This window comes from Salmo salar, chromosome 07, assembly GCF_965601325.2.
Source record: "Salmo salar chromosome 07, fSalSal1, whole genome shotgun sequence".
Classification (NCBI taxonomy): domain Eukaryota; kingdom Metazoa; phylum Chordata; class Actinopteri; order Salmoniformes; family Salmonidae; genus Salmo; species Salmo salar.
Window position 1 is genome coordinate 62,804,552 of NC_138297.1, and position 65,449 is coordinate 62,870,000.

General features: G+C 44.5%; 2 protein-coding genes across 3 annotated transcripts; both read left to right on the top strand.

Annotated features, from left to right (window-relative positions):
• The first annotated feature begins 36,252 nt into the window (after positions 1-36,252).
• On the top strand, positions 36,253-48,290 carry LOC145880060 (twinfilin-1). The gene is made up of 9 exons (XM_082977843.1): positions 36,253-36,410; positions 37,363-37,440; positions 37,921-38,099; positions 38,874-38,969; positions 39,471-39,575; positions 43,847-43,972; positions 44,690-44,840; positions 45,033-45,154; positions 46,371-48,290. Exons 1-9 carry the CDS (start codon positions 36,386-36,388, stop codon positions 46,533-46,535), a joined length of 1,047 nt encoding a protein of 348 aa, XP_082833969.1. The 5' UTR covers positions 36,253-36,385; the 3' UTR covers positions 46,536-48,290.
• A 607-nt stretch (positions 48,291-48,897) lies between these two features.
• On the top strand, positions 48,898-54,954 carry LOC106576507 (pseudouridylate synthase PUS7L). Of its 2 annotated transcripts, none has more exons than XM_014153724.3 (10): positions 48,898-48,955; positions 49,323-50,253; positions 50,672-50,831; positions 51,149-51,347; positions 51,634-51,732; positions 51,839-51,920; positions 52,242-52,404; positions 52,565-52,691; positions 52,893-52,946; positions 53,168-54,954. In XM_014153724.3, exons 2-10 carry the CDS (start codon positions 49,338-49,340, stop codon positions 54,770-54,772), a joined length of 3,405 nt encoding a protein of 1,134 aa, XP_014009199.3. In that variant the 5' UTR covers positions 48,898-48,955; positions 49,323-49,337; the 3' UTR covers positions 54,773-54,954. The 2 variants fall into 2 exon arrangements, with proteins under 2 accessions (XP_014009199.3, XP_082833970.1); XM_082977844.1 differs by having other exon boundaries at positions 48,929-49,219.
• Positions 54,955-65,449: the final 10,495 nt, after the last annotated feature.

Sequence of the window (65,449 nt, forward strand, 5' to 3'; positions counted from 1 at the left end):
GGAAGGTCTTCATTTAGGTTGTAAGGCTTTATGTGTGGAGAAGTGGGAAGGTCTTCATTTAGGTTGTAAGGCTTTATGTGTGGAGAAGTGGGAAGGTCTTCATTTAGGTTGTAAGGCTTTATGTGTGGAGAAGTGGGAAGGTCTTCATTTAGGTTGTAAGGCTTTATGTGTGGAGAAGTGGGAAGGTCTTCATTTAGGTTGTAAGGCTTTATGTGTGGAGAAGTGGGAAGGTCTTCATTTAGGTTGTAAGGCTTTATGTGTGGAGAAGTGGGAAGGTCTTCATTTAGGTTGTAAGGCTTTATGTGTGGAGAAGTGGGAAGGTCTTCATTTAGGTTGTAAGGCTTTATGTGTGGAGAAGTGGGAAGGTCTTCATTTAGGTTGTAAGGCTTTATGTGTGGAGAAGTGGGAAGGTCTTCATTTAGGTTGTAAGGCTTTATGTGTGGAGAAGTGGGAAGGTCTTCATTTAGGTTGTAAGGCTTTATGTGTGGAGAAGTGGGAAGGTCTTCATGTTTTGCTTTAATCTCATGTACAGTATGTAGAGCTGTGGATGGGGCATTTAGTTGTAGGTCTGCAGGAGTTATTTCCTGACAACATGACCTGACCAGGAAAACTCCTGGCCCTACATATGCTCTCTGCTGTAGTCCGTCTTCTCAGATACTAAAAGATCTCTCTCTCACTCCTCACTCTTCTCTCTCCCTCCACCCTCTTCTCTCTCCCTCCACCCTCCTCTCTCTCCCTCCCCACTCCTCTCTCTCTCCACCATCCTCTCGCTCCCTCCCCACTCCTCTCTCTCCCTCCACCATCCTCTCTCTCCCTCCCCACTCCTCTCTCTCCCTCCACCCTCCTCTCTCTCCCCACTCCTCTCTCTCCACCCTCCTCTCTCTCCATCCTCACTCCTCTCTCCCTACAACCTCTTTTCTCTACCTCTTCACTCCTCTCTCTCCCTCCCCACTCCTCTCTCTCCCTCCACCATCCTCTCTCTCTCCACCCTCCTCTCTCTCCATCCTCACTCCTCTCTCCCTACAACCTCCTCCCTCTCCCTCCACCCTCCTCTCTCCTCCCTCTGTCCCCCCCATCCCCCCTCTCTCTCTAGAAAATAAGGATGGTTTGGATCCAGAGCCTGGTGCCTGGCTGTTACTCCATTCCTCTGTGGACCCTAGAGAACAGTGACCCCCCCCTCTCAATTCAATTCATAGGGCTTTATTGGCATAGGAAACATATGTTTACATTGCCAAAGCAAGTGAAATAGATAATAAACAAAAGTGAAATAAACAACAAAAATAAAATACAGTAAACATTACACTCACATAAGTTTCAAAGGAATGGAGACATTACAAATGTTATATTATGGTTAAGTGCAGTATTATAATGATGTGCAAATAGTTGAAGTACAAAAAGGGAAAATAAATCAACATAAATATGGGTTGTATTTATAATGGTGTTTGTTCTTCACTGGTTGACCTTTTATTGTGGCAACAGGTCACACATCTTGCTGCTGTGATGTCACACTGTGGTATTTCACCCAGTAGATATGGAAGTTTATCAAAATTGGATTTGTTTTTGAATTCTTTGTGGGTCTGTGTAATCTGAGGGAAATATGTGTCTCTAATATGGTCATACATTTGGCAGGAGGTTAGGAAGTGCAGCTCAGTTTCCACCTCCTTTTGTGGACAGTGGGCACACAGCCTGTCTTCTCTTGAGAGCCATGCTTTCTTTAATTGTGGGGTCAGTCACAGTGGTCAGGTATTCTGCTACTGTGTACTCTCTGTTTATGGTCAAATAGCATTCCAGTTCTGTGCTCTGTTATTCGGTAAATTCTTTCCAATGTGTCAAGTAATTATCTTTTTGTTTTCTCATGATTTGGTTGGGTCTAATTGTGTTGCTGTCCCGGGGCTCTGTGGGGTCTGTTTGTGTTTGTGAACAGAGCCCCTGGACCAGCTTGTTTAGGGGACTTTTCACTAGGTTAATCTCTCCGTAGGTAGGCTTTGTTATGGAAGGTTTGGGAATCGCTTCCTTTTAGATGGTTATAGAATTTAATGGTTCCTATCTGGATTTTGATAATTAGAGGGTATCGGCCTAATTCTGCTCTACATGCATTATTTGGTGTTTTACATTGTACACAGAGGAGTTTTGCAGAATTCTGCAGAATTCTCTCTCTCTCTCTCTCTCTCCCTCTCTCTCTCTCTCTCTCTCTCTCTCTCTCATTCTCTGGTGATGGATGTCGCTGCCGGTGGACTGACCACTGTGACGGATGGGGTGATTACACTAGCATATCCCCCTCTCCAGAAAAAGAAGGGAAAACATCATCCTTTCTTCTCTCCACAACAATCTACAGTACATACACACTATCATCACATATAGTCTACAGTACATACACACTATCATCACATATAGTCTACAGTACATACACACTATCATCACATATAGTCTACAGTACATACACACTATCATCACATATAGTCTACAGTACATACACACTATCATCACATATAGTCTACAGTACATACACACTACCATCACATATAGTCTACAGTACATACACACTATCATCACATATAGTCTACAGTACATACACACTATCATCACATATAGTCTACAGTACATACACACTATCATCACATACAGTCTACAGTACATACACACTATCATCACATATAGTCTACAGTACATACACACTATCATCACATATAGTCTACAGTACATACACACTATCATCACATATAGTCTACAGTACATACACACTATCATCACATATAGTCTACAGTACATACACACTATCATCACATATAGTCTACAGTACATACACACTATCATCACATATAGTCTACAGTACATACACACTATCATCTCATATAGTCTACAGTACATACACACTATCATCACATATAGTCTACAGTACATACACACTATCATCACATACAGTCTACAGTACATACACACTATCATCACATATAGTCTACAGTACATACACACTATCATCACATACAGTCTACAGTACATACACACTATCATCACATATAGTCTACAGTACATACACACTATCATCACATATAGTCTACAGTACATACACACTATCATCTCATATAGTCTACAGTACATACACACTATCATCACATATAGTCTACAGTACATACACACTATCATCACATACAGTCTACAGTACATACACACTATCATCACATACAGTCTACAGTACATACACACTATCATCACATATAGTCTACAGTACATACACACTATCATCACATATAGTCTACAGTACATACACACTATCATCACATATAGTCTACAGTACATACACACTATCATCACATACAGTCTACAGTACATACACACTATCATCACATATAGTCTACAGTACATACACACTATCATCACATATAGTCTACAGTACATACACACTATCATCACATACAGTCTACAGTACATACACACTATCATCACATACAGTCTACAGTACATACACACTATCATCACATACAGTCTACAGTACATACACACTATCATCACATATAGTCTACAGTACATACACACTATCATCACATATAGTCTACAGTACATACACACTATCATCACATACAGTCTACAGTACATACACACTATCATCACATATAGTCTACAGTACATACACACTATCATCACATACAGTCTACAGTACATACACACTATCATCACATACAGTCTACAGTACATACACACTATCATCACATACAGTCTACAGTACATACACACTATCATCACATACAGTCTACAGTACATACACACTATCATCACATATAGTCTACAGTACATACACACTATCATCACATATAGTCTACAGTACATACACACTATCATCACATACAGTCTACAGTACATACACACTATCATCACATATAGTCTACAGTACATACACACTATCATCACATATAGTCTACAGTACATACACACTATCATCACATACAGTCTACAGTACATACACACTATCATCACATACAGTCTACAGTACATACACACTATCATCACATATAGTCTACAGTACATACACACTATCATCACATATAGTCTACAGTACATACACACTATCATCACATATAGTCTACAGTACATACACACTATCATCACATACAGTCTACAGTACATACACACTATCATCACATATAGTCTACAGTACATACACACTATCATCACATATAGTCTACAGTACATACACACTATCATCACATATAGTCTACAGTACATACACACTATCATCACATACAGTCTACAGTACATACACACTATCATCACATATAGTCTACAGTACATACACACTATCATCACATACAGTCTACAGTACATACACACTATCATCACATACAGTCTACAGTACATACACACTATCATCACATACAGTCTACAGTACATACACACTATCATCACATACAGTCTACAGTACATACACAGTATCATCACATATAGTCTACAGTACATACACACTATCATCACATATAGTCTACAGTACATACACACTATCATCACATATAGTCTACAGTACATACACACTATCATCACATATAGTCTACAGTACATACACACTATCATCACATATAGTCTACAGTACATACACACTATCATCACATACAGTCTACAGTACATACACACTATCATCACATACAGTCTACAGTACATACACACTATCATCACATACAGTCTACAGTACATACACACTATCATCACATATAGTCTACAGTACATACACACTATCATCACATATAGTCTACAGTACATACACACTATCATCACATATAGTCTACAGTACATACACACTATCATCACATATAGTCTACAGTACATACACACTATCATCACATATAGTCTACAGTACATACACACTATCATCACATATAGTCTACAGTACATACACACTATCATCACTTATAGTCTACAGTACATACACACTATCATCACATATAGTCTACAGTACATACACACTATCATCACATACAGTCTACAGTACATACACACTATCATCACATACAGTCTACAGTACATACACACTATCATCACATATAGTCTACAGTACATACACACTATCATCACATATAGTCTACAGTACATACACACTATCATCACATATAGTCTACAGTACATACACACTATCATCACATATAGTCTATACACATTATCATTACATACAGTCTATACACAGTATCATTACATACAGTCTATACACACTATCATCACATACAGTCTATACACAGTATCATTACATACAGTCTACAGTACATACACACTATCATCACATATAGTCTATACACATTATCATTACATACAGTCTATACACAGTATCATTACATACAGTCTATACACACTATCATCACATACAGTCTATACACATTATTATTACATACAGTCTACAGTACATACACAATATCATCACATACAGTCTATACACACTATCATCACATACAGTCTAGAGTACATACACACTATCATCACATACAGTCGTGGCCAAAAGTTTTGAGAATGACACAAATATTAATTTCCACAAAGTTTGCTGCTTCAGTGTCTTTAGATATTTTTGTCAGATGTTACTATGGAATACTGAAGTATAATTACAAGCATTTCATAAGTGTCAAAGGCTTTTATTGACAATTACATGAAGTTGAGGCAAAGAGTCAATATTTGCAGTGTTGACCCTTCTTTTTCAAGACCTCTGCAATCCGCCCTGGCATGCTGTCAATTAATTTATGGGCCACATCCTGACTGATGGTAGCCCATTCTTGCATAATCAATGCTTGGAGTTTGTCAGAATTTGTAGGTTTTTGTTTTTCCACCCGCCTCTTGAGGATTGACCACAAGTTCTCAATGGGATTAAGGTCTGGGGAGTTTCCTAGCCATGGACCCAAAATATTGATGTTTTGTTCCCCGAGCCACTTAGTTATCACTTTTGCCTTATGGCAAGGTGCTCCATCATGCTGGAAAAGGCATTGTTCGTCACCAAACTGTTCCTGGATGGTTGGGAGAAGTTGCTCTCGGAGGATGTGTTGGTACCATTCTTTATTCATGGCTGTGTTCTTAGGCAAAATTGTGAGTGAGTCCACTCCCTTGGTTGAGAAGCAACCCCACACATGAATGGTCTCAGGATGCTTTACTGTTGGCATGACACAGGACTGATGGTAGCGCTCACCTTATCTTCTCCGGACAAGCTTTTAACCAGATGCCCCAAACAATAGGAAAGGGGATTCATCAGAGAAAATGACTTTACCCCAGTCCTCAGCAGTCCAATCCCTGTACCTTTTGCAGAATATCAGTCTGTCCCTGATGTTTTTCCTGAAGAGAAGTGGCTTCTTTGCTGCCCTTCTTGACACCAGGCCATCCTCCAAAAGTCTTCACCTCACTGTGCGTGCAGATGCACTCACACCTGTCTGCTGCCATTCCTGAGCAAGCTCTGTACTGGTGGTGCCCCGATCCCACAGATGAATCAACATTAGGAGACGGTCCGGGCACTTGCTGGACTTTATTGGGCGCCCTGAAGCCTTCTTCACAACAATTGAACCGCTCTCCTTGAAGTTCTTGATGATCTGATAAATGGTTGATTTAGGTGCAATCTTGCTGGCAGCAATATCCTTGCCTGTGAAGCCCTTTTTGTGCCAAGCAATGATGACGGCACGTGTTTCCTTGCAGGTAACCATGGTTTACAGAGGAAGAACAATGAATCCAAGCACCACCCTCCTTTTTAAGCTTCCAGTCTGTTATTCGAATTCAATCAGCATGACAGAGTGATCTCCAGCCTTGTCCTCGTCAACACTCACACCTGTGTTAACGAGAGAATCACTGATATGATGTTAGCTGGTCCTTTTGTGGCAGGGCTGAAATGCAGCGAAATGTTTTTGGGGGATTCAGTTCATTTGCATGGCAAAGAGGGACTTTGCAATTAATTGCAATTCATCTGATCACTATTCATCACATTCTGGAGTATATTAAAATTGCCATCATACAAACTGAGGCAGCAGACTTTGTGAAAATTAATATTTGTGTCATTCTCAAAACCTTTGGCCATGACTGTACAGTCTATAGACATTATCTTTACATACAGTCTACAGTACATACACACTATCATCACATACAGTCTACAGTACATACACACTATCATCACATATAGTCTACAGTACATACACACTATCATCACATACAGTCTACAGTACATACACACTATCATCTCATACAGTCTACAGTACATACACACTATCATCACATACAGTCTACAGTACATACACACTATCATCACATATAGTCTACAGAACATACACACTATCATCACATATAGTCTTGTCGTGTCTTTACTATCATTAAATGTGAATCAAATCAAATCAAAGTTTATTTGTCACGTGCGCGAAATACAACAGGTATTTGTAGACCTTACAGTGAAATGCTTACTTACAGGCTCTAACCAATAGTGCGAGAAAAAAAAGGTGTGTGTGTGTGTGTGTGTGTGTGTGTGTGTGTGTGTGTGTGTGTGTGTGTGTGTGTGTAGGTAAGTAAAGAAATAAAATAACAGTAAAAAGACATTTGAAAATAACAGTAGCAAGGCTATATACAGACACCGGTTAGTCAGGCTGATTGAGGTAGTATGTACATGTAGATATGGTTAAAGTGACTATGCATATATGATGAACAGAGAGTAGCAGTAGCGTAAAAAGAGGGGTTGGCGGGTGGTGGGATACAATGCAGATAGCCCGGTTAGCCAATGTGCGGGAGCACTGGTTGGTCTTGGTGTGTTTGGACCATTCTAGTTTGTTGGTGATGTGGACACCAAGGAACTTGAAAGCTGTCGCCAGTTCGAACAACGTGTCTCAAACCAGAGCATAACGGACCTATTTTTTTTCTCTCCATATCCCCGGATTCCTACCGCAAACTCTGAACATTTTCATCTGGATCTTCGCAACTAGCTAACCGCAATCCAGGGTGACTACTCCTGGCTAGCGTTACGACTGGAATACCGACATAATCTGCCCGAGGATTCCAACAGACCCCTCAGGCGCGACGTCCGCTGAAGGCCCATTCTGCTAACCGCGGCCTGTTAGCTACCTAGAGCTACTTGGAACCCTAACTACTAATCCACGACTGGTCTATCGACGTCACCGCACAAAGAGGCAAAAACAAACTTACCCCCATCGCAATGTCCCCCAAAGGCCCTCCTGCTAACTTGCTAGCCCCGGTCTGCTAACTGCTAGCTTGCTTGCCCCGGTCTGCTAACTACTTGCTTGCTAACCCGGTCTGCTAACTGCTAGCTTGCTAGCCCCAGTCTGCAAACTGCTAGCTTGTTTAGCCCCGGTCTACTAACTGTTAGCTTGTTAGCATTGGCCTGCTAACTGTCTGATTCGCCATGTCCCCAGTCAGCCCAACCACTCACTGGACCCATATGTTCACTTGGCTACGCATGCCTCTCTCTAATATCAATATGCCTCGTCCATTACTGTCCTGGTTAGTGATTACTGTCTTATTTCACTGTAGAGACTCTAGCCCTGCTCAATATGCCTTAACCAACCATGTTGTTCCACCTCCTACATATGCGATGACATCACCTGGTTTAAACGTCTCTAGAGACTATATCTCTCTCATCATTACTCAATGCCTAGGTTTACCTCCAATGTACTCACATCCCACCTTCCCTTTGTCTGTACACTATGCCTTGAATCTATGCTATCGTGCCCAGAAACCTGCTCCTTTTACTCTCTGTTCTGAACGTGCTAGATGGCCAGTTCGTATAGCCTTTAGCGTACCCTTATCCTACTTCTCCTCTGTTCCTCTGATGATGTAGAGGTTAATCCAGGTCCTGCAGTGCCTAGCTCCACTCCCACTCCCCAGGTGCTCTCATTTGTTGACTTCTGTAACCGTAAAAGCCTTGGTTTCATGCATGTTAACATTTGAAGCCTACTCCCTAAGTTTGTTTTACTCACTGCTTTAGCACACTCTGCCAACCCGGATGTCTTAGCCGTGTCTGAATCCTGGCTTAGGAAAACCACCAAAAACCCTGAAATCTCCATCGCTAACTATAACATTTTCCGCCAAGATAGAACTGCCAAAGGGGGCGGTGTTGCAATCTACTGCAAAGATAGCCTGCAGAGTTCTGTATTACTATCCAAGTCTGTACCCAAACAATTCGAGCTTCTACTTCTAAAAATTCACCTTTCCAGAAACAAGTCTCTTACTGTTGCCGCTTGCTATAGACCTCCCTCTGCCCCCAGCTGTGCCCTCGATACCATATGTGAATTGATTGCCCCTGTCATGACGTTGCCCTCTTTGAGTACAGGGAGGACAGTTGACCCCCTCCCCCTTGCACCATCCCCCAACCTACCTCCCCCCACCCAGGCCCTGTGTGAAGGGGTCGTACAATTCTAAAGGAGAATGTCCTGCCGCAGGGCCCAGTTGAGACACAGAGGGGTTTCATAGAGAGACAAAGGAAATTCTTCCAACTCACAGAATTGGGGAACCGAACGACATTTATGTTCTGGAGAAGGTATAAAAGATCGGTGAAGAATCCAGCTACGAACTGGTCCACCTGGTACAATTTTGTGATACTCAGAAGAGACAATATAGCCATATTACCATAATACTGTTTATATAATAGCCTCAGCTATGGGACTTGCATCTAAATGGTTGTATAAAATGTATTAATAAGGAGAAAGCTATTTGGAATATGTTGATGCTATGTACTGATGTTAATGTGATAGAATTGTATTTCTGTTCAAAGCTTAACTCAGTCATCGGCACGCCCCCAGGTACCACACAGACAGGACCAGGCGTCATGTGACAAGCCTGTTCTATGTTCACGTATAAAACCCCCACCCTGATTTACTTTCTTCAGACCAGGCCTCCTCTCCATTACGAGTTGGCCAATAGGTTTGACCATCCAATTCCCTTACTGAAAGTTAACTACACCACGTGGTTAACTTTTAGACTATCGATACCGACAGAATAAGAACAAGTCTTTGATATTAATTATTAGTCTGCAGCTAAGTACTCGATATCATCGAACGCGAAGACCGACGAAACATCCATTCTATAACGACATTAATGAATGTCACTTTGAAAGATCCATTCTAACCGAGAGAGAGAGAGAGAGAGAGAGAGAGAACGCGGACAAAACTCTCCAACAGAACAGAGCTCTCCAACAAGGATCCCGACACACACTGAGCGTAAATACACTGCTCAAAAAAATAAAGGGAACACTTAAACAACACAATGTAACTCCAAGTCAATCACACTTCTGTGAAATCAAACTGTCCACTTAGGAAGCAACACTGATTGACAATAAATTTCACATGCTGTTGTGCAAATGGAATAGACAACAGGTGGAAATTATAGGCAATTAGCAAGACACCCCCAATAAAGGAGTGGTTCTGCAGGTGGGGACCACAGACCACTTCTCAGTTCCTATGCTTCCTGGCTGATGTTTTGGTCACTTTTGAATGCTGGCGGTGCTTTCACTCTAGTGGTAGCATGAGACGGAGTCTACAACCCACACAAGTGGCTCAGGTAGTGCAGCTCATCCAGGATGGCACATCAATGCGAGCTGTGGCAAGAAGGTTTGCTGTGTCTGTCAGCGTAGTGTCCAGAGCATGGAGGCGCTACCAGGAGACAGGCCAGTACATCAAGAGACGTGGAGGAGGCCGTAGAAGGGCAACAACCCAGCAGCAGGACCACTACCTCCGCCTTTGTGCATGGAGGAGCAGGAGAAGCACTGCCAGAGGCCTGCAAAATGACCTCCAGCAGGCCACAAATGTGCATGTGTCTGCTCAAACGGTCAGAAACAGACTCCATGAGGGTGGTACAGCCCAACACCGTGCAGGACGTTTGGCATTTGCCAGAGAACACCAAGATTGGCAAATTCGACACTGGCACCCTGTGCTCTTCACAGATGAAAGCAGGTTCACACTGAGCACGTGACAGACATGACAGAGTCTGGAGACGCCGTGGAGAACGTTCTGCTGCCTGCAACATCTCCACCATGACCGGTTTGGCGGTGGGTCAGTCATGGTGTGGGGTGGCATTTCTTTGGGGGGCCGCACAGCCCTCCATGTGCTCGCCAGAGGTAGCCTGACTGCCATTAGGTACCGAGATGAGATCCTCAGACCCCTTGTGAGACCATATGTTGGTGCGGTTGGCCCTGGGTTCCTCCTAATGCAAGACAATGCTAGACCTCATGTGGCTGGAGTGTGTCAGCAGTTCCTGCAAGAGGAAGGCATTGATGTTATGGACTGGCCCGCCCGTTCCCCAGACCTGAATCCAATTGAGCACTTCTGGGACATCATGTCTCGCTCCATCCACCAACGCCACGTTGCACCACAGACTGTCCAGGAGTTGGCGGATGCTTTAGTCCAGGTCTGGGAGGAGATCCCTCAGGAGACCATCCACCACCTCATCAGGAGCATGCCCAGGCTTTGTAGGGAGGTCATACAGGCACGTGGAGGCCACACACACTACTGAGCCTCATTTTGACTTGTTTTAAGGACATTACATCAAAGTTGGCTCAGCCTGTAGTGTGGTTTTCCACTTTAATTTTGAGTGTGACTCCAAATCCAGACCTCCATGGGTTGATAAATTGGATTTCCATTGATTATTTTGGTGTGATGTTGTTGTCAGCACATTCAACTATGTAAAGAAAAAAGTATTTATTAAGAGTATTTCTTTCATTCAGATCTAGGATGTGTTGTTTAAGTGTTCCCTTTATTTTTTTGAGCAGTATATATATTGATTGCAATTGTTCCCGAATGAGTGAGCGTTCATGTGCAAAGGATTAGCATATCAATTGTTAATATTAATGAACTCTGTGTGGCTCCTCAGCTGCCCTTTATGACCCTTTGTTTAACAAGACACCAGCCATGCCTGTTTAGCCCACTAGGGCACATTCCTCTACCATTTCTTTGTAACGATAACTCCTGTTTGTATGCTTTCTGTGAATTACTTAGTTTAGTAAATAAATGATTTTAAGACAATTGATGTATGGATGACTTTTAGTAAAGGCTGGATTCGTGCAGATACAACAATTTACGATGTTTGGAATGAGACTGGACGCGAGGTAAAATACACCATTTAAACCAGAAGATAATCGGCCTATACTATAATATAATATAATATATAATGTTATAATATAGGAAAGTTATATTAGGAAAATTATAACTTTGTAATCTGAATATTTTCCTTGGTGCCCCGATCTCCTAGTTAATTACAGTTAAACGATTAATCAGTTTAATCGCGTGATAATAATTACAGGGAGTTATTTTGATAAACATGTCTTCAGTTTAATGGTGCCCAAAGACACGACACCCCCCATCTATCTTCTGAGCTTGTGCTAAACTGGGATATGGTTAACACCTTGGCCATCCTACAATCTAAGCTTGATGCCCTCAATCTCACACAAATTATCAATGAACCTACCAGGTACAATCCCAAATCCGTAAACACGTGCACCCTCATAGATGTCATCCTAACTAACTCGCCCTCCAAATACACCTCTGCTGTTTTCAATCAAGATCTCAGCGATCACTGCCTCATTGCCTGCATCCGTAATGGGTCTGCGACCAAACAACCACCCCTCATCACTGTCAAACGCTCCCTAAAACACTTCTGCGAGCAGTCCTTTCTAATCGACCTGGCCGGGGTATCCTGGAATGACATTGACCTCATTCCATCAGTAGATGATGCCTGGCTATTCTTTAAAAGTGCCTTCCTCACCATCTTAAATAAGCATGCCCCGTTCAAAAAATGTAGAACTAGGAGTAGATATAGTTCTTGGTTCACTCCAGACCTGTCTGCCCTCGACCAGCACAAAAACATCCTGTGGCGTTCTGCATTAGCATCAAATAGCCCCCGTGATATGCAACCTTTCAGGGAAGTTAGGAACAAATATACACAGGCAGTTAGGAAAGCTAAGGCTAGGCTGTAGTACTAACTCAAAAAAGTTTTAGGACACTGTAAAGTCCATGGAGAATAAGAGCACCTCCTCCCAGCTGCCCACTGCTCTGAGGCTAGGAAACACTGTTACCACCAATAAATCCACTATAATTGAGAATTTCAATAAGCATTTCTCTACGGCTGGCCATGCTTTCCACCTGGCTACCCCTACCCCGGTCAACTGCCCGGCACCCTCCACAGCAACCCGCCAAAGCCCCCACTATTTCTCCTTCACCCAAATCCAGATAGCTGATGTTCTGAAAGAGCTGCAAAATCTGGACCCCTACAAATCAGCCGGGCTAGACAATCTGGACCCTCTCTTTCTAAAATGATCTGCCGAAATTGTTGCAACCCCTATTACTAGCCTGTTCAACCTCTCTTTCGTATCGTCTGAGATTCCCAAAGATTGGAAAACTGCCGCGGTCATCCCCCTCTTCAAAGGGGGTGATACTCTAGACCCAAACTGCTACAGACCTATATCTATCCTACCCTGTCTTTCTAATGTCTTCGAAAGCCAAGTTAACAAACAGATTACCGACCATTTCGAATCCCACTGTACCTTCTCCGCTATGCAATCTGGTTTCAGAGCTGGTCATGGGTGCACCTCAGCCCCGCTCAAGGTCCTAAACGACATCATAACCGCCATCAATAAGAGACATTACTGTGCAGCCGTGTTCATCGACCTGGCCAAGGCTTTCGACTCTGTCAATCACCACATTCTTATTGGCAGACTCGACAGCCTTGGTTTCTCAAATGATTGCCTTGCCTGGTTTACCAACTACTTTTCTGATAGAGTTCAGTGTGTCAAATCGGAGGGCCTGTTGTCCGGACCTCTGGCAGTCTTTATGGGGGTGCCACAGGGTTCAATTCTCGGGCCGACTCTCTTCTCTGTATACATCAATGATGTCGCTCTTGCTGCTGGTGGTTCTCTGATCCACCTCTACGCAGACGACACCATTCTGTATACTTCTGGCCCCTCTTTGGACACTGTGTTAACTAACCTCCAGACGAGCTTCAATGTAATACAACTCTCCTTCCGTGGCCTCCAACTGCTCTTAAACGCAAGCAAAACAAAATGCATGCTATTCAATCGATCACTGCCCACACCTGCTCGCCCGTCCAGCATCACTACTCTGGATGGCTCTGACTTAGAATATGTGGACAACTACAAATACCTAGGTGTCTGGTTAGACTGTAAACTCTCCTTCCAGACTCACATTAAGCATCTCCAATCCAAAATTAAATCTAGAATTGGCTTCCTATATCGCAACAAAGCATCCTTCACTCATGCTGCCAAACAAACCCTCGTAAAACTAACCATTCCAACCAATCCTTTACTTCGGTGATTGGATGCAGTCTATCACAGTGCCATCTGTTTTGTCACCAAAGCCCCATACCCTACCCACCACTGCGACCTGTACACTCTCGTTGGTTGGCCGTCGCTTCATACTCGTCGCCAAACCCACTGGCTACAGGTTATCTACAAGTCTCTGCTAGGTAAAGCCCCGCCTTATCTCAGCTCACTGGTCACCATAGCAGCACCGACTCGTAGCACGCGCTCCAGCAGGTATATCTCACTGGTCACCCCCCAAAGCCAATTCCTCCTTTCGTCGTCTTTCCGTCCAGTTCTCTGCTGCCAATGACTGGAATGAACTGCAAAATTCTCTGAAGCTGGAGACTCATATGTCCCTCACTAGCTTTAAGCACCAGTTGTCAGAGCAGCTCACAGATCACTGCACCTGTACATAGCCCATCTGTAAACAGCCCATCTATCTACCTACCTCATCCCCATACTGTATTTATTTATTTATCTTGCTCCTTTGCACCCCAGTATCTCTACTTGCACATTCATCTTCTGCACATCTACCATTCCAGTGTAGTACTGAAACTATCGAGGTTACCTAGCCAGCTACACTTTAAAACAAAGACAACAACGCAGCCACTGCTAGCTAGCCTACTTCAACAGCCAGCAGTACTGTATCATTTTAATCATTTTAGTCAATAAGATTTTTGCAACATAAGCTTAACTTTCTGAACATTCGAGACGTGTAGTCCACATGTCATTCCAATCTCCTTTGCATTAGCGTAGCCTCTTCTGTACCCTGTCAACTATGTGTCTGTCTATCCCTGTTCTCTCCCCTCTGCACAGGCCATACAAACGCTTCACACCACGTGGCCGCTGCCACTCTAACCTGGTGGTCCCAGCGCGCACGACCCACGTGGAGTTCCAGGTCTCCGGCAGCCTCTGGAACTGCCGGTCTGCGGCCAACAAGGCAGAGTTCATCTCAGCCTATGCTACCCTCCAGTCCCTCGACTTCTTGGCGCTGACGGAAACATGGATTTCCACAGATAACACTGCTACTCCTACTGCTCTCTCCTCGTCTGCCCACGTGTTCTCGCACACCCCGAGAGCTTCTGGCCAGCGGGGTGGTGGCACTGGGATCCTCATCTCTCCCAAGTGGACATTCTCTCTCTCTCCCCTGACCCATTTGTCTATCGCCTCCTTTGAATTCCATGCTGTCACAGTTACCAGCCCTTTCAAGCTTAACATCCTTATCATTTATCGCCCTCCAGGTTCCTTTGGAGAGTTCATCAATGAGCTTGATGCCTTGATAAGTTCCTTTCCTGAGGCTGGCTCACCTCTCACAGTTCTGGGTGACTTTAACCTCCCCACGTCTACCTTTGACTCATTCCTCTCTGCCTCCTTCTTTCCACTCCTCTCCTCTTTTGACCTCACCCTCTCCCCGTCCCCCCCTACTCACAAGGCAGGCAATACGCTTGACCTCATCTTTACTAGATGCTGTTCTTCCACTAATCTCATTGCAACTCCCCTCCAAGTCTCCGACCACTACCTTGTATCCTTTTCCCTCTCGCTCTCATCCAACACTTCTCACTCTGCCCCTACTCGGATGGTATTGCGCCGTCCGAACCTTCGCTCTCTCTCCCCCGCTACTCTCTCCTCTTCCATCCTATCATCTCTTCCCTCTGCTCAAACCTTCTCCAACCTATCTCCTGATTCTGCCTCCTCAACCCTCCTCTCCTCCTCTCCTCTCCCTTTCCGCATCCTTTGACTCTCTATGTCCCCTATCCTCCAGGCCGGCTCGGTCCTCCCCTCCTGCTCCGTGGCTCGACGACTCATTGCGAGCTCACAGAACAGGGCCCCGGGCAGCCGAGTGGAAATGGAGGAAAACTCGCCTCCCTGCGGACCTGGCATCCTTTCACTCCCTCCTCTCTACATTTTCCTGTTCTGTCTCTGCTGCTAAATCCACTTTCTACCACTCTAAATTCCAAGCATCTGCCTCTAACCCTAGGAAGCTCTTTGCCACCTTCTCCTCCCTCCTGAATCCTCCTCCCCCCCCCCCCCCCCCCCCTCCCTCTCTGCGGATGACTTCGTCAACTATTTTGAAAAGAAGGTCGACGACATCCGATCCTCGTTTGCTAAGTCAAACGACACCGCTGGTCCTGCTCACACTGCCCTACCCTGTGCTTTGACCTCTTTCTCCCTTCTCTCTCCAGATGAAATCTCGCGTCTTGTGACGGCCGGCCGCCCAACAACCTGCCCGCTTGACCCTATCCCCTCCTCTCTTCTCCAGACCATTTCCGGAGACCTTCTCCCTTACCTCACCTCGCTCATCAACTCATCCTTGACCGCTGGCTACGTCCCTTCCATCTTCAAGAGAGCGAGAGTTGCACCCCTTCTGAAAAAACCTACACTCGATCCCTCCAATGTCAACAACTACAGACCAGTATCCCTTCTTCTTTTCTCTCCAAAACTCTTGAACGTGCCGTCCTTGGCCAGCTCTCCTGCTATCTCTCTCAGAATGACCTTCTTGATCCAAATCAGTCAGGTTTCAAGACTGGTCATTCAACTGAGACTGCTCTTCTCTGTGTCACAGAGGCGCTCCGCACTGCTAAAGCTAACTCTCTCTCCTCTGCTCTCATCCTTCTAGACCTATCGGCTGCCTTTGATATTGTGAACCATCAGATCCTCCTCTCCACCCTCTCCGAGTTGGGCATCTCCGGCGCGGCCCACGCTTGGATTGCGTCCTACCTGACAGGTCGCTCCTACCAGGTGGCGTGGCGAAAATCTGTCTCTGCACCACGTGCTCTCACCACTGGTGTCCCCCAGGGCTCTATTCTAGGCCCTCTCCTATTCTCGCTATACACCAAGTCACTTGGCTCTGTCATATCCTCACATGGTCTCTCCTATCATTGCTATGCAGACGACACACAATTAATCTTCTCCTTTCCCCCTTCTGATAACCAGGTGGCGAATCGCATCTCTGCATGTCTGGCAGACATATCAGTGTGGATGACGGATCACCACCTCAAGCTGAACCTCGGCAAGACGGAGCTGCTCTTCCTCCCGGGGTAGGACTGCCCCTTCCATGATCTCGCCATCACGGTTGACAACTCCATTGTGTCCTCCTCCCAGAGTGCTAAGAACCTTGGCATGACCCTGGACAACACCCTGTCGTTCTCCACTAACATCAAGGTGGTGACCCGATCCTGTAGGTTCATGCTCTACAACATTCGCAGAGTACGACCCTGCCTCACACAGGAATCGACACAGGTCCTAATCCAGGCACTTGTCATCTCCCGTCTGGATTACTGCAACTCGCTGTTGGCTGGGCTCCCTGCCTGTGCCATTAAACCCCTACAACTCATCCAGAACGCCGCAGCCCGTCTGGTGTTCAACCTTCCCAAGTTCTCTCACGTCACCCCGCTCCTCCGCTCTCTCCACTGGCTTCCAGTTGAAGCTCGCATCCGCTACAAGACCATGGTGCTTGCACGGAGCTGTGGGGGACGGCACCTCCGTACCTTCAGGCTCTGATCAGGCCCTACACCCAAACAAGGGCACTGCGTTCATCCACCTCTGGCCTGCTCGCCTCCCTACCTCTGAGGAAGCACAGTTCCCGCTCAGCCCAGTCAAAACTGTTCGCTGCTCTGGCACCCCAATGGTGGAACAAGCTCCCTCACGAAGCCAGGACAGCGGAGTCAATCACCACCTTCCGGAGACACCTGAAACCCCACCTCTTTAAGGAATACCTAGGATAAGATAAAGTAATCCTTTTAACCCCCCCCCCCCCCACCCTTAAAAGATTTAGATGCACTATTGTAAAGTGGTTGTTCCACTGGATATCATAAGGTGAATGCACCAATTTGTAAGTCGCTCTGGATAAGAGCGTCTGCTAAATGACTTAAATGTAAATGTAAATGTAAATGTTTAATTGCTATATTGTAATTACTTTGCCACCATGGCCTTTTTTATTGCTTAAACTCCCTTATCTTACCTCATTTGCACTCACTGTATATAGACTTTTTGTTTTCTTTTGTTCTACTGTATTATTTACTGTATGTTTTGTTTATTCCATGTGTAACTCTGTGTTGTTGTATGTGTCGAATTGCTATGCTTTATCTTGGCCAGGTCGCAGTTGCAAATGAGAACTTGTTCTCAACTAGCACACCTGCTTAAATAAAGGTGAAATAAAAATGTTAAAAATGGTATATCCCACTGTACAGTATAGCCTGCAGTATAGTATAGCCTACAGTATAGTATAGCCTACAGTATAGTATAGCCTGCGCGAGCCTACAGCTATAGCCTACGGAGCCTGCAGTAGTATAGCCCGGGCTGCAGTATAGCCTGCAGTATAGTATAGCCTTCAGTATAGCCTTCAGTATAGCCTGCAGTATAGTATAGCCTGCAGTATAGTATAGCCTACAGTACAGTATAGCCCACAGTATAGTATAGCCTACAGTACAGTATAGCCTGCAGTATAGTATAGCCCACAGTATAGTATAGCCCACAGTATAGTATAGCCTACAGTACAGTATAGCCTACAGTACAGTATAGTCTACAGTATAGTATATCCTACAGTATAGTCTACAGTATAGCCTACAGCACAGTATAGCCTACAGTATAGTATAGGCTACAGTATAGCCTACAGTACAGTATAGCCTACAGTATAGTATAGCCCTACAGTATAGCCTACAGTACAGTATAGCCTACAGTACAGTATAGACTACAGTATAGTATATCCTACAGTATAGTCTACAGTATAGCCTACAGCACAGCGCTGCCTGAAGAGTATGGGACACAATTGGGACATTTTAGTATAATGAGACAATAGTCACATGACTTCTGCTAGATGCTAGCTAGGCACACTGTCTAACATGGCATCCCTCATATCTTGATTCACAACAAACTCAATGGAGCACAACAACAGGCTGCCATGTTTTCTGTCTCATATACATATCTGAATGGCAGACTTTAGGACGATTCCCATATCTTATGCTGATCTTCTGAGAATACATGACAACTTAACTGAAACTGCCTTGCTAACAGCCAAGAGAGACAGAACAAAGAAAGATCCTGAGTGGCACAGCGGTCTAAGGCACTGCATCGCAGTGCTAGAGGCATCCCTACAGACCCGGGTTTGATCCCGGGCTGAATCACAACTGGTCGTGATCAGGAGTCCCATAGCACTGCACACATTTGGCCCAGTGTCATCTGGGTTAGGGGAGGGTTTGGCTGGTGTAGGCCGTCATTGTGAATAAGAATTTGTTCTTAACTGACTTGCCTGGTTAAATAAAACAAAGAGAGAATAATGAATGCTTTATAGTGGATGTTGCTCTTTCGGTCTTCAGTCTAGAACTAAAATGGCTGAAAGAGAGGATGTTTCTGTTTGGAAGTCTTAAACTGAAAACAGGTAGTCATCTTGACTCATAGCAAGGCCAAAATGGTCATCTTTGTATTGATGTCCCCAGTCACTGGAGGGTCAAAGGATGACTGATTGGTGTCATAGTGTCATAGATCTTCCTGTCCAGGATGGCACCCCCCCCTTGGGTTGTGCCGTGGCGGAGATCTTTGTGCGCTATACTCGGCCTTGTCTCAGGATGGTACGTTGGTGGTTGAAGATATCCCTCTAGTGGTGTGGGGGCTGTGCTTTGGCAAAGTGGGTGGGGTTATATCCTGCCTGTTTGGCCTGTTTGGGGGTATCGTCGGACGGGCCACAGTGTCTCCCGACCCCTCCTGTCTCAGCCTCCAGAATTTATGCTGCAGTAGTTTACATGTCGGGGGGCTAGGGTCAGTCTGTTATATCTGGAGTATTTCTCCTGTCTTATGTCCTGGGTGAATGTAAGTATGCACTCTCTAATTCTCTCTCTCTTTCTATCTTTTTCTCTCTTTCTTTCTTTCTTTCTTTCTTTCTTTCTTTCTTTCTTTCTTTCCTCTTTCTTTCTTTCTTTCTTTCTTTCTCTCTCTCTCTCGGAGGACCTGAGCCCTAGGACCATGCCTCAGGACTACCTGGCCTGATGACTCCTTGCTGTCCCCAGTCCACCTGGCCGTGCTGCTGCTCCAGTTTCAACTGTTCTGCCTGCGGCAATGGAACCCTGACCTGTCACCGGACGTGCCACCTGTCCCAGACCTGCTGTTTTCAACTCTCAAGAGACAGCAGGAGCGGTAGAGATACTCTGAATGATCGGCTATGAAAAAGCCAACTGACATTTACTCCTGAGGTGTTGACCTGTTGCACCCTCGACAACCACTGGGATTATTATTGTTTGACCCTCTTTGGTCATCTATGAACATTTGAACATCTTGGCCATGTTCTGTTATAATCTCCACCCGGCACAGCCAGAAGAGGACTGGCAACCCCTCATAGCCTGGTTCCTCTCTAGGTTTCTTCCTAGGTTCTGGCCTTTCTAGGGAGTTTTTCCTAGCCACCGTGCTTCTACACCTGCATTGCTTGCTGTTTGGGGGTTTAGGCTGGGTTTCTGTACAGCACTTTGTGACACCAGCTGATGTAAAAAGGGCATTATAAATACATTTCATTGATAGTGGCAGGCAACTTCTATTGACATGCCATTGATCTGAAGGCCATGGTACCACTCAACCTGGAAGGCCTCAATCAATCTATATAAACTGACTATACCAAACATTAGGAACACTTTCATAATATTGAGTTGCACCCATCCCCCCTCCCCATGGACTGTACAAGGTGTTGAAAGTGTTCCACAGGGAGGCTGGCCCGTGTTGACTCCAATGCTTCCCACAGTTGCGTCAAGTTGGTTGGATGTCCTTTGGGTGGTGGACCATTCTCGATACACATGAAAAACTGTTGAGCGTGAAAAACCCAGCAGCGTGCCAGTTCTTGACACAAACCAGTGTGCCTGGTACCTACTACCAGACCCCGTTCAAAGACACTTCAATATTTTGTCTTGCCCATTCACCCTCTGAATGGCACACATACACAATCCATGTCTCAAATGTCTCAAGGATTACAAATCCTTCTTTAACCTGTCTCCTCCCGTTCATCTACACTGATTGAAGTGGATTTAACAAGTGACATCAATAAGGGATCATAGCTTCCACCTGGATTCACCTGGTCAGTCTACAGGATGTCATGGAAAGAGCATGTTCTTAATCATGTTTTGCGTAGTCAGTGTATGCTGCTGAATAAACACTTCTTCACAGGGAAGATATGAAACTGTATGGTTCTGAGAAGAACATGGTGGTGAATGATGGGAAAGGGGAGGATGAGGAAGGAAGGAAGGAAGAGAGAGAGAAGAAATGAAAGTGGGAGGAGGATAGAGTTGAGATGAAACCAATAGCAACCAGCTCTCACAGTCTCATGTCAGAATTAGACGTTCATCCATGTTTGTTTTTGGTAAGATATTATTATAATTTTTTTAACAATACAAAACATACACATTCAAACCGACTACATAACACAAACTTCAACTACATTACACCTGCTCGGACTGTCACGTCCTGGCCAGTATAAGGGTTAATTATTATTGTAGTTTGGTCAGGACGTGGCAGAGGGTATTTGGTTTATGTGGTTCGGGGTGGTGTTTTTTTCTAAAAGGGCATTTGATTTAAGTATTCCCGGGTTTTTGGGCACTGTTCCTTGTTCACGTATTTCTATGTTGATCTAGCTGGTTGTATGTCTATGTTTGGTTAAATGGGGTGGACTTCCAATTGAAGGCAGCTGTGTGGTGTTGCCTTTGATTGGAAGTCCTATATTAGTTGGGTGTGTTTGTCTGTGTATTTGTGGGAGATTGTTTCTTGTTTAGCGTGTGTGAGCCTAACAGGACTGTCTAGTAAATCGTGAGTTCGTTTTGTTATTTTGTATGTTCATTTTTGAGTTTATTAAATGTTCAAAATGAACTATCTCAACTCTGCTGCATATTGGTCCTCTTTGTCCGACGATGATTTCGCTATATCGTCTGGCGACGAAGAAATCCCTGACACGGACCCACATCACCCTCGTCCACATGACCTCAAACTGCACCATTTTGTTTCGTCTCTGTCGCCCACACACTTTCAACATTTACATAATAAATAATTTGACCTTTCCTTTGTGTTAACGACAGAGGATTGGTTGACTTCCAGTTGTTAAGTATACATTTTTTTCATGATGATTGATGAGAAAAGTCCAGAAAAGTCCATCCATGTTTCTCAAATGTCAAATGTCGAAGTTGTTCCAAATGTCAAACTGTGTGGTTACTTCTTTGTATCGTTCCAAGGTTAAGTTTAGGCATTAACACCGGATTCTTAAGGTTAGGCATTAACTCTTGTCATGATGTGGCCCTCTTTGGGTATAGCGAGTGGCTTCCCCCTCTCTCCCTCCAACACCCAGGTTCTGTTATCTCAGGTCGTAAAATCCTGGAGGAGACTCTCTCCTGGCCATACAGAAAGAGACACATAGAGAGAACAAAGGAACTTCTTCTACATCACAGAACTTGAGAACTGAACAATATCCATGTTTTGGAGAATGTGTAAACGGTCGGTGGAGAAGCCAGCTACGACCCGGTCCATTTTGTTTCATGTCTGTGACCTCATGAAAGACAATACAGCCACATTACCATAACTCTGTTTATACAGGAGCCTCCGTTATGAGGTTTGCATCTAATTATTGTATAAAATGAATGAGTAAAGATGAAACTATTTGTGAAATGATGTCATGTGATTTTAAACTGTTAATGTGAGAGAATTGTATTCCCTTTAGAGTTGAACTAAGTCATTGGCCCGCCTCCATGAGCACAGACATGATCTGGCTCATGGGACAGCCCTTTTCTACTGTTAGGAATAAAAACCCCACCTGAAGAAACCCTCTGGAGACCATGCGTACCTCGACCACCGAGGGGGCAAAGGTTTGAGTTTAGACCACAGAAACCTCAGTATAAGCTAAGGTTGTAATGGTTGTTGAATTCCTAACCATACCACGTGGATCATTGGCTACACGGGTGGAAATGGTTAAACTCTGAGACTATCGATCCTGACAGAATAAGAGCAAATCTTAGATACTAATTACTAGTCTGCAGCTAGAAATTATGTCAAAGACTGCGAAGACCGACAACCGCCGAAACAACTATTCTATAAGAACATTTCTGAATGGTACTCTGAGGTACCCGTTCTAACCACAAAAGACTTCAGGAAAGCAGAGAGAGATGCGCAGATGAACTTTCCAACAGAAAGACGGACGATTCCAACGACACACTGAGTGTAAATATATATTGATTGCAATTATTCCCGAATGAATGAGCGTTCATGTGCAAAGGTTTAGCATTTCAATCAGTATAATTATCAACTGTGTAGTGACTCTTGTCTTTCCCGCCCTCCTCAGTCCACACCCACTTCCCTTTGTCCACCAAGCCGTCATATCGGCTTAACCCACTAGGGAACCTCCCCTATCATTTCCTTGTAACCATATCTACTCTTTGTTTGTTCATGCATTTCTGTGATTATTTAGTTAGTTAGTAAATAAATGATTAAGACAATTGGTGTATGGATGATTCATAGTAAAGGCTTGGTTCGTGCAGATAGCCAACAATTTACGAAGTTTGGAATGAGACTAACGTGAGGTAAAGAATAAATCATTAATTAGAAGACTAATTGATCAGATATTAAAATATCTGAAAAGTTATATTAGGAAAATGATAACTTTGTAATCTGAAGATTTTTCTTGATGCCCCGACTTCCTAGTTAATTACATTTAGATGATTAGTTTAATCACGTAATAATAATTGCAGAGAAATGATTTGATAAAATAACAGTCTTCAAATTAATGATGCCAAAGACACGACACTCTGAATGGTTAAGGTAAGGGTTAAGGTTTGGGTTAGGCTTAAAACAAAAATAACTTTCTATCACTGGATTTGAACATGCAACATGTGTCCCTTAGGTCACCAACATTTCCGTTACAGCTATACATCTCTGGTTCTTTTACACCTATCTCCCATACTGTACGAAATCCAAAGCCTACTTGAAGGCCCCTGTTGCCCCTGGTGGTCGGGTTCCATGTCATCTCCCCACCTCCGACATGGATGGACGTCGAATACTTGTATCACAGGTAACCTACCTGACCAATACCCCTTAATTATGTCAATTGTGTGTTTTCAAATCGAAGGACACGGATCATCAATATTTAATGGTCGATACAGAAGTTTTAATCTTCCTTTGTCAGATGAATTAGATCAAATGTGAGCATGTACCATACTGCATACTGTCTCCCTCTGTCCCTAGCTCCTCTCCCCTCATGTACCATACTGTAGACTGTCTCCCTCTGTACCAAGCTCCTCTCCCCTCAGGTACCATACTGTAGACTGTCTCCCTCTGCACCAAGCTCCTCTCCCCTCATGTACCATACTGTAGACTGTCTCCCTCTGCACCAAGCTCCTCTCCCCTCATGTACCATACTGTAGACTGTCTCCCTCTGCACCAAGCTCCTCTCCCCTCATGTACCATACTGTAGACTGTCTCCCTCTGCACCAAGCTCCTCTCCCCTCATGTACCATACTGTAGACTGTCTCCCTCTGTACTAAGCTCCTCTCGCCTGCATGTACCATACTGTAGACTGCCTCCCTCTGTCCCTAGCTCCTCTCCCCTCATGTACCATACTGTAGACTGCCTCCCTCTGTACCAAGCTCCTCTCCCCTCATGTACCATACTGTAGACTGTCTCCCTCTGTACCAAGCTCCTCTCCCCTCATGTACCATACTGTAGACTGTCTCCCTCTGTACCAAGCTCCTCTCGCCGCATGTACCATACAGTAGACTGCCTCCCTCTGTCCCTAGCTCCTCTCCCCTCATGTACCATACTGTAGACTGCCTCCCTCTGTCCCTAGCTCCTCTCCCATCATGTACCATACTGTAGACTGCCTCCCTCTGTCCCTAGCTCCTCTCTCCTCATGTACCATACTGTAGACTGTCTCCCTCTGTACCAAGCTCCTCTCCCCTCATGTACCATACTGTAGACTGTCTCCCTCTGTACCAGGCTCCTCTCTCCTCATGTACCATACTGTAGACTGTCTCCCTCTGCACCAAGCTCCTCTCCCCTCATGTACCATACTGTAGACTGTCTCCCTCTGCACCAAGCTCCTCTCCCCTCATGTACCATACTGTAGACTGTCTCCCTCTGTACCAGGCTCCTCTCTCCTCATGTACCATACTGTAGACTGTCTCCCTCTGCACCAAGCTCCTCTCCCCTCATGTACCATACTGTAGACTGTCTCCCTCTGTCCCTAGCTCCTCTCCCCTCATGTACCATACTGTAGACTGTCTCCCTCTGCACCAAGCTCCTCTCCCCTCATGTACCATACTGTAGACTGTCTCCCTCTGTACCAGGCTCCTCTCCCCTCATGTACCATACTGTAGACTGTCTCCCTCTGCACCAAGCTCCTCTCCCCTCATGTACCATACTGTAGACTGTCTCCCTCTGCACCTAGCTCCTCTCCCCTCATGTACCATACTGTAGACTGTCTCCCTCTGTCCCTAGCTCCTCTCCCCTCATGTACCATACTGTAGACTGTCTCCCTCTGCACCAAGCTCCTCTCCCCTCATGTACCATACTGTAGACTGTCTCCCTCTGTCCCTAGCTCCTCTCTCCTCATGTACCATACTGTAGACTGTCTCCCTCTGTACCAAGCTCCTCTCCCCTCATGTACCATACTGTAGACTGTCTCCCTCTGTACCAGGCTCCTCTCTCCTCATGTACCATACTGTAGACTGTCTCCCTCTGCACCAAGCTCCTCTCCCCTCATGTACCATACTGTAGACTGTGTCCCTCTGTCCCTAGCTCCTCTCCCCTCATGTACCATACTGTAGACTGTCTCCCTCTGTCCCTAGCTCCTCTCCCCTCATGTACCATACTGTAGACTGTCTCCCTCTGCACCAAGCTCCTCTCACCTCTTTGACCTTTTCACCCTTGTTCATTTGTACAAGGAAATATTATCAGTGTCTCTGGAATTGCCAGCAGAGAGCAACACACATTGATATGCAGGAGCAGATTTGTTCTATTGTTGGAGGAATGTTTTGTCAATCAGCTGTATCTGGTTGACATTCTTGACCTGTGGTGTTGAATGTGAGAATCAAATTAGAAAGGGAAATATGTCCTCTGGTGAGGCAGGAGATTGATTCAGCTACAAGAGGAGATTGTCTGAATACATGACAGCAGTCTTCCTCCCTTTAGGCTGATGGCTCCATTGATTTACAGTGAGAAATGTTGGAGTGTTTTGGATTGTTGGATTGTGTGTGTGTGTGTGTGTGTGTGTGTGTGTGTGTGTGTGTGTGTGTGTGTGTGTGTGTGTGTGTGTGTGTGTGTGTGTGTGTGTGTGTGTGTGTGTGTGTGTGTGTGTGTGTGTGTGTGTTTTCTTTTTCTCTGCTCTTTGAGCAAAACCCTCAAGCCATGTGTTGATGAGCTGATGTCTGCATGGCACCCAAAAAATATTATTCTTATTTATCTAAGATTGTGGCCTATTAAATCTAGCAGAACTAATTACCAAATGGATCATTTGCTGTGTAGATTGTCAGATTGTCATATTCTTCCCTCAATTGCTTCAAAGGTTATGAGATGTGTTGGGTGGAGGGTCACCTAGTTGTCCGTCCATCTGTCAACGTGGAAATAAGCTGATCCACACAGGGACAGACAGACGGCTTTCTCTCTAAACCCATTCCAGTGAAAGTGTTGCGACAGATGGGACGTGAATAAACTCACAGTCGTTTTTTCCCCCTCTCTCTCCACAGAGATAGAAGAGAGAGGCGAGAGGCGCCCGTCCATTTGCGTGTGTGTGTGTGCGTGTGTGTGTGTGTGTGTGCCCGAGCCCATGCATGAACACGTGTGTGCGCCTATAACGCCAAATGGTGGGCGCTTTGGCTTCCAAAATGGTGTCATGCATTTACATTATAACACATCAGTCTCTGAGAGGGTGAACAGAATGGGAGGGTGTAGTATGAACACTGGACTGGTAAAACATTATAACACATCAGTCTCTGAGAGGGTGAACAGAATGGGAGGGTGTAGTATGAACACTGGACTGGTAAAACATTATAACACATCAGTCTCTGAGAGGGTGAACAGAATGGGAGGGTGTAGTATGAACACTGGACTGGTAAAACATTATAACACATCAGTCTCTGAGAGGGTGAACAGAATGGGAGGGTGTAGTATGAACACTGGACTGGTAAAACATTATAACACATCAGTCTCTGAGAGGGTGAACAGAATGGGAGGGTGTAGTATGAACACTGGACTGGTAAAACAGTGAATGACCTTAAACAACATTGACAACTGGAGAGGTTGAACGTAATCCATCTTTTTGCACATTAGACATTCAGTGTAATTATTATTATTATTGCTACCAATTTATCTCCCAGATGTTCCTGAATACATTTCTCACTCTGTTTCCCTCCCCTCTCTACCCCTCCCTCCCTCCCTCTTCCCTCCCTGTGTGTTGTGAGTCACAGTGGTCCAGTCACGCCTCTCTCCCAGAGTACCCTCCCTCCCTGTGTGTTGTGACTGAGAGCCTTTGTTTGTTGTGTCCCTCTCAGAGAGCTATCCCTGCAGCTTGAGTTATGGCCTGTGTGAGTTTGGTCCCTGAACAAACACCCCATGCCAGCTTGGGATTGGTCTATTTATTTTCCCATTAGGGGAAGGACAACTGTCAACTGGAATGGCTTCACGCGCTGCCGGTGCTGGCCTGTAGTGCACACCTCACACACGTATGCACACACACACACACACACACACACACACACACACACACACACACACACACACACACACAAACTCAACCCTGCATCTTAGAGGCTGCTTCCCAATGTACATAGACATGGAAGACTGGTCACTTTAATAATGTTTACATACTGTTTTACCCATTTCATATGTATATACTGTATTCTAGTCAAGACCATCCTATTCAACTATTACTGTACATATAGTATTCTATCCAACGTATTCTAGAGATATACTATATATTCTATCCACATACTGTCCATAAAGTCTATACATCTCATCACACATATATATATATACTATATATTCTATCCACATACTGTCCATAAAGTCTATACATCTCATCACACATATATATATATACTATATATTCTATCCACATACTGTCCATAATGTCTATACATCTCATCACACATAGCTACAGTATATATATATTATATATTCTATCCACATACTGTCCATAATTGTCACGATTGTCGTCGGTTAAGGAGGACCAAAACGCAGCAGGTATGTGTACGCTCATCTTGACATTTATTAACTCAGAATGAACACACCAAAACAACACGAACTTACGAAACAGTCTTGAAAGGCACATTCAGCAAAACAAGAAACAATCTCCCACAAATACACAGACAAACACACCCAACTAATATAGGACTTCCAATCAAAGGCAACACCACACAGCTGCCTTCAATTGGAAGTCCACCCCAATTAACTCAACATAGAAACAGATTACCTAGACTAAACATAGAATTACATAAACAAGGAACAGTGCCCAAAAACCCCGGAATACATAAATCAAATGCCCTTTTTAGAAAAACCACCACCCCGAACCACATAAACCAAATACCCTCTGCCACGTCCTGACCAAACTACAATAACAATTAATCCTTATACTGGCCAGGATGTGACAGTACCCCCCCCCCCCCCCCCCCCCTAAAGGTGCTAACCCCGGAAGGACATCAAATTAACAAAAACCCCAAACAACAACAAAAAAAATCCCCCTAACTAAAGGGGGTGAAGGGAGGGTGGCTGCCATCAACGACGGCACTGTGCTACACCCCCCCTCCCCAACCCACCTATATCTGGAGGTGGCTCTGGTTCAGGCAGTTCCGGGCAGACGACCCACCCCGGCAGCTCCGGGTAGACGGGCCACTCGGGCTGACCCTGAAGACAGTCGGGCCACTCGGGCTGGCCCTGAAGACAGTCGGGCCACTCGGGCTGGCATCGCCGAGCAGTCTGGCATTGCCGGGCAGTCTGGCCACTCTGGCAGCTCCTGACTAGTGGGTGGCTCTGGCGACTCTTCACTGACGGGCGGCTCGGGCGATTCCTCACTGACGGGCGGCTCGGGCGATTCCTCACTGACGGGCGGCTCGGGCGATTCCTCACTGACGGGCGGCTCGGGCGATTCCTCACTGACGGGCGGCTCGGGCGATTCCTGACTGACGGGCGGTTCGGGCGACTCTTGACTGACGGGCAGTTCGGGCGACTCTTGACTGACGGGCAGTTCGGGCGACTCTTGACTGACGGGCAGTTCGAGCGACTCTTGACTGACGGGCAGTTCGGGCGACTCTTGACTGACGGGCAGTTCGGGCGACTCTTGACTGACGGGCAGTTCGGGCGACTCTTGACTGACGGGCAGTTCGGGCGACTCTTGACTGACAGGCAGTTCGGGCGACTCTTGACTGACGGGCAGTTCTAGCAACGTCGGACTGGGATGACACACTTGAAGCCTGGTGCGTGGTGCTGGTACTGGACGTACCAGACTGGGAAGACGCACCTCCAAGCTAGTGCGGGGAGCGGGAACAGGACGAGTCGGACTGGGCTGGCGCACTTCCGGGTCCGCACGAGAGACAGGAGCTGGAAACCCAGGGCTATGGAGGCGCACAGGCGGTCTTGATCTTACCTCCTGTACAACCCGTCCTGGCTGGATGGAACTAGTAGCCCTGTACGAGCGGGGTGCTTGTACAGGGCGGACTGGGCTGTGCAGGGGCCTGATGGTAGCCGTGCGTAGAGCGGGAGTTGGGTAGCCTGGTCCTTGGAGGCGTACCGGCGACCAGATGCGCTGCGCAGGCATCCTCCTACCAGGCTGGCATTGCCGGGCAGTCTGGCCACTCTGGCAGCTCCTGACTAGTGGGTGGCTCTGGCGACTCTTCACTGACGGGCGGCTCTGGCGATTCCTCACTGACGGGCGGCTCGGGCGATTCCTCACTGACGGGCGGCTCGGGCGATTCCTCACTGACGGGCGGCTCGGGCGATTCCTCACTGACGGGCGGCTCGGGCGATTCCTCACTGACGGGCGGCTCGGGCGATTCCTCACTGACGGGCGGCTCTGGCGATTCCTCACTGACGGGCGGCTCGGGCGATTCCTCACTGACGGGCGGCTCGGGCGATTCCTCACTGACGGGCGGCTCGGGCGATTCCAGGACGTGACAATAATGTCTATACATCTCATCACACATAGCTACAGTATATATATATATATATATATATATATATATATAGCTAGAGTATATATATATATATATATATATATATACTACATATTCTATCCACATACTGTCCATACATCCCATCTATATATACTCTAGACTCAGACATTGCTCATCCTAATATTTATATGTTTCTTAACTCCATTCTTTTACTTTTAAGTTTGTGTGTATTATTGTGAATTGTTAGATATTACTGCACTGTTGGAGCTAGAAACACAAGCATTTCGCTACACCCGCAACAACATCTGCTAAATATGATTATGCGACCAATTGTATTTTATTTTATTTGAACCTCGCCATGCCACGTATCAAAACACACATGTATTATGGGTTACAACCTAAACACCTGAGAGGTGTTTTACAACAGTATTAATAACAGCTCTCTTCCTTCTGGGATTAGAATGTAGACACAGAGACACAGAAACATCTGCTCTCTATATATTCTGGCCAGTGTTGTGGTCTGGAAGATCTGCTGTAGCTCCAGCAACAATATCATGTAAGAGGACGTCTCCATCTAGTGGCTGAGAACTCCACACACCACAGAATCAATAGGGTTAAAACACTTGTCATTGCAACAAAAACGAACAAACAAATGTATTCTGTTACAGTATGAAGATAAATAAACAATGGCAGTTGGTAGTATTTGGCTCCACAGTGGAAGATAAATGATTATAATAATGAAAAGATTACACAGGACATTTGGAGATTAAAAAAAGTATATATTGTCATTGCATTATTATAATACCAGTCAAGTGTCTTGATATCCCAATGAGTCCATACAGTACATTACCATGCACCTTCGCAACAAACTTCACTTAATTTCCTTGTCTCAAAGCAGACAGGCAGGAATCCTTCCTTAAGGAGCCACAGGCGACAAACTAAAACACTGTCGGGGCAGACAGAAACACAGGAGGTTAACAGAGGAGGAAATAGAGGGGGAGTAAAACAGTTAACCTCTATGAATGAGGCAGTACAGTGGATCCCAACCACATATCACATACATAATACAATACATAATACCATACATATTACAATACATAATACAATACATCATACAATACATAATACCATACATATTACAATACATAATACAATGCATAATACAATACATATTACAATACATAATACCATACATATTACAATACATAATACAATACATCATACAATACATAATACCATACATATTACAATACATAATACAATGCATAATACAATACATAATACAATGCATAATACAATACATAATACAATATATAATACAATATATAATACAATGCATAATACAATGCAAAATACAATACATCATTCAATACATAATACAAGACATAATACAAAATACAATACATAATACAATACATAATACAAAATACAATACATAATACAATACAATATGTCATACAATACATAATACATAATACAGTACATAATACAATACATAATACAATACATAATACAATACAATACATAATACAATACATAATACAATACATAATTCATCAAAATGTCTGTCTGTTTCTTCACAGTCCATGTCGTGCGTAAGGTGTTCTTCTATCTGGTTTTATTGCTAGCTTGAGTGATCTGGTGTGGCAGAGAGTTCCATGTAGTCATGGCTCTGTTTAAGACTGTTTTTCCCAGCCTCTGATCTCCTGAGGAGAGATTGACATGCATGTCATTGACATTCACCCTCTGTGTACAGCTAAGTGCAATACGTGCTGCTCTGTTCTGGACAAAATGCTATTTACCTATGACCTTCTTTGCTGCACCTGACCACACAACTGGGCAGTAGTCCAGGTGTGACAGAACTAGGGTCTGTAGGACCTGTCTAGTCCACTGAGATATCAAGAAAGCAGAGCAACGCCTTATCACGGACAGACTTCTTCCCATTTTAGTAACCATTGAGTCTATGTTTTGCCATGATAGCTTTCTATCTAGGGTGACGCCCAGCAGTTTAGTCTCCTCAACTTTCTCAATAGCCACATTACTCAATAATAGATCCAGGTGAGGTTTAAGGTTGAGCGAGTGATTTGTTTTGGAGATACTTAGCACCAGCCTATTGCTAGTTACCCATTCTAAAACTGATTGGAGCTCTGTATTAAGGGTGTCAGTTATTTATTTTACGGTTGCACCCGACGTGTATATGGTTGAGTCGTCAGCGTACATTAGACACACAGGCTTATTACAAGGTCAGTGGAAGGTCATTAGTAAACAGAAAAAACAATAATTGTCCAAGCAGGCTGCCCTGCAGTACACCACACTCAACCAAATTTGCATTAGAGAGGCTTGTTTTAAAGAAACCCCTATGTGTTCTATTGTCCATCCATGATAAGGCAGAGGATGTTCATCCAAAATACCTATGTTTCTTCAGTAATATGTTATGATCAATGATGTCAAAGCCTGCACTGAAGCCTAACAAAACAGCTCCCACAAACATATTACTATCCATTTCTTTCAGCCAATCATCAGTCATTTGTTTCAGTGCTGAACGTGACGAGTGCCCTTCCCTATAAGCATGCTGAAAGTCTGTTGTTAATTTGTTTTCCGTAAAATAACATTGTATTTGGTCGAACACGATGATTTCGAAAGGTTTGCGAAGCCGAGGTAACAGGCTGATTGGTCTGCTGTTTGAACCATTAGCAGGTGCGTTGCTATTTTTGGGCAGCGGCAGGACCTTTACCTCCCTCCAGACGGCATTACTCCGTCTTCTAGGCTTAGATTGAAGATGTGGCAAATAGGAGTTGCAATGTATTCCGCTACCAACCTCAGTCATTTATCATCCAGGTTGTCGGTTCCAGGTGGTTTGTCCTTATTTATACATAACAATAATTGTTTCACCTCTTCCACACTAACTCTGCGGAATTCTAAGCTACAGTGCTTGTCTTTCATTATTTGGTCCGTTGCTCTGGTACTCCAGAGCTTTTTACTATCATTCTTTAAATCATGTATATGTGTTCCATAGTATAGTTTCTTTTTATTTTTGTTTAGTTTAGTTACGTGATTTCTAAATTTTCTGTGTGTTTGCCAATCTTCTGTGTTGCCAAACTTGTTATATAGATTGAGACGCAGCCAATGTTTTTATGAGGCTAGAGAGGATGCCGACAGAAAATCTCTAGAGACTCATGAAAGCAACTGCAGAGACTTAAAGGCGACTTCATCAAAATCTGCATGACCTTTGATCACATGATTTTTGTAAAGTTCGTGAAGTCGGCATGTAGTCGCAAGTCGTACAATGTAACCATAATGCAACACACTTTGAAAGGCGGTGACCAACGATGGTCACTGACTTGACAAAGTGATCCGCTCGAATGCGCCCATTGTCTTGCAGAAGTTGGCAGCAACCCTACAACCTATGTTTGCTTTACTATTGCTCTACTCAATGCATTTGACCATGTGAGGTACAGCTGACTTTAAAGGCTATGCTTAGCCTAATGCTAACATATTTAGAGGATTTACAGTAAGATAGTACTGTTTTGATTTGTACAGTAAATGAACATTAACTACTACTGAAATAGAACGAGAGACATAATGACTAGACAAATGTGGTTTTTTTGCGTGATGTCACAGGCCCAAGTGTATATTCCAAATGGCACCCTATTCATTATATAGTGCACTACTTTTGATCTAAAGTAGTCCACTATAAAGTGAATAGGGTGCCATCTGGGACACTGCCATATAGTGGACATGCAGATACATCCACTGTAAGAGGCTTACTGTGTACATCCATTGAGTATATTGGACTGTTTATAAATCCCTATCACAATTTCTGTTGAAACCATTCTATCTGAATCACAAAATGAATTGTTCTGAATCTAAAGCATATTCTGATTAGGAATGAACTGACATTTTTGAAAGGACTATTCAAAACTCGGACTGTACTGTATGGTGCTGGACATAGTGATGTTGGAGATCAGACACCAACATGATGTATGACAGGGACAACTGGGTACTGTAGGGGAGAATATAGCTGCCAAAACTCTCACCTAAAAAGTTGTTTTTGTGTTTAATAGACTGAAATATTTAGTTTCAGGCTATATTATCAGTAGGTATGAAAACAGATTTCTCCCGGCACACTAATCAGGGTGAACAACCAAACAATGAAGTGCCTGACATCGTTAATACACAGTCAACCGTTGACAAACCATCCGATCTTATCTATAGTAGTTTGAATATATTTGTCTATGAGTCTAACCCATTTGCATGACTGCGACTGTACTACACTCTGTCCTTCTGCCTTCAGGAGAACAGTAGTAATAGCAGGTCTCCCTCTGGGGCAGGGTGTGGTGGAGGTACCCCACCCTGAGCACTCCCTCCCTGGGGTTAAAATTACCCTGCTCTGCCTCTGTGGATCCAGGACTGCAAGAGGAGTGGGTGGAGGTAAAGCTTCAAACAACACGGCTGCTATGAATCCCATGGGGAAATGACATGGTAGAATCTGAGCAGGTCCACTAGATTAGTAGCTGCTGAGGAAAACGTGGCAACACCCAACGTTTTGGTTGGAATCTGTGGTGTAAACTCCTAGGGGCTGTAGCTCTTCTGACAGTTCCTGAAAATATAAATCCCTTGAGGGGTTGAAGGCCTGTTGCAGTATGCATGGTGTATTGATATTGAGCAGTGTTATGCTGGATAGATAGGATACAATTCAGATATTAGAATGAGATAGTTCTTGTTGTGACCTATTTGTTGAAAGACAATTATTAATCTGTTCAATAGTAGTAGTAATGGAATCGATTCAAAGTGTATTTGTCACGTGCGCCGAATACAACAGGTGTAGACCTTACCGTGAAATGCTTACTTACCTAACCAACAGTGCGATTTTTAAGTAAAAAATAGGTCTTAGGTGAACAACAGATAAGTATAGAAATAAAAACAACAGCAAAAAGACAGTGAAAAATAACAGTAGCAAGGCTATATACAGACACCGGTTAGTCAGGCTGATTGAAGTAGTCTGTCCATGAATGTATAGTTAAAGGGACTATGCATATGTGATGAACAGAGTAGCACTAGCGTAAAAGAGGGATTGGCGGGTGGTGGGTGGCGGGACACAATGCAGATAGCCCGGGTGGCCAATGTGCCCCGGCACCCGTTAGTCGGGCTAATTGAGGTAGTCTGTCCATGAATGTATAGTTAAAGTGACTATGCATATACGATAAACAGAGAGTGGCAGCAGCGTAAAAGAGGGGTTGGGGAGAGGGGTTGGGGGGACAATGCAAATAGTCCGGGTAGCCATTTGATTACTTGTTCAGGAGTCTTATGGCTTGGGGGTAAAAACTGTTGAGAAGCCTTTTTGTCCTAGACTTGGCGCTCCGGTACCGCTTGCCATGCGGTAGTAGAGAGAACAGTCTGGCTGGGGTGGCTGGGGTCTTTGACAATTTTTAGGGCCTTCCTCTGACACCGCCTGGTGTAGAGGTCCTGGATGGCAGGCAGCTTAGCTCCAGTGATGTACTGGGCCATACGCACTACCATCTGTAGTGCCTTGCGGTCGGAGGCCGAGCAGTTGCCGTACCAGGCAGTGATGCAACCAGTCAGGATGCTCTCGATGTTGCAGCTGTAGAACCGTTTGAGGATCTGAGGCCACATCTTTTTAGTTTCCTGAGGGGGAATAGGCTTTGTCGTGCTCTCCTCAACTGTCTTGGTGTGTTTGGTGCTCTGTGGAAGTCTAACAATCTGTTCACATTCTCCTCCTCATCATAACCAAAAATGTATGATTGAAAAACACTGTATCATAGAGAGACCTGATAATAATAATAATAATAATGATAATATAGTAGTAGTATTCAACATTGGAACGTATCAACTACGTGCGCGTTACTGCTCCATCGTCACATGATACAGTTGCTGCTGCGTGATGACATCACAGCTAGAGGCAGGTCAAGTTACTGTAGTTCGGTTTCTTCTTCCTTGTTCTTTCCCTTCAGTCATCTACCGGCCCCGGCGATCTAAAGCAAAGTAGACAGGCATAATGTCCCATCAAACGGGCATACAAGGTAAATACGCGCATTTTTGCTTATTGTCTCCAGCTGTTGAAACCACAACGGAATAGACGATGCGATCGTCGTCCATGACAGATTTCATTTAAAAGGATTAAAGTCATAGGGGAAAATAATGTTGTATGTGTGTCGTTCTGCATCATCAGCGAGAATAAGCAGTGCTTTCTGCTCTGTGGAAGTTGCTTCGGGCTTCACGGTGCACTGGGCGAATGAGAAGAATCTATGACAAGTGTATTCAGCGATGCGTTGTACTAATATGGTCGTGCTGCTGCGATTCAACTGAGATTGTTACGCCGCATAAACACTAGCAGTTTGTCATCAAGCTCCGTGCTGCTGCAGCAGCAGCCTCTGGTCTGTAACCCTCGTTTCAAAGGTCTTTTACAAGGGAACAAGCCGCCCATTCATCAAATGCCTAAAATTAATCTGGGTGACATTTATGGCCAAGATTACTGTTGCCCTTTTGATGTTTGTTTGTTGTTGGGATGAGATAACGTTTGATGCAACTGTGTCGATTTTTATGTAACAACTGGCTGGTAAAATGTGGGTCATCTATTTTGGCCAGTAGGCTATCAGAGCTATCTTTATTTATCATGGCACGACAACGTGTTATACAATTACTGTACATTGATTCGCCTATAGAAGTCAGGCATGCTTTTTGTTTTGCTCTTATGCGTCTTGAATACTTGACGTTCATTCTGTCTCTATACTATAGTCAATGACCCAAGATAGATCAGCTGCCTGTACTAATCTTTTCTTGAAACCTTTTTTTGATAAACACACCAATCCTTATTTCATTTGACCAGTATATTCTACACGTGATTGTAAAGTAATAGGCTATTCCCCATGCTTGTGTTCCCTGAATGTCCCTGTTGTATGAATAGCCAACGTCTCTCTTGAGCCGATGTGTGTGTATAAAAAGGTGACCGCTTGGCTTGCTTTGACTTCACAGCTGCGGAGGAAGTGAAAGAGATCTTTGCTAAGGCGAGGAACGGCGCCTATCGCCTGCTGAAGGTCGTCATTGAGATGGGTGAGTATGTAGCCTGCCTAGCCTACAGCTGATCAACTCAATCACACCTATTGATCAGAGATGAGCCCTACCCATGCTGTATGCAACATGATCAATGGGTAAAAAGACAAGTTCAGTAGTTTGTTGATTGGTTACGACTTGTTATATTTACTGTGATGTTGAAGACATACTGTGATCTGAAAAGTAGACTGTATTGTACTGAATTGTATTGTACTGTATTGCAGTGTAGTGTATTGCATTGTACTTTATTGTACTGTATTGTTCTTTATTGTATTGTACTGTACTAGTTATTACACTTCATGTCATTTGTAAGATATCTGTTGGTTGGTTGCCTTTACTGCACTGCAATCTCAGATACTGTATATCTTACCTGAAAAGACAGAACAGAATTGATGTATGTTGATATTTACCTGTTCCCATAGTTACATATTCTATATCACTGTAATAAATCCACCATATCCCTCCTTGTTCTTATTCCAGAGACTCTGGTGCTGGGAGGCACCAAGCATGCGTCTAAGAAGTGGGACCAGGAGTATGATGCCTATGTGCTGCCTCTCCTACAGGAGGACATGCCCTCCTACCTCCTGTACAGGCTGGACTCTACTAACAACCAGGGATATGAGTGGATCTTCCTGGCCTGGTCACCTGACCGCTCACCTGTATGTTGATATGTTTATCTCTTTCTTTCTGACTTTATTAATTTATCAATATATTGGTTGGGAGCAAATTCTCTTCTTTTTTTTGTTAGTCAAGACTCCCTCTGGAATGCCATAGACATGACAGTTTTTACTTCACTTAAGCAACTGTTTCACCTTCTTAACACAACTGTCATGGTGTCAGTTAGGGCATTTAAAAGTCTCTCTGTTTATTCCATAGTCTAATAAGCCAGAATACTGTCTACAATAAGACTCTATTTAGAGAACTACGAACCCACAGTCTAGTCCACACTACAGGTAATGCACAACAGGGAGAATGTAACAGGCCTCACACAGTGCTGCTTTCAAACACACATCTGGTCTGTGGTTGGCTAACTATAGAGTAGGAACCCTTACCACTGGGTGAGAGAACTGTTTACTTTAAACAGGTTTTTAGATGAGGGAAAATCCTCTTATGGTTCATATAAGGATGTCAAATGCTGCCCCCATTGAAAAAGTGTTTATTTATGCTTAGCTAATGCCAACATTTTGAAGAGACTGTTGAGCAAAAAGGCTAGCTTATTGTTGTGCTAAACTAGCATATTTGCAATTCTAATGTTAGCTAGCAGGAAGCATGAACCTGGCTTCCATCCCAAACCTCAATGAAACAGCCAAAATGGTCGATGTTTCTGAGATGTCTGTATGAAATAGCATTGTGTTCTTGTTTAGATTGCAATCTACAGTCATATTTAGCAGTTAGTGCAGTACTAAAAACATGAATTCCTCCCACTTCTATAGGTTAGACAGAAGATGTTATATGCTGCTACAAGAGCTACACTGAAGAAGGAGTTTGGGGGTGGACACATTAAAGATGAAATATTTGGCACAGTGGAGGTATGTTGACGAATTTGAAGAAACTCATCATTATTTTATGGCTTATTGGCCTAAGTGGGCTTGCAGTTTTGGCAATAATGTTTCAAGGAAAGTTGCTGTTGGTTGCTCCATTTGTCGCTAGATGACATCATGATATGTTTATGCTGTCCCTCCTTCTCTCATGACAAATTATCCAACGCAAAACCAAATAAAATCCTTTTAAGGACAACAAAAAGGAAACCATTTAAATAATTAAACACCACACAAAAAATAGAGTAGATAGCTTTTTGAGAAAATGCAATTGTTTTAAAACTTTCTTTTAATTATTAATATTATGTATGCCTTGGAGAGCTGTGGGGTCATTTAACAACAAGGAAGTGATTTAATAAATTCACTTCACTCTCTGCAGCAGTGGGGAGAGGCTGGGGAGGGAGTGAAGAGACGATCCTATATAAGCACTGCTACTCTAAATGCGGACCCTGAGTTCCAGTACACCCCTCTCACGGTCCTCTCTTTCACCAGGATGATGTGTCTCTGAGCGGGTACAGGAAGTACCTGATAGCACAAGCTGCTCCACAACCACTGACTGCTGCTGAGGAGGAGCTGAGGCAGATCAAACTGAGTGAGGTAGAGAGACACACACAGATGTACATACACTCTTAGGTTCTAGATAGCACTTTTTTTTCCTAAAAGGGTTCTTCGGCTGTCCCCATAGGAGAACACTTTGAAGAACCCTTTTTGGTTCCGAGTAGAACCCTTTTAGATTCCTTGTAGAGCCCTTTAAAAGAGGGTTCTTCATGAAACCCAAAAGGGTTTTACCTGGAAGCAAAAAGGGTTCTCCTATGAGGACAGCCGAAGAACCCTTTTGGAACCCTTTTTTCTAAGAGTTTCACACACACACACACACACACACACACACACACACACACAAAATAATTTCCACAACACACCCAAGGACTTTGCAGCTGACATGTTTCGATTTTTTTTAAATGTATTAGGCTTTAGTGGAGAGAGAGAGGCATAGAGCAATTTACAGCAGGCAATCAATAACAGATCAATGAAGTGGAAATATGTTTGCACACTAGACTAAACAGCCCAACTTCTGCCCCAGATTCCCTTGGCTGCATGCATTCATAATAATACTATGAGGCGTTTTTCTATTCATATCGGTGTGATGATGTCACACACACACACGTTTTGTTCTTCTTTCCTCGTGGGGGGCCAACAATTCAAAATCCTATTTTCCCTAACCTGAAACCTGAACCGTAACCCTAAACCTAGCTCCTAAATCTAACCACCAACCTCTTAACCTAACCCTAATTGCAACCCAAACCTAACCCCTAAGGTTAAAATAGCCTTTGTCCTCCTCATGGGGATGTGGGAAATGTCCCGACGAGGGAGACTTTTCCTTGTTCTGCTGTCCTTGTGGGGTCTTTTGGGGATTTTCGGTCCCCTATCAGTGGAGTGTAGCTTCCTATATCGGTGGAGTGTAGCTTCCTATATCAGTGGAGTGTAGCTTCCTATATCGGTGGAGTGTAGCTTCCTATATCGGTGGAGTGTAGCTTCCTATATCGGTGGAGTGTAGCTTCCTATATCGGTGGAGTGTAGCTTCCTATATCGGTGGAGTGTAGCTTCCTATATCGGTGGAGTGTAGCTTCCTATATCGGTGGAGTGTAGCTTCCTATATCGGTGGAGTGTAGCTTCCTATATCGGTGGAGTGTAGCTTCCTGTGCCGGTGGAGTGTGTCTACCTGTGTCGGTGGAGTGGAGTGTAGCTTCCTGTATCGGTGGAGTGTGTCTACCTGTGTCGGTGGAGTGGAGTGTGTCTACCTGCGTCGGTGGAGTGGAGTGTGTCTACCTGCGTCGGTGGAGGGGAGTGTGTCTACCTGTGTCGGTGGAGTGGAGTGTGTCTACCTGCGTCGGTGGAGTGGAGTGTGTCTACCTGCGTCGGTGGAGTGGAGTGTGTCTACCTGCGTCGGTGGAGTGGAGTGTGTCTACCTGTGTCGGTGGAGGGGAGTGTGTCTACCTGCGTCGGTGGAGTGGAGTGTGTCTACCTGCGTCGGTGGAGTGGAGTGTGTCTACCTGCGTCGGTGGAGTGGAGTGTGTCTACCTGCGTCGGGGGTGGAGTGTGTCTACCTGCGTCGGGGGTGGAGTGTGTCTACCTGCGTCGGTGGAGTGTAGCTACCTGTGTCGGTGGAGTGTGTCTACCTGTGTCGGTGGAGTGTGTCTACCTGTGTCGGTGGAGTGGAGTGTGTCTACCTGTGTCGGTGGAGTGTGTCTACCTGTGTCGGTGGAGTGGAGTGTGTCTACCTGTGTCGGTGGAGTGGAGTGTGTCTACCTGTGTCGGTGGAGTGGAGTGTGTCTACCTGTGTCGGGGTGGAGTGTGTCTACCTGTGTCGGTGGAGTGTGTCTACCTGCGTCGGTGGAGTGGAGTGTGTCTACCTGCGTCGGTGGAGTGGAGTGTGTCTACCTGTGTCGGTGGAGTGTGTCTGCCTGCGTCGGTGGAGTGGAGTGTGTCTACCTGCGTCGGTGGAGTGGAGTGTGTCTACCTGTGTCGGTGGAGTGGAGTGTGTCTACCTGCGTCGGTGGAGTGGAGTGTGTCTACCTGTGTCGGTGGAGTGGAGTGTGTCTACCTGCGTCGGTGGAGTGGAGTGTGTCTACCTGCGTCGGTGGAGTGGAGTGTGTCTACCTGTGTCGGTGGAGTGTAGCTACCTATGTCAATATAACTACAGTGCCTTCGGAAAGTGTTCACACCCCGTGACTTTTTCCACATTTTGTTACACTACAGCCTTATTCTAAAATGTATAAAAAATGTTTTTTTAAACTGTGCAATCTACACACAATACTCCATAATGACAAAGTGAAAAGTACTTTTTTTACACTTTATCAGATGTATTAAAAATAAGAACAGAAATACCTTATTTACATAAGTATTCAGACCCTTTGCTATGAGACTGTAAATTGAAGTTGGGGGGCATCCTGTTTCCATTGATCACCCTTGAGATGTTTATACAACTTGGAGTCCACCTGTGGTAAATTCAATTGATTGGACATGATTTGAAAAGGCACACACTGTCTATATAAGGTCCCACAGTTGACAGTGCATGTCAGAGCAAAAACCAAGCCATGAGGTTGAAGGAATTGTCCGTAGAGCTCCGAGACAGAATTGTGTCTGTGGGAAACCTGGCACCGTCTCTACGGTGAAGCATGGTGGTGGCAGCATCATGCTGTGGGGATGTTTTTCAGCGGCAGGGACGGGGAGATTAGTCAGGATCGAGGCAAAGATGAACGGAGCAAAGTATAGAGAGATCCTTGATAAATCTGCTCCAAAGTGCTCAGGACCTCAGACTGGGGTGAAGGTTTACCTTCCAACAGCACAACAACCCTAAGCACACAGCCAAGACAACGCAGGGCAGGGAAAAGTATCTGAATGTCCTTGAGTGTCCAAGCCAGAGCCCGGACTTGAACCCGATTTGAACATCTCTGGAGAGACCTGAAAATAGCTGTGCAGAAACGCTCCCCATCCAACCTGACAGAGCTTGAAAGTATCTGCAGAGGAGAATGGGAGAAACTCCCCAAATACGTGTGTACCAAGCTTGTAGCATCATACCCAAGAAGACTCTGCTGTAATTTGGGGAGTTTCTCCCATTCTCCTCTGCAGATACTTTCAAGCTCTGTCAGGTTGGATGGGGAGCGTTTCTGCACAGCTATTTTCAGGTCTCTCCAGAGATGTTCAAATCGGGTTCAAGTCCGGGCTCTGGCTTGGACACTCAAGGACATTCAGATACTTTTCCCTGCCCTGCGTTGTCTTGGCTGTGTGCTTAGGGTTGTTTCAACAAAGTACAAACAAGTTTTTGCTTTGTCATTATGGGATATTGTGTGTACAGTACATTGATGAGAAGGGAAAAAATGATTTAATCAATTTCAGAATAAGGCTGTAATGTAACAAAATGTGGAATCCAGGGTATCCGTAGACTATATTGCTTGATGTGTATACACCATCATAACTCCATAAAAGGACAGGGTCATTCTTCATCTGCCCTATAGGCCTATTTCATAGAGCCACCCTCACAAATACAGTAGCCTCAGCCAACTGGGAAGGTTTATACTGAGATCCCCTTCCCAGTCACCAGCTGTATGGGCAAGATGATTATCCACTAATCTACATGAGAGTAAAGAGGCTTTCAGATATTTATTATTCATTTGCTGAGAGACCCGTTGCTTGTAATAAGTAGATGGATGAAAAAACAGCAGCCCAATCCTTTAGGTACAAGAGATGAACAGGTCAGTGGCAATTTCATTCAGTCAAGCCGAACATCATATATCTGGAGTGTGAATGTTATGAGGGCTGTACTAACACATGAAAGGGCAGTGTAGACCTTTTACATACTGATGTTATTCAATTATTGTTATTTGTATTGGATATTATATTGGATAATATTATCATTATACTATTATTGGATATTATTATCATTATATTATTATTATTGGATATATTATTCAGAACGGTTTATTTATCTCATATCACACTGAGATCGTTCTGTCACCACAAGCTTTATCAATTCCTTTTTTTTTCAAGTTAAATGTTTTTTTGTGCCTTTTCAAGAATGTATCTTTCTGTTTATCTTTTGCAAATGATTGGTGACACAAATACAAAATTGGGGTAAGGATAGACTTCCTGTTATAGTAGTGAGTCTAGACTAGCCCGGGCCCTTCTCAAACCACAGCCTGGTGACCAATGTTGGGGTTGTCTTAGAGTGTGTGTGACACCTAATTACTGTTTTTGTTGTTGTGTTATTTTAGTTTCAGACCATTAGTCTGGGCCTAGGCCCTTCTCAGGAAGAAAGCCTGGTGATTTAGTTAAAACAACACCAAGTGACCGTGTGTCCGTCCGTCCAGGTACAGACAGACATCAGTGTGGACACTAAGCAGCAGACTCTGACGGGCGTGGCCTTCCCTATGCAGCGAGACGCCATCCAGGCTCTGGAACAGTTCAGAGAGAAGAAGATCAACTACGTACAGCTGGTGAGTATAGTACATTATGATATATTACAGTACATCATAGTGTATAATAATATAGTATAGTACATCATAATATAATATAGTATATACTAATATAGTATAGGACATCATAGTATAGAATAATATATTATAGTACATCATAGTGTATAATAATATAGTATAGTGCATCATAGTCTAGAATAATATAGTATAGAATGATATAGTATAGTACGTCATAGTGTATAATAATATGGTATAGTATAGAATTATATAGTATAGAATTATATCGTATAGTACATCATAGTATATAATAATACAGTATAGTATATAATAATACAGTTTAGTATAGAATAGAATGATATAGTATAATACATCATAGTATATAGTAGAGAGACGCCACCCAGTATCTGGAACAGTTAAGAGAGAATGGGACCAACAAGTACAGCTGGTGAGTGTCAGTACTGTCTGGCAGTCTCACCTCCTTTTATTGGAGCACAGAGACAGACAATCACTGTGTTGTTTCATTAGCAGTAGGTGTCTCTGACTAGCATGTTTCTGGATTCAACAATGCCATATAACTGCCAGAGAAGACTACAATGTGATGTCTAAAACACAAACTAACTGGCACCATGTTGCATGAAACATGATACTCAAAACCTTATTGTATTGGATCGTTTACATTACAAATCTTATTGAGGATTGTTTATGAAAAAAATGCATCATCATCATCTGTATCAACAGGAGATAGATTTTAGGAATGAGTGTATCAAGCTGTCCAGCACCACTCCTACAGAACTGAAGGAACTGCCCAAGAGGATCCCCAAGGATGCAGCCCGATACCACTTCTTCCTGTACAAGCATTCCCACGAGGGAGACTACCTCGAGTCTACAGGTAAAGACAACACATTAAAACATTATGAGAAGAGACTTCGTATTACGGCATGTTTTTTTAATACGTTGATATTATACCACACAATTATTATTTTGCTTGATCTACTCTTATTCATAATTGTATTATGTTATTTAAATGTAATAACAATGTGATAAGGTGGTATTTTAAAGTGGTTTCCTATGTGTGTTGCAGTGTTCATCTACTCCATGCCGGGGTATAAATGTAGCATCAGAGAGAGGATGCTCTACTCCAGCTGTAAGAACCCTCTCATCGATACTGTGGAGAGCAACCTGCACATCCAGATAGCCAAAAAGGTAAGAGCTGGGTCATGTTCATTATACAACCTGCACATCCAGATAGCCAAAAAGGTAAGAGCTGGGTCATGTTCATTATACAACCTGTCCATCCAGATAGCCAAAAAGGTAAGAGCTGGGTCATGTTCATTATACAACCTGTCCATCCAGATAGCCAAAAAGGTAAGAGCTGGGTCATGTTCATTATACAACCTGTCCATCCAGATAGCCAAAAAGGTAAGAGCTGGGTCATGTTCATTATACAACCTGTCCATCCAGATAGCCAAAAAGGTAAGAGCTGGGTCATGTTCATTATACAACCTGTCCATCCAGATAGCCAAAAAGGTAAGAGCTGGGTCATGTTCATTATACAACCTGTCCATCCAGATAGCCAAAAAGGTAAGAGCTGGGTCATGTTCATTATACAACCTGTCCATCCAGATAGCCAAAAAGGTAAGAGCTGGGTCATGTTCATTATACAACCTGTCCATCCAGATAGCCAAAAAGGTAAGAGCTGGGTCATGTTCATTATACAACCTGTCCATCCAGATAGCCAAAAAGGTAAGAGCTGGGTCATGTTCATTATACAACCTGTCCATCCAGATAGCCAAAAAGGTAAGAGCTGGGTCATGTTCATTATACAACCTGTCCATCCAGATAGCCAAAAAGGTAAGAGCTGGGTCATGTTCATTATACAACCTGTCCATCCAGATAGCCAAAAAGGTAAGAGCTGGGTCATGTTCATTATACAATCTGCACATCCAGATAGCCAAAAAGGTAAGAGCTGGGTCATGTTCATTATATCACACTGTAGCTAAATGTTTTGCAACAGAACATTTAAACATGCACTTCACATTCTATTCATATCAAGTCAGATAGTCCATCCATTTCAGTCTGTTTTTTTTCTTTATTTGGAACCTGATCTCTCGTGGACAGACTGTGTAAACATAAGCATCTGACCAAAAATATGTGGGCTTTTAGTTCTGGGTTAACCCATATTATTTGGTACCTAATGAATACAACTGAGGTTCACTGCAGTGTGTCACATGAGTGACTTTCAACAGTTTAAAACACTCCTGTGAAAATACTGTAACATTATGCCAATGTAGACTGGATTTTTGCTGCAATGTATTTTTTTATAGAATAAGTCTAGTATGCCCCTCAGTGATGTGATTTATTGTATTCCTATTAGTGTAAGTATCCCTACTAAGTGATGCATTCTGATTCCCTCCCCTAGCTGGAGATTGATAACGGTGATGAGCTCACCGCAGAATTCATGTACGAAGAGGTCCACCCTAAGCAGCACGCACACAAGCAGGCCTTTCCCAAACCTAAAGGCCCCGCGGGGAAGAAAGGGGGGCGCCGGATCACTAGACCACCAGGAGATGGGGAAGAAGACTAATAAAACACCCCTCCATTTTAGTCCACAATGGAACATTCCACTTAGTATATAAGAACCCTTTATCTGGTTGAGTCCCAAATGGCCCCCCTATTCACTTTATAGTACACTACTGTTGACTAGGACCTATAGGGCTCTGGTTAAAAGGAGTGCACTATATAGGGGTTAGGGTTCCATGTAGGATATAGACCATTGACATGAATCCCTCCTAATGCCCTTTAACCTCATAGACAACCAGCCTGTAGCCTATATGAACTATGCACACACAGACCACCACACTAATATAAGCCATGACACTCAAACCTGTGAACTTACTTACATTAGTAGCTTGTTATTTAGACAGACAGTAGGTGCTGTGTTTTCATGATGAGAGAGCAAGAGAGAGAGCGTGAACATTTCCCTTTAGAGCTATAGCTAATGTTATTTTATTTCTCATATTATTTGACAATGTTTTTAAGATATATGGTTTCCAATGCTGGTTCTGGAGAGCTGGATGTGTTTTTAAAATATATGGTTCCCAATGCTGGTTCTGGAGGTTCCGGAGGGCTGGAGGTTCTGGAGAGCTGGAGGTATGAGAGGAAAGACCTTGTGGTTTTTCTAGTGAGCATGTGATACTGATCTGACCACTTCACCTTGTTATTAGTGCTGATTCAATGCCGACAATGTTGTAGCAGTTCTGTAACGCGTTGTGTAAAGTCAATCAATAGAGAATGTTGTTCCACAACCGCTAGCCCTTCAGGATCACAGTTGAGGACTGGGTCCTATTCATGTGACACTAAATGGAGAAAACAGAGAGGGACCACCTAGCCTTGTCCAGTAAGAATAGCATGTTTTCGCTTTCTGTTGATAAATGTTTGAAAACGTTTTGCTATGGTGTGCCTAATGAATAGCACCATGCTGATGTAGAAGCTTGATTTGGGAGAGAAGAGAGGCCATGTGTGGGTCTGTGGATGTTGTTAAGAAGCCTAATGCTTTTGTATACATTTTACTGTATGCATCTAATTTGTACTAACAATACCATGTCCATAACAACTATATGATTACGAGTCAGTCCAAAATCTAGTTAGTGATTTCTCTTTCCATGTTCTTTTTAGTGAAGAATGAAAAATCCTATAGAAAGTATTTTTCTAGGTCTGTGATGTACTGTATGTGTGTATGGTGATCTGCGACTGAGAGGTCACAGCCTGAATCAGTTGAGTGTCAACCGTTATCTGTTTGTCGGTCTGTTTGAGAGAGAGAGAGTGCCTGGGTTCGTCCGGAATGGCACCCCATTCCCTATATAGTGCACTACTTTTGACCAGAGCCCATCAGAAAAGGCACCCTATTCCTTATATAGTACACTACTTTTGACCCAGGTGCCATTTCAGACGCAGACGTGTTTGTCAATCAGGGTTGCTCGTTTGTGCATTTCACATCAGTGATATTAATCCCACATAATATGCAATGCTTTTCAACCACAATGCTGCAGGTCTTTCCCCACGTGACACTGTGTGTATGCATGTCATGTTTATTAGAACCACAATGAAGGGAAGGGACTGTGATTCCCAGGTAAAATGTCATGGAGGATCTGTCTACTGATTCCATGAAAAGGCAAACCACTATGACATGTTCGTCCTGTACTAGATTACTATGACATTACGCAATTCTGAAGGAGTCCTAGTATGTTGAAACTATCATGTTATGTTTCAAATGTTTTTTTTTCTATGAATTAAATTGTGTAAGGAAATGAAATAAATTAAAATATTTAAATTACATTCACTAATGTGTTTCTTGCCTGATTTATTATTAGTAGCAGTAGCAGAACTACTATGCAAGCCTATTGACCACTGAGAGGTGTGAGTTTACTGAATAAAGCATTGCTCTCTGAATAGAGTTGGCAGTGAAGGGGGAAATAGTAGGCCAAATCTGCATTTCCCATCACGTTGTAATCCCACTCATTGGCACTAGTGGTAAGGGTAAACCTTTGGCCTGGCACATAAAAGATTACAATTAATAAGTAATGTTGGCTGGCTGCAGATCAGCTGATGTCAGATGATACAAATTAAAGGCATACCTGCTACATGCCTAATCTGTAATAAACCTTTGTAGTAATGTAGACCTCAATTAATGAAAATGTCTTTCCATTTATCTCAGAACATTATTTTACTGTGACTCACATAACTTAAATACAGAGTAGCCTATTCATACAGTTCAGCAAATCAGAAATGACCTTTTAAATGCAAATTGTTTGTCAAAAAATGCTAATGATTTACTTATGATGTATCTCTCTAGTCTATACTATGCAATATAATTATTAACAGGTGATTAGTCATCAGAAGACCAGAACAGTACTGTTTGAGACAAATAAAAGAGCACTTTCCCTTTAAGAACTTGTCACATGACATGATGCGGAAGAACTACAATCTCATGCTATAGTTGCACAGGTGTTTGTTTATTAGACATTTATTGCTAGAAATGTTCCTTTTTAGCACATTTATTATTGCATTCATTTATAATTAGATGATATAAGTGAAATTACAAATTTCTTAAATACTATGTTTTCCGCTGTTGGTAGAGCTTGGTAAACAGTAACGTATCCTAACAGTGTTCGCTAGCTAGCTACAATGTTACAGTGTGTTATGGTGTCACATTGATTCATTTAGCAAATGAAACCTTTTGTAGCACTGACACTTCACACTACATAACTGGTAAGACCGTTAATCTGTCTTAATACATGGCTTCTGATTATCAATTCATTGATTTTACATAACTTGGGGTGTAATATTGGTTTTATTCCTTTCTTTGCGACAGGACAGTCTATCTACCATGACTATGAAGGAGGAAGCACCGAGTGTCCCTGAGTGTTACATCTCAGAACATGAAGGGTTCTATGGAACCATCAAGAACTCCACCAGAGACTTTGTAGTCACAGAGATAGACATCCATGGCCAGATGGTCACTAAACCCAGTGTATCTGATGTTCCTCAATCATCCAACATTACTGAGGCATGCCCAGGTGCCAAGTCTGAAGGAAAGACAAATATTATTAGCCCAAAACATCAACACAACCTCAAAGAAGAGAATTGTCCTCCGGTTGTAAAGGATGTGGATTCAGAACCTGGACCCGGTCAGAATAGTGACATCACATCCACCGCCAGCCAAGACTGTTTTGACCTGAGAATGATACTGGGTCAGGTTGTCTGTGAAGAGCTAGAGCAGTTCACTGCTTTATTGAGAGAGGTGTCATCAAGTCCCAATGATGGCGTTGAGAAGAATCTGGCCAACCAAGAATCATCCAATGGCAGTGAGAAGAAGATGGCCAATCAAGAGTTGTCCCTGGGTTCATTCCCAGACAAACACCAAAGAGCTAACGTTCACCGTGCTGTCCGACACAACTTTCCCTTCCTGTTGACAGTAACCAACCAATCAGAGATCAGGGTTAAGGAGGACCCTGCCTTTAAGCTCCTATCAGGTTTGGTCTCTGAGGAGGAGGCCGAAGACTTTATCAGGTTCATCGACACCAAGATGCCTAACTCTGTGTACACGTTCAGGGGTGATGACAGTAAGGAGCACAGGACGGCAGTGCACCACTTCCTCAGTAGACGGTTTGGTAAACTGGTGGAGACCAAGAGCTTCAGTGACCAGCAGCAGAAGACTACAGCCATTACGGTGAGGTTGAGAGAAAAAGGGAAACCCAGGAAGAGGACGGCTGATGAGAGTAAAGATGAAGAGGTCTATACAGGTGAGAGGTCTATAGAGAACTTCACAGACTATGTTTCTCTCCTATATCTCTCTCTGTTTACTCTGTCTCTCCTATTTCTCTCTCCTACTTGATATGTTTTTCTCTTATGATGCTGTATGTACAGCAAGAAGAATGTTATTAGCCCAAGTAAGCATGGCAAGTAAGCATTTCACTGTTTATATCTGCTTTAAACTGTACATGACAAATAAATGTATCCTTTGATTTATCCTCCCCAAATCCTGAACATGGACCCCACAAAACTGACCTTAAATCAGTGTCTAAGACCAACCTCATCCCACTCATAACACTCTATTCCCTTGGCCATACTTGCATACTACTTAGAATGAAGCAATGTGTTGGGCCTGTAATCTAGGAAGTTAGTGTGGATACTGTTGTCATGGGTTTCCTCCCACTGCAGCGTTCACTCTGAGGAAGGAGAGCCAAGAGACTCTGGAGGCTATCAGCTACATGGCAGCTGTCCTGGGGGTGCTGCCCTCTGACTTCACCTACGCTGGCATCAAGGACAAGAGGGCCGTCACCTACCAGTCCATGGTGGTCAAGAAGATCTCACCACAACGGTAGATACAGTACAGTTGTTAGATAGAATGTGTTGCTGTTTCCATTCAAAGTCCTTGGCTCAGCCTATGTGCTGTGGTCAACTCCCCTAGACTACAAACAGAGAGTTGACTAAAGCACTAACAGACTGGACCACCAGGCTATCCTTGGCTATGGTTTGATGATAATGATGGATATTTACAAAGTGCTACATTCTATTGGGGGCAGACTCAACTCATCCACCACCACATTCATGCATTTCTAACATGCTAGTCCAGTGAGTTCACTGTCCACTGGGACCGGTCAGACTAGTGCTGATGGGAGGGATGTGTGTTGTCAGGCTGAGAGAGAAGACCAGTGAGTTTGAGAAGAGGGGGGTGGTCCTCTCCTCCGTCCGCTCCGTCTCTGAGCCTCTTCATCTGGGTAGACTCCAGGGGAACCACTTTGACCTGGTGGTACGGGATCTGAGACCACACCAGGGTCATGGCACACTGATGGAGCTGGACTCACTGGTGCAGGAGGCTGTGGAGAACGTACAGGTGAGACACTCCTATTCTGTGGCCTCCATTCAACCCTGGTCCTGGAGAGATGCAGGGTTTTGTCTAGTCCAACACTGAAACACTCAGTGTAACTAATCAACCTAATCACCAAGCGCTTGATTGGCTGAATAAAAACATCAGACCCTGTTGGCCCCCAGACCCAAACTTGGAAACAAATGTAGATTTCTCGGTGCACTTTGATAGTCATTTCCACTGCACTGTGAGTAATTGAGGAGTGTTGTTCTCTGATCTGTAGTGAGACGTTATTAAATGTCAATTCTTTTAGGTCAAGGGGTTTGTGAACTACTATGGACCTCAGAGGTTTGGGACTGGACAGAGTGTTCAGTCTGACTGCGTCGGACTGGCCCTGCTCAAAGAGGAAATGGTACATTTAGGTCTTCTGTGTTCTTATATTACAAGAAACTTTGGATGTCAGTGTTTGTATTTGTTCTGTCTGACTTGTGGTGTGGGTTGTCTTTCATGTGTCTCAGGTGGCAGCTGTCCGTCTGTTCTTCACACCAGAAGAGGGTGATGACTCTCAGAACGTTGCCAAGAGACACTTCCTCCAGACTGGTGAGAAATTCCTGTTTACACTAGTCACCATTTCCTGTTTACCATGTTCTCTGTTTTTATGGCCCCAACCTTTTTTCAGATACATTTTTTAAAATATTTTATTTCACCTTTATTTAACCAGGTAGGCTAGTTGAGAACAAGTTCTCATTTACAACTGCGACCTGTTCAAGATAAAGCAAAGCAGTTCGGCACATACAACAACACGGAGTTACACATGGAATAAACAAACATACAGTCAATAATACAGTAGAAAAAAATAATTTTCTACTCTTCTCCATTCTAACCCTGTTCCTCCACCCCTCTCCTCCCTCATCTCCTCAGATAATGCCAAGGAGGCCCTGTCTCTGATGCCCATGTCCAAGGCCAGAGAGAGGATGATGCTGAGGGCCCTACATCGCTATGGGACAGGCCCAGAGGGCTGCACCCGTGCCTGGCTCAGCCTGCCACATGGGATGAGGGTCTTCTACCCCCACGCATACTGCAGGTCTGGGATTTATATCACCTGTTTTATTGCTTTAAATATTCTGAATCCTTTATTCTTTATGGTTCTATTTGTATTCCTACTTTCATTTGCATTTCCTTCTTCCTCTTCACTCACTTTGTTTGAAGTATACTATATCAATAAAGATTGTTTTGATTTGCAGCCGGGTCTGGAACGAGGCGGCTGCACACAGGCTGACCACGCTGGGCCACAGGGCCAGGCAGGGAGATCTGGTCTGGAAGCAGAGGGGAGAGGAGGGGATAGAGGCGGGAGAAACCAGCTTACCTCAGGTAGTTCAGTTACAGGATGACTTAATAACAGAGTCAAATAAACAGTCAAAGTCACTTGTGTAAATCATTTTTAATCGGTGCTAGAGAGTTGGCCACTAGGCTCTATCTTTGAGTATGACACCTAGTGATACTCTCTCACTGAGATTGAACCAGTCATAAAGATGGTACTGAGATGGACCTTGGCACTCTCTACTCCCCCAGATTCATGTTGTTACTGCTGCAGAGGAGGAGGAGGAAGTCTACTCACTAGGACAGGTATGTACACACACACACACACACACACACACACCTGTCCACTCCCCTGTTCTACAGTACCTTGTACCATTTTAACTATTAATCTACTCTGCAAACATGGGTGTGTTGTCTGAGTGCGTTGCCGAGCCCGGTGGAACCTACATCCACAAAACACTACACAAATCAAATGGGTTATGATTCTATTGAATCCATTGTTCACTTCTGCTGTGCTCTTCCATCAGGTGGTTCTTCCCATGCTTGGCAACAGTGTGAAGTACCCAGAGAACCCTGTAGGGGGCTGGTACCAGGAGAGACTGGCGAGGGACGGACTACAGAGCTGTCGTTTCAGAGTCACTCCTCTCAAACTGAACCTCCCTGGCTGCTACCGTCCCTTACTGGCCATCCCACATAACCTGACCTACAGGCTGGAGCAGGGCCAGAGAGCTGGGGAGAGGCAGCAGGAGTGTAATGGAAAGTCACAGGCTAGTGGAGCGGTACCACAGCATCCCGGCACAGACACACCTAGACCTGGAGGTCTGGAGAGGCAGAGAGGAGGGGAGTCAGCGGTGCTGTACCCTGACACAGACACAACTAGACCTGGAGGTCTGGAGAGGCAGAGAGGAGGGGAGTCAGCGGTGCTGTACCCTGACACAGACACAACTAGACCTGGAGGTCTGGAGAGGCAGAGAGGAGGGGAGTCAGCGGTGCTGTACCCTGACACAGACACAACTAGACCTGGAGGTCTGGAGAGGCAGAGAGGAGGGGAGTCAGCGGTGCTGTACCCTGACACAGACACACCTAGACCTGGAGGTCTGGAGAGGCAGAGAGGAGGGGAGTCAGCGGTGCTGTACCCTGACACAGACACAACTAGACCTGGAGGTCTGGAGAGGCAGAGAGGAGGGGAGTCAGCGGTGCTGTACCCTGACACAGACACAACTAGACCTGGAGGTCTGGAGAGGCAGAGAGGAGGGGAGTCAGCGGTGCTGTACCCTGACACAGACACAACTAGACCTGGAGGTCTGGAGAGGCAGAGAGGAGGGGAGTCAGCGGTGCTGTACCCTGACACAGACACAACTAGACCTGGAGGTCTGGAGAGGCAGAGAGGAGGGGAGTCAGCGGTGCTGTACCCTGACACAGACACAACTAGACCTGGAGGTCTGGAGAGGCAGAGAGGAGGGGAGTCAGCGGTGCTGTACCCTGACACAGACACAACTAGACCTGGAGGTCTGGAGAGGCAGAGAGGAGGGGAGTCAGCGGTGCTGTACCCTGACACAGACACAACTAGACCTGGAGGTCTGGAGAGGCAGAGAGGAGGGGAGTCAGCGGTGCTGTACCCTGACACAGACACAACTAGACCTGGAGGTCTGGAGAGGCAGAGAGGAGGGGAGTCAGCGGTGCTGTACCCTGACACAGACACAACTAGACCTGGAGGTCTGGAGAGGCAGAGAGGAGGGGAGTCAGCGGTGCTGTACCCTGACACAGACACAACTAGACCTGGAGGTCTGGAGAGGCAGAGAGGAGGGGAGTCAGCGGTGCTGTACCCTGACACAGACACAACTAGACCTGGAGGTCTGGAGAGGCAGAGAGGAGGGGAGTCAGCGGTGCTGTACCCTGACACAGACACAACTAGACCTGGAGGTCTGGAGAGGCAGAGAGGAGGGGAGTCAGCGGTGCTGTACCCTGACACAGACACAACTAGACCTGGAGGTCTGGAGAGGCAGAGAGGAGGGGAGTCAGCGGTGCTGTACCCTGACACAGACACGCCTAGTTTGACGTTGAACTTTGACCTGGACTCTTCCTGCTACGCCACCGTCTGCCTCAGAGAGGTCATGAAATGTGACCCTTAAACTGGAGTCTCAGATGCTGTATGTACTACTGTGTACAGTATTTTGATTAGTATTGTGTTGTGTACACAGTCTGGCCTCTTTTGTGTAGATGTAAGATACTGCTACAGTATTGTGATCAGTTTGCTGATTCGTTGCCTGATTTGTCAGACATGTCGTTAATAAAAGAATGCTTTGTTAATTTACTGACTGGATGAGAAAGAATCACATTGAATGTTGAAGTGAATTTAGTTGTGTGAATGTAGAAGAACCTCAGCCTACACAGCATGGCCACTAGATGGTGATCTCAGCCTGCACAGCATGGCCACTAGATGGTGATCTCAGCCTACACAGCATGGCCACTAGAGGGTGATCTCAGCCTGCACAGCATGGCCACTAGATGGTGATCTCAGCCTACACAGCATGGCCACTAGAGGGTTATCTCAGCCTGCACAGCATGGCCACTAGATGGCGATCTCAGCCTGCACAGCATGGTCACTAGATGGTGATCTCAGCCTGCACAGCATGGCCACTAGATGGTGATCTCAGCCTGAACAGCATGGCCACTAGAGGGTGATCTCAGCCTGCACAGCATGGCCACTAGATGGTTATCTCAGCCTGAACAGCATGGCCACTAGAGGGTGATCTCAGCCTGAACAGCATGGTCACTAGAGGGTGATCTCAGCCTGAACAGCATGGTCACTAGATGGTGATCTCAGCCTGCACAGCATGGTCACTAGATGGTGATCTCAGCCTGAACAGCATGGTCACTAGAGGGTGATCTCAGCCTGCACAGCATGGTCACTAGAGGGTGATCTCAGCCTGAACAGCATGGCCACTAGAGGGTGATCTCAGCCTGCACAGCATGGCCACTAGAGGGTGATCTCAGCCTGCACAGCATGGCCACTAGAGGGTGATCTCAGCCTGCACAGCATGGTCACTAGATGGTGATCTCAGCCTGAACAGCATGGCCACTAGAGGGCGATCTCAGCCTGCATGGCATTGCCACTAGAGGGTGATCTCAGCCTGAACAGCATGGCCACTAGAGGGTGATCTCAGCCTGAACAGCATGGCCACTAGAGGGTGATCTCAGCCTGCACAGCATGGCCACTGGAGGGTGATATCAGCCTGCACTGCATGGCCACTAGAGGGGGATGTTGCCTCATGAGTTGTTTATCAGTTGAACAAGTGAATTAATACCTACTTGAAGGTACAGTTACTGAGTAAAACATGTTAATACTAGTCTGTCTCTCTTTAGATGCCAGTAGTGGACAAACTCTTGCCAAGCTATAGTAGGATAATGATCATTTGATCTGATAGAACAGGTTCTATCAGATAATAATTCTCATAAACTGATTCCTAAGTCTATGCCTGTCCGTACCCAACAAGTTATTGCTATGCTAATCTTTAATCTGCAACAGCAGCTGTGGGAATATTCAAGGGAACTCATATGAAATGTAATGAAGCATACACCCAATATATATAATATAATTCTCCCCTCATCATGCTCCAGCCTCTGGCTGGCCCTCTGAAATCTGAATAAAATTCAGACAGCTTTGCAGCATCTCAAATATGTTCCTACTACCTTTATGGTGCCAGGGCTCTGGTCAGAAGAAGTGCACTATAAAGGGAATAGGATGCCTTTTGGGACAGACAGCGTTTCTCCTGTGGGTCATTGGTAGATTTCAGACTATATTTTTTTTAAAGGCAGGACCATATCAAATTTCTGTCATGAATCATTTAATTTGATTCTTCACTTCCATTTTTAGCTTCTGTTAGTGATGTGAAAGCATTACCGTTAGAGAGTAAGTGTGGTATGTCTGAGTTTGGGTTTGTGGGTTCTGACTTGTAGTCGAGACTCAGGCCAAAGCAGCGTTTGGTGAAGTACCTGCCTGTAGGGTTAGGGCAGAGTGTCTGAGTGCCAGAAGGAGTGTACAGCAGACAGTATTAACTCCTCCTGAGGAAATCTCAAATGAAATGTGGCTTCTGAATATTTTCTGTACTAGTGACTTTTCCCCTGATCAATGGAATCTATTTATCTTTCAGGACCTCTATGTTGCAAGTCAAGCCCTTGGAGGGAATAGACGGACGTGGAAGGTGTTGTTTTGGATATGACAGGCTGACATAAGGCTACATAATGGGTCATAGCGTCTTAATAGCGTGTTGGTACACCTCCCCCTCCCTGTAGGCTAGTACAACTGGAGAGCCTTTCCAAAGTGACTACATGGTGTTTAGAGGTCAACCATCAAGCAGTCTTGGTTGTAGGTGGAGTTTTGATTTGGGGTTTGAAGTCTGAACTGGGATGGTTCTGTCTGTGTCCTGAGATGTGAATGTCCCGCTAACCAGCCTGAACTCAACAGCCCTCGTGGAGCATGAAGCCTACATCCCTGGGCCTCAGACACTTCCCTCTCATCAACCTGAATGTGTTTTAACTAGTGGATGTTATGTCAGGCCCATCCCTGTTCTTCACATACTGAATAGCATCTCTTAACCTAAAATACGGGCCTGAATTGCCCAGGAGTGTCTGTGAACTACTTTGACTTCACCACCATAATAGCACTGTCTGAGCAGTGATGTGCGTGCGTGTGTGCGTGCATGCGTGCGTCTGTGTGTGTGTGTGTGTGTGTGTGTGTGCGCGTGCGTGCGTGTGTGCGTGCGTGTGTGTGTGTGTGCGTGTGTCTGTGTGTGTGTGTATGCCTGCGTGCGTGTGTGTGTGCGTCTGTGTGTGTGTGTGTGTGCGTCTGTGTGTGTCGTGCGTGCGTGCGTGTGTGCGTGTGTGTGTGCGTGCGTGCGTGCGTCTGTGTGTGTGTGCGTGTGTGTGTGTGTGTGCGTGTGTGTGTGTATGCGTGCGTGCGTGTGTCGCGTCTGTGTGTGTGTGTGTGCGTGTGTGTGTGTGTGTGTGTGTGTGTGTGTGTGTGTGTGTGTGTGTGTGTATGCGTGCGCCCGTTCAACTATGGTCTCTCTATGCAGATAGACACAGAAGACTGAATATTGTCCCACTCAGTGAATCTCCGGCCAGCTGATTGTGCTTGGCATTGACCCTGAAGTGTCTGGACTACTTTGACTCCACAGCTCAGTCACAATCAAGTACTGCCTGGTCTGGCCTGGCCTGGCCTTGCCTGGTCTGGTCTGGTCTGATCCCTCTATACAGATAGATAGACACTGATGACTGGCTGAATAAGTCACACACACACTGAAACACAAACACAACACACATAACAACAACACACATCAGCCTGTGAAAAGTAGTACAATTATGAGGGGGAAGAGGGGACGATGTTGGGGGTAGACAGCCTGGTCGCTGTTGAGGGGTAGACAGCCTGGTCGCTGTTGAGGGGTAGACATCCTGGTCGCTGTTGAGGGGTAGACAGCCTGGTCGCTGTTGAGGGGTAGACAGCCTGGTCGCTGTTGAGGGGTAGACAGCCTGGTCGCTGTTGAGGGGTAGACAGCCTGGTCGCTGTTGAGGGGTAGACAGCCTGGTCGCTGTTGAGGGGTAGACATCCTGGTCGCTGTTGAGGGGTAGACAGCCTGGTCGCTGTTGAGGGGTAGACATCCTGGTCGTTGTTGAGGGGTAGACAGCCTGGTCGCTGTTGAGGGGTAGACAGCCTGGTCGCTGTTGAGGGGTAGACAGCCTGGTCGCTGTTGAGGGGTAGACATCCTGGTCGCTGTTGAGGGGTAGACAGCCTGGTCGCTGTTGAGGGGTAGACAGCCTGGTCGTTGTTGAGGGGTAGACAGCCTGGTCGTTGTTGAGGGGTAGACATCCTGGTCGTTGTTGAGGGGTAGACAGCCTGGTCGCTGTTGAGGGGTAGACAGCCTGGTCGCTGTTGAGGGGTAGACAGCCTGGTCGCTGTTGAGGGGTAGACAGCCTGGTCGCTGTTGAGGGGTAGACATCCTGGTCGCTGTTGAGGGGTAGACAGCCTGGTCGCTGTTGAGGGGTAGACAGCCTGGTCGTTGTTGAGGGGTAGACAGCCTGGTCGTTGTTGAGGGGTAGACAGCCTGGTCGTTGTTGAGGGGTAGATAGCCTGGTCGTTGTTGAGGGGTAGACATCCTGGTCGCTGTTGAGGGGTAGACAGCCTGGTCGTTGTTGAGGGGTAGACAGCCTGGTCGTTGTTGAGGGGTAGACAGCCTGGTCGTTGTTGAGGGGTAGACATCCTGGTCGTTGTTGAGGGGTAGACATCCTGGTCGTTGTTGAGGGGTAGACATCCTGGTCGCTGTTGAGGGGTAGACATCCTGGTCCCTGTTGAGGGGTAGACAGCCTGGTCGTTGTTTGATTTGTAGACAGCCTGGTCGTTGTTGAGGGGTAGACAGCCTGGTCGTTGTTTGATTGGTAGACAGCCTGGTCGTTGTTTGATTGGTAGACATCCTGGTCGTTGTTTGATTGGTAGACAGCCTGGTCGCTGTTTGATTGGTAGACAGCCTGGTCATTGTTTGATTGGTAGACAGCCTGGTCGCTGTTTGATTGGTAGACAGCCTGGTCATTTTTTGATTTGTAGACAGCCTGGTCGTTGTTTGATTGGTAGACAGCCTGGTCGTTGTTTGATTGGTAGACATCCTGGTCGTTGTTTGATTGGTAGACAGCCTGGTCGCTGTTTGATTGGTAGACAGCCTGGTCATTTTTTGATTTGTAGACAGCCTGGTCGTTGTTTGATTGGTAGACAGCCTGGTCGTTGTTTGATTGGTAGACATCCTGGTCGTTGTTTGATTGGTAGACAGCCTGGTCGTTGTTGAGAGGGTGGTAGTTGAGGGGTGGACAGCATGGTGGTAGTTGAGGGGACGTTTAGTCCGGGGAGTTAATTAGCTAAATGAGAAGTGTATGTTTCTCTTCTCCACTTCTCCAAGTTCACGGCACGGCAGGTGAGTTCAAGTTTCATGTTGCCTTTTTTCGTCCATAACAAAACACTGCTGTAATTTACAGGTCATAGAATGTCATGACACACTCAAGTTTGGTGTGGACACACACACACACACACACACACACACACACACACACACACACACACACACACACACACACACACACACACACACACACACACACACACACACACACACACACACACACACACACACACACACACACACACACACACACACACACACACACACTCTCCCAATAACAAGTAGCCTGGTCGGTGGCTGCACCTTGGTGTGTTGTGCTGATTGGACCTGGTTGGTTCTGTAGGAGGTTTTGGAGAACAGAGGCTTTCATTCATCAGAGATGTAAACACTGCTGTGAACTACGATCCTGTCTTAATTGTCTGCCTTCTTACCCCCAGACACTGGACCGGTGAGTGTTGCTCATTGAAGCAAGGGAGGCTTTATTTCACAGTTAATACATACATAGAAGAGTCATAAGATTATAGATGTGCAAAAGTGAACTATGTGATATTTAGACTGTCTTGCCTTTATGTCTTGCAATATCTATGTCTGTATACCAAGTAGGCCAGGGTTTCCCAAACTGGGTCCCGAGGCCCCCCTGGGTGCACCTTTTTGGTGTTGCTCTAGTACTATACAGCTGATTCAAATAACCAAATCATCTTCAAGCTTTGATTATTTGCATCAGCTGTGTATTTTTAGGGGAAAAAAACCAAGATGTGCACCGGGGGGGGGGGGGGAGGACTGAGTTTGGGAAACCATGCCGCAAGCTATGCCTGTAATTTGTCGGAAATCTAATTTCCCAATGAGACATCACAGTATTCTGTTATAGTGCTATCTCTGTTGATACATTAAAGCACAATCTATTGCACAATCTCCCTGCATGTGTAAACATCCTACTTCAATTCATCTGACTGCCTTCTTGTACTGTACTACAGAGAAGTGTTTCTCCTATTGTTATTCATTGAGTTTTTTATTTGTATTACTCTTTATAGTCACTAACTTACTTCGACTATTGTTGTTGCATTGTCGAGAGGTGAACCTGCAAGTACGTATTTCATTGCACTGTATTCATATTTATTATGTACCTGCCAAGGCAGCAGCTATTCTTCCTGGGGTTTATTATGGATCCCCATTAGTTCCTGCCAATGCAGCAGCTACTCTTCCTGGGGTTTATTATGGATCCCTATTAGTTCCTGCCAAGGCAGCAGCTACTCTTCCTGGGGTTTATTATGGATCCCCATTAGTTCCTGCCAAGGCAGCAGCTACTCTTCCTGGGGTTTATTATGGATCCCCATTAGTTCCTGCCAATGCAGCAGCTACTCTTCCTGGGGTTTATTATGGATCCCTATTAGTTCCTGCCAATGCAGCAGCTACTCTTCCTGGGGTTTATTATGGATCCCTATTAGTTCCTGCCAAGGCAGCAGCTACTCTTCCTGGGGTTTATTATGGATCCCCATTAGTTCCTGCCAATGCAGCAGCTACTCTTCCTGGGGTTTATTATGGATCCCTATTAGTTCCTGCCAAGGCAACAGCTACTCTTCCTGGGGTTTATTATGGATCCCTATTAGTTCCTGCCAATGCAGCAGCTACTCTTCCTGGGGTTTATTATGGATCCCTATTAGTTCCTGCCAATGCAGCAGCTACTCTTCCTGGGGTTTATTATGGATCCCTATTAGTTCCTGCCAAGGTAGCAGCTACTCTTCCTGGGGTTTATTATGGATCCCCATTAGTTCATGCCAATGCAGCAGCTACTCTTCCTGGGGTTTATTATGAATCCCTATTAGTTCCTGCCAAGGCAGCAGCTACTCTTCCTGGGGTTTATTATGGATCCCCATTAGTTCCTGCCAATGCAGCAGCTACTCTTCCTGGGGTTTATTATGGATCCCTATTAGTTCCTGCCAATGCAGCAGCTACTCTTCCTGGGGTCCAGCAAAATGAAGGCAGGTATATACAATTAAAAACATTCCATTTCACAACACAGGCCAATACTCTACTACCACACATCTACAACACAAAATCCATGCGTACGTGTGTGTGTGTGTCTGTGCCTGTGTGAGTGTCTCTTCACAGTCCCCACTGTTCCATAAGGTGTATTTTTATATTTTTTAAATGTGATTTTATTGCTTGCATGAGTTACTTGATGTGGAATAGAGTTCCATGTAGTCATGGCTCTATGTAGTACTGTGTGCCTCCCATAGTCTGTTCTGGACTTGGGGACTGTGAAGAGACCTCTTGTGGCATGTCTTGTGGGGTATGCATGGGTGTCTGAGCTGTGTGCTAGTAGATTAAACAGACAGCTCGGCGCATTCAGCACGTCGATAGTTCTCACAAAAACAAGTAGTGATTAAGTCAATATCTCCTCTACCAGGAGAGATTGACATGCATATTATTAATGTTAGCTCTCCATATATATTTAAGGGCCAGCCGGGCTGCCCTGTTCTGGACCAATTGTAATTTTCCTAAGTCCCTCTCTGTGGCACCTGACCACATGACTGGACAGTAGTCCAGGTGCGAACAAAACTAGGGCCTGTAGTTCCTGCCTTGTTAATAGCATTGTTAAGAAGGCAGATTTAGTGTTTAGTGAATGATTTGTCCCCAATACAATGCTTTTAGTTTTTGAAATATTTAGGACTAACTTATTTCTTGTCACCCATTCTGAAACTGACTGCAGCTCTTTGTTAAGTGTTGCAGTGATTCATTTGCTTTGTTAGCTGACGTGTATAGTGTTGAGTCATCAGCATACATAGACACACAGACTTTACTCAGAGCCAGTGACAGGTCATTAGTAAAGATTGAAAAAATGAAGGGGCCTAAACAGCTGCCCTGGGGAATGCCTGACTCAACATGGATTATGTTGGAAAGGCTTCCATTAAAGAAGACCCTCTGTGTTCTGTTAGACAGGTAACTCTTGTTCCACAATATAGCAGACGATGTAAAGCCATTACACATACATATTTCCAGCAGCAGATTATCATCAATAATGTAAAAATCTGCACTGAAGTCTAACAAAACAGCTCCCACAATCTTTTTATTATAAATTTCTCTCAGCTATTCATCAGTCATTTGTGTAAGTGCCGTACATGTTGAATGCCCTTCCCTATAAGCGTGCTGAAAATCTATTGTTCATTTGTTTTCTGAGAAATAGTATTGTATCTGGTAAAAAAAAAAATCTAAAAGTTTACTAAGGGTTGGTAACAGGCTGATTGGTTGACTGTTTGAGCCAGTGAAGGGTGCTTTACTATTATTGGGTAGCAGAATTACTTTTGCTTCCCTCCAGGCCTGAGGGCACCCACTTTCCTGTAGGCTTAGACTGAGGAGATGGCAATTAGGAGTGGTAATATCGTCCGCTATCATTTTATTTTTTATTTTTATTTCACCTTTATTTAACCAGGTAGGCTAGTTGAGAACAAGTTCTCATTTGCAACTTTGACCTGGCCAAGATAAAGCATAGCAATTCGACACATACAACAACACCGAGTTACACATGGAATAAACAAAACATACAGTAAATAATACAGTAGAACAAAAGAAAACAAAAAGTCTATATACAGTGAGTGCAAATGAGGTAAGATAAGGGAGTTAAGGCAATAAATAGGCCATGGTGGTGAAGTAATTACAATATAGCAAATAAACACTGGAATTGTAGATGTGCAGAAGATGAATGTGCAAGTAGAGATACTAGGGTGCAAAGGACCAAGATAAATAAATAAATACAAATCATCTTAAATCATTTTTTATCTAAGTGTACCCCATGTTCTTTGTACCAAATGTCTACGCCATGTTGTGCATATCATGTGTATATGATGAATAAACTTGAACTTGAACAATGTAGAAGCCTAATATGTAGGCTTCATATTTTATCCGTATTTTCTCAATATAGGCTTTATATACAATCAGAATTGCAGCAAGGATTTTACAAACGTTATTGTGGGACTGTCACTGTTAGTTAGTTTGTTTCTGTGGGTACATACCAGGTTGTGTTTTAAATGGCTTGTGTTTTTGCAGTGGCCGTCACTGAATATTGTCAAGATGTGACAGTTTGTGTACACAGGGTTGTCAACTGGGGTCAGAAAAGGTTGGATAAGCACATGCAATATTTTGGTTACCATGTCCCCACCAAAAAAATGCAGTTTGCAGAGAGAAATAAAGCAATGCCCATGAAGTAATATATTTGTTATTTTTCAGAGTTGCATTTGGTTTGTGTTTCTGAATATGATAGACTGCAGTTCATTCTCAGGTTAAGAGCTTTCAATGTTTTTATACAGTAACTATGACTACAGCCTGGAAAACATCATTTACTTTTTTGTTTTATCTTGTGAAAACAGCTGAGATTTAGTATTAAACCAGAAACTATACATACTGCATGCTTTCCCATTTGAGGATGAATAAATAGCAGAAGTTATTGAATCTAAAATCTATTATATAGCCATGTAGAACGCAGTAGTCACTTATAATACCTCATGTGTTAAATTTCCTCTGTTATAATCTGATCCAGAGCATAGAAGCTGTGTTCTTCATTCAGCCTGCTGAGCCTGTCATACCAAATAGTGTCCGCTTGCCAAATGGTGTCCCTCTCTGCATCACAATAGGATTCGATTAGCTGTTAGCGTTCGTTGACTACACTGACCCCGTAGCTTGAGCTTAGGCTAGATATTGAGCTCTGGAAAATAATGCTTTTGTGGATTGAGTTTATTGATTAACATGTGGATGCAACGCTGCATGCCTCTGGAACATAATTTGTTCCTGTGGTGCCTGTCTATTATATCTACGTAAGGGTCCAAAGCAGTGGTGTAAAGTACTTAAGTAAAAATACTTGAAAGTACTACTTAAGTCGCTTTATTACTATTTATATTTTTGACTACTTTTACTTTTACTTCACTACATTCCTAAAGAAAATTATGTACTTTTTACTCCATACATTTTCCCTGACGCCCAAAAGTACTCGTTACATTTTGAATGGTTAGCAGGACAGAAAAATTGCCTAATTCACACATATATCAAGAGAACATCCTTGGTCATCCCTACTGCCCCTGATCTGGCAGACTCACTAAACATATGGTTTGTTTGTAAATGATGTCTGAGTGTTGGAGTGTGCCCCTGGCTATCCGTAAATTAAAAAAACAAGAAAATGATGCCATCTGGTTTGCTTTATATAAAGAATTTGAAATGATATCTTAAGTATATTTTAGAAGGATGATATCTCTCTCTCTGTAAATGAGAGGAGCCAGGCATTTAAAATATGTGTGTACTGTATGTGTTGAAGAAGTTTTGGCCCTTTATCATAAAGAGAGAGAGAGAGAGACAGAGAGACAGAGACGGAGAGACGGAGAGATGGAGAGACAGAGAGACGGAGAGAGCAAGACAGAGAGAGAGAGAGATGGTTCATCAGTGTGAAAAATGAGAAAAGATGGAGGGAGGTGAGGTGAGGTGAAGTGAAGGAAAGATCATTATATTTAATAGCCTATGCAACGTCACAATAGGCACCCTATTCCCTAATCCCACTACTAGTTCCCTATTCCCACTACTTTGACCAGACCCTATTGGCCCTGGTCAAAAGTAGTGCATTATATAGGGATTAGGTTGCTATTTGCGATGCAACCGTACTCCCCAGCAGTAACAGTGTTAGCAGTGTGTGAGCAGCACTGAACAGTAACACAGGCTGGAACACGCTGCCTGGGCTGCTAACTGGCTGGCTCCAGTCTGGAAACATTCAAACATTAAAACCTCACAGCAGAGAGGAGCAGGATGAATGAATGTGCCTGTTCAGTTCTACTGACTCTGGCTGAGGAAGCCCCCGTCCACAGGCCTGTCTGTCTCATGTCA

Bases quoted from the DNA above. Each gene is read 5' to 3' on its own strand.
- LOC145880060 (XM_082977843.1), top strand. From the start codon at position 36,386: ATGTCCCATCAAACGGGCATACAAG. The intron at 38,970-39,470 runs GTATGTTGACGA...CTCTTTCACCAG, and splicing joins AAATATTTGGCACAGTGGAG to GATGATGTGTCTCTGAGCGG. The intron at 43,973-44,689 runs GTGAGTATAGTA...CTGTATCAACAG, and splicing joins AGATCAACTACGTACAGCTG to GAGATAGATTTTAGGAATGA.
- LOC106576507 (XM_014153724.3), top strand. From the start codon at position 49,338: ATGACTATGAAGGAGGAAGCACCGAGTGTCCCTGAGTGTTACATCTCA. The intron at 50,832-51,148 runs GTAGATACAGTA...GTGTGTTGTCAG, and splicing joins AAGAAGATCTCACCACAACG to GCTGAGAGAGAAGACCAGTG. The intron at 52,405-52,564 runs GTCTGGGATTTA...TTTGATTTGCAG, and splicing joins TACCCCCACGCATACTGCAG to CCGGGTCTGGAACGAGGCGG.